This window comes from Taudactylus pleione, unplaced genomic scaffold, assembly GCF_031769625.1.
Source record: "Taudactylus pleione unplaced genomic scaffold, aTauple2 ptg000537l, whole genome shotgun sequence".
Lineage (NCBI taxonomy): Eukaryota > Metazoa > Chordata > Amphibia > Anura > Myobatrachidae > Taudactylus > Taudactylus pleione.
The window spans coordinates 1,372,146-1,444,234 of record NW_028284939.1 but is presented as its reverse complement, the minus strand read 5'-3'; positions in this window follow the sequence as shown (position 1 = coordinate 1,444,234).

Below are 72,089 nucleotides of genomic sequence, written 5' to 3'. Positions count from 1 at the left end.
GTTTTCAGACGCCCACATGCGATATCTCCTGCCCTTATCATTGGTATAAAACCACTTTACTTATGTAGTATGGGAAATATCATTTACACAGTTGAGTATCACCCTCATAGAGATGATATTGAAATCCAAAAGGACCTTATCAGTTTTCAAAAAGAGTGGTATAGAGAAGAGCAGAGGAACGAAGACTCAGCATTTTGGTTCTCCTACAGATAGAGGAAACGGAGCAATTAGATAAGAAGGATGAGAACCAGGATAGGATGTTCAAATATGGAGTGAGCTACTGTGCTGCCTCCATGAATGATCCCGATGTGAAGCATTCTCCTTTACTAAGAAGGCCGCCATCTTGTCACACTGTATTTATGCCACAGTGGAACATGGACACATCGACATGGGACAGTGGTCAACAGTTTCATGCAGTGAACAGTGTCCATGAGAATCTGAGGTAAATAATATTTTATAGATTTCGGGGTTGATGAGCCAAGCAGTGAAAAGAATGGAAAATTGGACCAATAGAAAAATTGCCCTAAGCAACCAATCAGCTTCTACCTATCATTTTATAGAATGTACTTGATAAATGCTAACTCAAAGCTGATTGGTTGCCTTGTGCAACTTCTCCTCTGATTCACTTCACCACCATTTTCACAGAATCAACCCCTAAGCACCGTCACACCGGTCATTGCAGCTTCTTGTGATTGTTATGAACGAAAGCCCGACCGAAGAGGAGCCAATAATTAGTGTTAGGAAAGAGAGCGTGTGAGACGAGTGTCGATGCGCCTCTAAAAATGTTGTGCACTCATCACTACGAGCCGGGTGCCGCACCCCAAGAACCCTTTGTACGATGTGTAGTCTTGTTACCCGACGTCCATAAAGAATATTATATAAATGGGTTTAAGCTGCCAGACAGATGCGTTTTTTAAGAGCCATAAAATTCTATATATGGGTCCCAAGAGATTGTCGCTAGTAAAACAGAGAGCACAGAGGGACCTGAACTGAAAGCAGGGCGCGGTAGTCGTTTACCCTCAAAATAAAACAGATGGGTTGTATGTGGGGGCGGGAACGGTGGCGTTTGTGGGGTAAAGAGATCATGAGGAGCAGCTCTGGGTAAGTGATGGTAATGTGATCACCAAGCCTACAGCCCTCCCTAGCCCCAAACAATTAACAATCTCTGCATTGTTGTGTTGACTTGATACAGACTGCTGTAATACAGTACCTAAAATCAATTCTGCATGCAAGCTGACTATTAATGGGAATTGGCTGTGTGCTTTTATTGTATGGATGGTTTGAAATCAGATCAGTGCAAAGGACCAGGAAGTGCTGCATGTTTTTTTGTTATTCAGAGACCATTTTAATAACCCTAAATCAAAACCACACATAAAATACCGAGCTATTTTGGAGAACTGGGTGAGTCAGTAGTAAGCTATACATAATTACCCAGCCATGCTAAAATAATGTTATGAGAGAGACACACAGGCTAAATTGCCTGCCTATTGTAATCAGCCATCACAAAAACGGAAGGGGGGACAGCGACGTAGGGTATGTTAGTGGCTAATATTTAGGCATGAATGCACGTTTAAGCAGATGCATATACATGTTGGAAGGATGAACGCATTAATATATGATAAGTATGTATGCTCTGCTTAAAATGTTATCTCTTAAAACACTTGTCAGTTACAGAGGCAATGAATGTAGAAGCCTCATAAAGGATATATCATATTGGCACCATGCTACAGCTGCAATTAATGCAAATAAACACTTGTGCGCCAGCCGTAATCAATAACCCGATGACAACAAAATTTATTTTTCATAATCCGAGATCTCGGCTCCCCATTAACTCTTTCAGCCATTAGCTGTTTTGACACGGCACCAAATATTGTCGAATAATAACAAGTTGTGTATTTACCCAAATGCCATATCCAATTGTATCATGAGATGTAATATTGTCTGCTAGTAACGGCTCTACGTGCTATGCATGGCTAATTAACTGTGAACTGACAAAGCCTCTTAACCCAGAGGTGGCTGAACCAATCTGTATACAAAAAACAGAAAAAAAATTACAAAAAATACCACGACCAGCCTTAAATTTTTATATCCATTTCTGATTGAAATGATAGATAATGGCAGCGATATGATTAAATATTCAGTGTCATTATTTTTTTTCTATTTTCCACAAGCAAGAGAGAAGGAGAAAAAAAAAAATCATTATTTATATATATATATATATATATATATATATATATAAATAAATAAATAATAATAAAAAAAAAAAAGACCTAAAATTAAGTGGATCGATTTGATTTTTTTTTTTCTTCCCAAAAGATGATAATAATTTAACATGGGCTGAAAGATTGCATTCTTTGCAAATTGTTCATTGTGGTCTAATTTCTAACATTAATTTCCTTATCACTATACAACCTTGCTTTATGAATTGTTTATGATAAACGACTGAGATTGAGAGGGGGGGAGGTAATGAATAGGATGGCATAGCACACATCATCTCTGTGTGATTGCTGTACTCCCAGGCAGACACGCAGAAAATAATACTTGCAAGTGGGGTGGGGGAATATATGGCACTTTTAAATTCTTTATCCTTTATGACTGCGACCAAGACATTTCCATTTTGTCATGTTCCTTGACTGAAACCTGATTATTCATCTGCCTCGCGAACTGGATTTTTGTTGTTTTTTTATTTATTTTTTTTAAAACAAATGAAAGTGAATCACAAGGCGCATAACACACACACAAAATACATATATATTTTAATGTCATGGCTCCTTGGCTCGCCAACGTGAGCTTGATGGAGAAAAAATATTCTCTTGTTAAAATGAAACGCCGTTTATCCTCGCAGATACAGTACATACATAGCTCGAATATGACATATTGTATGTTTGCTGCATGTTTTCAGAGTCATGGAAGGTTAGTGTGTTGCTCCCGCCAATGGCCCGTATTCATGTAGAGGCGAAAAGCCACGATTGGCGAAAAACATTTTGCCGATGCAATGTTTTCGCCACTTTTCAAAGTATCGCCCTATTCAATTCCAGGATGTTTTCGCATGTGCGAAAACTCCATAGGCAAAAACAGGCGAAAAAGTTTCTCCAACCAAAGGCAGGAGAAAATATATGCAAAATCCCTATTTTTGAGTAAAACTGTGGGGACTTGTTTCAGAACCCTTTGCCCCCCCCTAGCCTAATGACTAATTAGGGGGAAAAAAATTATCTTAATTCACCCCAAAAATACGTCATTTTTGGGGCTAAAATGTAAAAAGTTTTTGAAAATGGGTTCTAAGTATTGGGTGAGGTATTTTGGGGTGCTGTATGGATGGGTCAGGTGTTTTTAGGGTTGCAGCAGGTGTTTTTTTTAAAGATTTTACTATTACACTTTAGAGACACATAAATATGCTAGGACCCATTTTAATGTACCCCCAAATTAATTATCGCAATTAATTTTCACCAAAAAACTGCTTTTGATCATTTTTCCACACTCAAATATGCAAATACAAGCCCTTTGACTTAATTTAAAAAAACAAAAATACTTTTATTAGGGTTATTAATATACTTCTATGTTGATTCGCCGGGCAGTTAGGCTTTTTAGGGGGTACAGACATGATTTCCCCAAAATAACCTGTCCTTTTCACTATTCCCTGCATTCACAGGCTCTGCCTGACCGACCAATGAATCAGGAGGGAGATCCAGATAATTTTTTTATAGAATAACCCTGAACGTTCACAGTTTAGGAAAAAGTGGAAAAAAAACATACCGGTAGATTAATTGTCTTCTGACAATAAAAATTATTGTGTTTGTGTGTCCATATGGGAGGGGATATAGATTGTAAGCTCCACTTGGGCAGAGACTGATGTGAATGGCTGAAATACTCTCTATAAGGAGCCGCAGAACAAGACCTGATTTAGAGGTGAACACAGTGGCCAACCGCATGTTTTTTCGTCTACGTCTCAGTCACATTCCGATGGTTATTACCATCCATAGGGGCATATGTATCAAAGCTTGATGTGAGATGAAATTGTGAAATAAATATCACCAACCAATCAGCTCCAAACTACCATTTCTTAAACACAGCCTGCAAAATGTAAGTTAGAAGCTGATTGGTTGGTGATATATATCTCACAATTTTATCTCACATCAAGCTTTGATACATATGCCCCATAGTCACAGAACAAATTTGTACGCAAGAACCAGGGATCTCTGTGGGTGCACCTGATAACAGGGCTACATCACTCATTGTTGCTTTTACAAGACAGTGGCATTTTGTATAGCAAAACGTGAATAACATTATCACGCTATACACCGCAATGTATGCATTTATAATATATTATATACACCGACTTGGGGGGGGGGGGTGAGGGGGCATAGGTGCTCTATGGAATACTGAACTGTATTTATTCCCATTCACTACCAAAGTTACAAGTTTGCATGTATTAATAACTTTATCATTAAGAAGAACTCCGACTCTCCGCCAAAATATTTTGCTCATCTTCCTTAAAATGTAAAACCTTTTCAGTGCTGTGCAACTGAAATTAAATATACAAAAGGCTGTTTGCGTCACTGTAGCAAGCAATTGAAAATATCAGATGAGAAAAAAAGCAAAAAAAACGACCGCCTACACGTAACGCATTAATGGCTGACATTATATTGCTCCAGAAACCCCGGTGGCAATCTCTGTTGTTTTTAAATTGTCTATATTAATATGTTTTTGTTACCTAAAATAGATTAGACAGATCTGGCTTAATATTCTTTAATTATCCTAGGAAGAAAAAAAAAAAACTAGTTTAGTTTCATTCGCAGCTGATTTCGTTATTAAAAGAAAAATAATAAATACAAATAATTGTTATGAGCAATGTCATGTATTTAATTTGCTATAGGCTTGTAACATTTGTATCACTGTGGATGACAACGTACAACAGGTTCTATGACAATAGTGTAATCATTTAACATGCTATAGAGCTTCATTTTACAAAGCTGACATTTACTCTCCCTAATTAAGTAAATGAAGAAACGATATTTTGTACCACCACTACACATTACTTGACAATTGTACGCATGAACTTAATTATGGATTTCTTAATATCAACAGAAGAAACCTAATGAAACTCAGTGTGAGGGAACGGAATCATGACGAAGGGGAGAGATCCATGTGGGCTAATGGGGAATGTGAGAGAGGTGCAACTCCTGAGCGCCTTAAAAAATTTTCCATAGATGTTGCGGCATGAGGGCGCACTTTCTATCTGCGCCCAGTCTGACCTAACCATTGAAACTTCAACTTCAGGGTAAGTGACATACTGTTGCCCATTACGGGGTGTCTCCGCAGAAGGAAAAGATACAAGGGCAGACTGGGGGAGCCAGGGGGTCACGAAATCAGACTAGGAACGGCCAATCGGAAGTCCCGTATTCGCATGCGCAGTTACAGTCAGATCTAGGTCCAAAGTCTTGAGATTTCTCTGAGAGGCTGGTGAGAGACTATCAGGAGATGACCAGAAGTTCTTGGCTCTCTCAGAGGTACAGGGGTCTAGTTACTAAGCAGTGTTAGGAGACAGAGTGAAAAGTGATAAGAAAGTGATAAGGTGCCAGCCAATCAGCTCCCTACTATCATTTTTCAAACACAGACTGTGAGATGACAGTTGGGAGCTGATTGGCTGGCACCTTATCATTTTCTTATCACTTTATTACTCTGTTGTCCAGGCATGCTGGATACGTACTAGATTTCTTGTCCCCAATATTCTATACAAATAATACTATACTACTATTGATATACAATACAGAGAGTATTCTAGGGACCTCTATACAGTACAGAGAGCATTCTAGTGACTGATACGCAATCAGAGGCGTTTTAACAAATATACCATACACCGAACACAGCAAACACTTTCATACAGTGCCACAGTCTTTGCTATTAATTGTGCCATATTTTCAAAGACATTGACGGGAAGATGGCACCAGTGGCACCCTAGTACCAGTTATAGAGTTTGTTTGGGGTGTCATTGACCCATGGGCTGCCGTACACCCTGCAACCATTATAAATAGGCCACTGTATGCAATACAGAGAGCTTTCTACAGAGCCCTATACAATATAAAAGAGCATTCTAGTTACTGATATACAAAAGAGAAAGAGAGCATTCTATGAACCTCAATACAATACAGAGACCATTCTAATGACCTCAGTACAGTTCAAGGTCTAAGACAGACTGCTCTAATATGCATGTGTGTGTATGTATCTATATATGTGTATATATATTTTATAAGGGCCCAGTTGTGCCCTTATATTAAGGCTGAATCGAATAAACAGAATGTTCCCATTGAGAATTCCTGAGAGTGGGGCATGATGTTTAAGGGGCTACATCTCAAAAGTTATTAAACGTACTGAGCTGAAATTTGGTATGGACGGGTAGAACTGTTGCTCGGTGCTGACAAATTTCAGGGCAAAAAAAAACAAAATGAGGATTTGGGAGTAATCTAAAATTTAAGCTGTCAGTTTTTTCTGCCACTTTCAGTTAGGATCACTTTTCTGCAGTAGTCTATGGGGGCTTTTTGTGAAGGCATAACTCAGGGCAGAGGACAAATTAGGACTTGGGGTTTGTTTTATTAGGTAGCTCTTGTTCCAGTGTAGGTGCTTTTGAGGTTCAGGTTGAGAAATTGAGAAAGTTACAGTTTAACTATTAGCCCACAAATGCCCCTTTATAAAGATAGGGAGCTTCAACTTGCTGTGCACGCTCAGTAGGTGGCCTCCTGCAGGGGGTGTACAGTGGCTTCACTTGGGTGCACTAAGATGACTGTCCTTTGAGGGCATTAGTGGTGGCAGGACTCGGCTGAGGTAGCAGGCATTAGTGGTGGTGGCGGGGCCCCGCCCCCCCATCAGCATGTCCACTGTTGCAGAACACGGTGAGCAAAGCGGCGGACATGGAGATGGTACGGGGCAGGCGTGGCGTGGGAGGCAGCAGTGGGATGTGGCTATTACCTTGCGGAGTTCGGCAGTGGGCAGTGGCGCGGCTGGCTTCCCATTTCAACAATGCCATTCCGGCGCCATTTTTAAAATTCAATATGTCCGCTGCGAGCCAGTCACGGCTCGCTGCATCATCACCCCGCCCCTCTATGCTGGCTTATATATGCCAGCGTGAAGCAGCGTGTGTCAGTCCGACAGCGGAGGAGGAGCAATGAAGAGCTCCTGAAGATGGAAGACACTGGGGGAGTCGGCAGCCATGTAAAAGAGCTTAATGGCTGCCGCCCCCCAGGTGAAGGTGCAGCACAATAAATTATTAAAACATTCGGTGTAATGTGTGAATGGCAACAGATTAATAATATAGGGTATAACAAAGAATTAAGAAGTAGTTGTAGAATTCATTCATTGATCCATGTAGATGAAAACACCATTCTGGCGAGCGGACAGACAGCAGGATCACCGACGCAGTCCCTGCCCCCCTGGCACATGCGCACACTCAGGGCAGCCAATCAGTTTTCATGAAAAATAATAAATAAAACACGGTAGCTTTTGCTGGGACTTTGGGACTGGGGAGATGGGCCCAGAAATCTCCTGGGCACCACAGTAATCGTCCACCCAACAACCGCAACAGATCCCATTCAACTTACCATCAGCGGGAAAATGGCACTAACTTGCCCATTGGTAGTACAATGACAACTTCAGAACACTCTGGTCAGGGAATTAAAAATATAAAAAGCTCAGTAAACCAGCCTCCAGCTTACACGTGGACTTGAGGCCGGTTTAGTGAGCTCCTTAAAACCCCCTAGCAATTACACCTTCTGCAGCCACATTGTCCCACCCCATAGGCTACACTAAGATGTTCTCTAGAATTGATAAGCTATGTCATACGGGTGTGGATTAACAGATAGACAGTATAAAGGCAGACAATGTCTAGATAGACACCAGATGTTAGACAGTCAATGGGTCGACTAGGACAAAAAGGTCGACAGGGACAAAAGGTCAACACACTAAAGGTAGACAAGGTAAGAAGGTCGACAGATACAAATGGTCAGCATGAAAATAGTCTGCACAAAAACGGTTGAAACGTTATTATTATTTTTTTAGCCCTAACATTCACTCTAACCCACCCCTTGGTGCCTAACCCTAACCGTCAGGGTAGGTGCCTAACCCTAACCCTCCCTCCTGGTGCTTAACCCTAACCATCCCTTCTAGTGCCTAACCCACCGGTAAGTGCCTAACCCCAACCATCAGGGTAAGTGACTAACCCTAAAAAAAAAAAAAAAAAATCATGTGTTGACCATTTTTGCTCAACCATTTTTATGTCAACCTTTTGACTGTCAGCCATTTGTACATGTCGAGTCGACCTTTTGTCCCTATCAACCTGTTGACTGTCTAATATCTGGTGTCTATCTAGACATTGTCAACCTTTTTACTTTCTATCTGTAGTGCAGAACCCATGTCATGCTTGGCTAGTATCCAGGAACACTCAGGAGACTACAAAATTTCAGGGAGCCTTCCCGGACTCTTGGGAGGTTAGGCAAGTATTTTGCACCCTGTGTCTCCTTCCTGCAAAGAGGTTGCAGCAATGCCTCAATGACGCATTTCGCACCATGGACCCTCCCTCACAGAATGATGCAGTCCCACCATCAAGGCCCCCTGTGCTTTCCCTTTTGGAATGAAAAGTATACACATGTGAGCTACGTCTCATTTCACACAAGAGATGTTTTGCTGTTCCGCATATGAGCTGATGCAGATGTCATTGATCTCATAAATCTTGGGATTGTTCTACGGGTTAAGAACATTACTTTGATTAATTTTTTTCAAACACTTCAGTAGAAAACCATCTGTCTGATTTACATTCTGGTGAAATATATTGTTTGTAATGACGGGACCCCTGCTATGTTCCATCACAAGCTTACAAACATGGGTGGCATTTCATATTAACGGTACCCTAATCGCTATAGTCAGTTCTTGTGATATCAATATTACTTCAGCGCTATGGTTTAAGCAGATATTACTCTCTTATGTCAAATAAATACATTGTCCTCTTTATGTTGCAGTGTTTTTGTTACTGGTTGCATTTTGATTGGAGCAGATGACATGGGGAGGAGTTTGCGCTGCCTGATTACTGGGTAATGGCAATTTCATGGTGTGGTGTGTAATGGGAACTCAGGCAGTGCCTGGACTTAGGCATTAGCTGGCACCATGAACCAAGGATGACTATTGGTGGTTAACCTCGATGGTATGAAACCATTGGTTCCCCATTGATGGTTTCACCCCCTGATGGATATCCCTGCTCTTTACTCACCAGTCAGTGGGCCAATCAGAAGTAGGGGCAGGGCTTTGCGTGTGGCATCTGGGGCAGAGGTAGGCTTCGTGTCCTGGTGCAAAGTAGAAAGAAAAAAATATATAGCAAGATGTGAACAGATTACCAAAATTTCCCAGACATGTTCTACTCCAGGACTTATAGGAAACACATTAAAGCCCCGTAACTGAAAGTAACTCACCTTTTGTTCTACTGTGATCACATTCACATAGCGCCACCAGTTTACACAGTGCTTGCCTACTTTTGAAAAAGCATGTCAGGGAGAGTATGATAGCAGCACCTATGAGCGCGGCGGTAAAGTGGGCGTGTCCTGCTACATCTGAGAGGCGTGTCATAAAAGTGACTTACATCCAAATGTAAATGAGCCCCAAAGCAGTTAGTAAGTTCTATTTGTTGATGAAATCACGCTGATACTTTTCAGGGCTTGCTCATGTACTCTGTTTTACAAGGGATTCCATATAATTGGTCAAGAGAAACCTTATATGAAAATGTGTGTAGCCATAGGGATCATTGTGCCTTATAACCAATGCAGGGAAATGGCACTGATTATACCATTTGAATGTATCTATCTCTGATTTATTTTTTTCCCAAGTTTATAACAGCAACATAATGGGGGTAAGGTACAATCAGGGAGATTGTTGGACTCTTCAGGGAGTCAGGGAGATTGCTGCTATTTCAGGGAGTCTCCCTGAGAATCACTGGCGTCACTAGAGGAGTGTAGGGGATGCGGGCAGCACCGCGAGACACCATCCGAGGGCGTGACACAAAAATAGCAGAGCTCCTCTGTTATTTTGGTGCCACCCCCCTCGGATGATGTCACCGAGCAGTCACACTGCAGTGAGAGGTAGGGGAGAGACTGGGGGCTTACTCAGCAGAGCAGCAGCTGCTGGTCAGCCTCCAACCTCTCAGCCCATTGAGTGCCGAGAACGGGGGCGTGACATGCAGTCACTCCCCTAAGAGTGGCACACGAGTGGGCGTGGCTTTGTGCCACGCCTCCGGCACGCGAGAGGATCACTGACCACCGCACCGAGGGCCTGATTCATCCCCGCAAGCGGGTCGATGGTGGGGCACTGCGTGCGCAAGCCCCGGAGCGAGTGAAAAATTTACTTGCTCCGGTGCTCGCTACAAACGGGGCGGCTGTCGATGTTGATCGACAGCTCGCCCCGTTTTGTAGGCAGGGAGGTCTGGTGGCTGTCCAAACGGAGGCGTTCCCGAAGGAACGCCTGCCGTTTGAGGGCGGCCCTACTGACATCACTCATGATGTCAGTAGTGAACTTCCTGCTCTATTAGAGCAGGAAGTGCACTGGGGCTTGCGGGAACGAGACCCTACCACAAGGGTCTCCTCGCAAGTCCGATGGTCGCGACCATTACCTGGCCGCTCGCAAAAGCTGTGGGTGGTCACCCACAGCTTAGCAAGCGGCCAGGAGGCCGGTTTAAAAAAAAAAAAAGTGGCCGCCCTGATTCAGAGCGAGCGCTCGCTTTTTGCGAGCGCCTCAGAATCAGGCCCCGAGGGTCACAATAGTTAGGGATGCTGCTGCTGACAGTCAGGGAGTGGGCAAGTAATGTATGATAATGCAAACATTTGGAGAGCATTCAAACTCCACACAGGTGAGCCATGACCAGCAGTTGAACCCATGACCTCAGTGCTGCATGTGAGGCAGTAATGCCAACCACTGTGCCACCCTTTAAAAGCATAATTTCTATTTTTTTTCTGCACATAATTCATAGCTTATTTGTAGAAATCACTATATTTAATGGAGAGGAATAATGCATCACTACTTTGCAGGAGATAAGTTGTTTACAATAATCGCTCTTATTTGCAAACTCTTTGGATATTCCTGGTGTCTGGGATGGTGGATCCCCCGGAGGATGCTGAGGAAACCACTAAGTTGTTTTTATATCTTCTGTACCAGTAAAGAGTAAATTGCTGTATGTCAGCCCCCCATTCACTGGTGTCTAAATCCCTGTATCTAGCAATGACCATGTTTAGCAGTGCTATGCACAGTGCAGTAAGCAAGGAGGAACTGAGGACCAGATTCAGACCCGATCGCTAGGAAGCATTCGCACACAGGCAGCTGATGTTTGCATCTGCACATGCATACGCATCGCAGTGCGCAAACTTATCAGAGCGAACGGGAAGCGTACGCTCGCCGAGCATAGACAGCCCGATTGAATGAGTGACAGGAGAAGCCGTTTGTGGGTGGTAACAGGGGCAGGTAACTAGAAACGGGGGAGTGGAGGTGTGAACGCAGGCGTGCCTGAGTGTTTCAGCGCCGTTTCATCATAGGCATACAAAATTAACAGGCAGCGTCATAGTACACGTCACCTGGTTGTATTTCACACTGAAGCGCTCGCAGTGCTTGCGGTAGGGCATAGTCAACCATAAGCGCTGCGTTTGCTTCCGATGGTCCTCGATGTACCGATGGTTACATACACTTCCTGGAGATGACGTGCACAAGTGGGCGTCTTTAGACAGGCTGGTGGGCGTCTGCATACACAAAGCGATCACACGCCAAGACATAGCGGGCGTGCTTATGCCTTGCCGTGCGATCGCCTATGAGGTTCTGCATGAAAAATCAAACCCTTCATTCATTTAAACATTACATGTTTCTTTGTTTAGCTAAATTTAAGGATAGCACAGTGTTTAGCATTGGGCTTCACACGGATTAGGTTGCTATCTGTGTAGAGTTTATATTTTCTCCCCATGTTCACGTAAGTCTCCTCTGGCAGTTTCATCCTGCGGCTTTAAAAACGCACCGACAGACTGACTGGCTTCTGACGAAGCTGGCCCTGATGTGCGTGTGTGACTGTTATAAGGAAATTAGATTGCAAGCTCCACTTATCAAAGTTAAATATTTGCATCCTACAAAACTATTTTTTTTTGCACACCTGGGCACTCCTGTACCTTATCTGTACTCAGCCATGAAGACACAGGGCCATAACTAGGGGTGTGCAAATGGCGGCGCTGCCCAGGGCGAGGGGCTATGAGGGGGGGCACAGTCACTGCTCCATAATCCTGGCATGGTTTGGATGTAGCCATTCCCATAGAAGACAAGGTCAATTCTAATCGCCACTTACCGTCACCATCACGCCATGTTCCAGCTTATATTTGCTGGCGGGAGAGGTCTCTCCCAGCAAGACAATACCCCATCCACAGAACACATCTGGATACCCAATTAATTGTATTTATTTCCAAAAGACGATGACTGCATAGGCACAAGTTGAAGGTACGGCTTAACAAATACAGTGCCTTAGTACAGAGCCTTTCCAGCAAAGACGACGTCTCGGGAAACCAGTCTAAAGCCTCACATAACAATAATAAAAAAAAAATCTAATACATTTGTGATCTCTTAATATTTACATATTTCCTAAGATATCTGCGGCGTAAAGAGCTGTGTGTTGAAACGCAGCGTGGAGCGATGAAATAAGAGAAGTGTTTTATAGCACATATGGTCTAATTTTATTTGACATCTGTTTTGCAACAAACAATATTTAGCTCACTTATACACTGATACATATTGCAGGCACAAAGTCCAACCAGCAGCTATTTCTAACCAGGCAGCTCTGTGTTACAGACGTTTGTAGACAGAGAGTCCGGTACCAGATCATGGTCACTGCATTGGCCCCCACAGGAATAAAAACACACTACATTGGCCCCCACAGGAATAAAAACACACTACATTGGCCCCCACAGGAATAAAAACACACTACATTGGCCCCCACAGGAATAAAAACACACTACATTGGCCCCCACAGGAATAAAACACACTACATTGGCCTCCGCAGGAATAAAAACACACTACACTGGCCCCCGCAGGAATAAAACACACTACATTGGCCTCCACAGGAATAAAACACACTACATTGGCCCCCACAGGAATAAAAACACACTACATTGGCCCCCACAGGAATAAAAACACACTACATTGGCCCCCACAGGAATAAAAACACACTACATTGGCCTCCACAGGAATAAAAACACACTACATTGGCCTCCACAGGAATAAAAACACACTACATTGGCCTCCACAGGAATAAAAACACACTAGATTGGCCCCCACATGAATAAAAACACACTACATTGGCCCCCGCAGGAATAAAATAAACTACATTGGCCCCCGCAGGAATAAAACACACTACATTGGCCTCCACAAGAATAAAAACACACTACATTGGCCCCCGCAGGAATAAAATAAACTACATTGGCCCCCGCAGGAATAAAACACACTACATTGGCCAACGCAGGAATAAAACACACTACATTTGCCACCACAGGAATAAAACGCACACATTGGCCCCCACAGGAATAAAACACACTACATTGGCCCCCACAGGAATAAAACACACTACATTGGCCCTCACAGGATTAAGCTTGTTGGTTTTCTTATCCTCCTTGAGCTCCATATGCAAATTACCGTGTACCTAGGACGCGTGTACCAACGCATATCAGGGAGCACGCATATTCTGCACCAGGTCTACTGAAGAAATCCGCCAGCAAGAGGGGGAGGGTCTGAACATAGCCCTCCCCTCTCTGGATCCCTCCTGGCCAAAAGTCATAACAGTCCACTGTCCTTCCACTTTACCATCATCCCTATCATTATACATTATACACCTTGGTATATCCATGTTGCACTGCAGAGAGTGGGGGGGGGGAGGAATGTAAAATGTGAATTAGATGTGGGAGGGGCGTGTCCAAATTCAAATCTAAATTACAATGCACAAATATCACATCAGGCCGTAATGATGCTGCCCATCACTTGTGGCTACATGCAAAAAGCAGCCAGTATTTGCCCGACATAGAGAAATAAAAATTATTTGCACCTCTTGCATTTGAACCTGGGGCATATCTATAATGGGTGCAGGGTACACAGGCCCCTGGGTCCAGGGGGGGACCCACACCGCACATCTTGCACCCAATTAATAAATACCCGCGTCGACGGTACCATTGCCCTACAAATCATTTGGAAAATGGCCGCCGTGGCCATTTTCCCGGCGTTTTGCGCAAGCGTAGTGAGAAGATCACCGGGAAAATGGCTGCTGCGCCATTTTCCCGGTGACCTGCGTAGGCGCAGTAGACTCCGGCAGAGCATTAGAGTTTCCCCTGGTGCCCAGAGTCTGGTGCGCTCAGTGCGCTGCCTGTAGTCGGGCGGAGAGGAGGGGGCCCAGGATGGAGACTGCACGAGGGCCCCCTCCTCTGTTAATACGACCCTTATTGCAACTTGGTTTGTCCAGGTGCAAACTTACTTTTGTTTTTCACTTTTACTCCCAACTTATAATCAGCCCCTAAATGTATCGGACAAAACTAGAGATGCTCAGTAATTATGATGGAATTTCACCAGTTTGAGGGGTCTATTTACTAAGCTGTGTTAGGAGATAAAATGAACGGTGATAAGGTACCAGCTAATCAGCTCCTAACTGCCATGTCATAGGCTGTGTTTGAAAAATGGCAGTTAGGAGCTGATTGGCTGGTACCTTATCACTTTATCTCCTAACACAGCTTAGTAAATAGACCCCTAAGACTGAGGTTAAAAACTGCCGCCAATGGCCAGGCCGGTATCGATCATGGTCAAGCCCGTCGACCTTGCTTGTATTTGGCTAGAATTTTTTTATTCGATCCACAGTGCCGCGGTTTTTGGTCTATCAGATCTGATTCAACAAAACAGTTCAATAAAAAAATGTTTAATTCAAGCATCGCTCAACACGGCCCGTTCCCCAGCAGCTCCTACATGGGGCAAACATACATGGACATCTCCATCTTCTGCATGGATGTATTGTAGCTTGATAATATGCTTATTCTTGGATTGCGCAATACATATATTCCCCCCCCCGGATTACGAATTTCTATAACAGTGAAAGTCAGTTAGTGCAGGACATCAATGAGAACCAGCTGCGCATCTCATAAAACATAAATATAAAAATCATAAAAAGATCGCCAATAAAAAAAAAAAAATTCTATGAATAACAAATTAAAAATGGATACGTAAATGTACAAATTAACCTTTAACATGCAACCATTTTAATGAAATTGGTTTTATATATGCAAATAAATGCACTAACCCATATAAAAGTTGTTTCACTGATGCAAACTAACCCTACTACATGAGGGCTGTAAAATAAAAAGAAAAAACCAGGATGTTTTACGCTTGCAAAGGTTTTCTAACACATTTCTATTTTTTAGGTATTGCAGTGACCTATCTATATCTTACTGACATCGGCCCTAAGTCAGTGGTGCAGCAACTTGTACGGAACAGCGATATGCAATCGGGAAGCCGGCAGACGTAAGCCCAACAGCCGGCTTCCCGACTGCATTATCCCGGTGAGGGTTAAATGACAGGCGTCTAATTCTAGACGCCTGTCATTTTACCGCCCGGTGCCCGGCATCCCGATCTAAGTGATGCTGGGCGCCGCAGCGGACAGCCGCCCGGGGGGGTGGGAGGGTTAGGTTTAGGGCTCCCGGCGGGGGCTTAGGGTTAGGCATCACCCCGGGAGGTTAGTGTTAGGCTAGGGGGAGGGAGGGTTAGGGTTAGGCACCCCTGGGGGGATTTAGGGTTAGGCGGCTGGGAAGGGAGGGTTAGGTTTAGGCACTTAGTGGGGGGATTAGGGTTAGGCACTGGGGGGAAGGTTAGGGTTAGGCACCCCTAAGGAGGGTTAGGGGGGTTAGGTTAGTTGATACTTACCTGGGATGATTAGGATTTTCAGCCGTGTCGGCATTTGAAACGCCAGACTTGTGTCCAGCGGTATGTATTCCGGGACGGCATTCCGCGACACGCCTGTGAGATGCCTCAGGCACTCCATGAGACGCAATATCTCCGTGCATTTTTTCCAGCCACATCACTATAACCGTCCAGACGCGTCTCTCATATTTCTGCTACCGGGCATCCTAATCTGAACTGCAACTATGTATGTACGAAATCAGGAAGCCTGCGCGGTGCGTCTCAGACAAAAAACACCGCTCCATTGCATCCGAATCATATCCAGCCCCTATATTTATTCAGAAGATCTATTTAATATTTTATATTCCCCTCTATGGGGTCAGTTCAATTAGAAGTGAGTTGGCGAAAGTGAGTTAGTTTCATGAAACTCGCAGACATTTCATGAATGCGTACAGCCGAGAAATGCGAAGTCCAATTTAAAATGCCAATTCGCAGGACTCGCGGCGAGGGTGTGCGACTTCTGTCCAAATTCTGACTTGGGTGAAAGTGCATGATAAAGTGGGGGAGCTATCCTGCCTCCCAAAAAGTGACAACTGAGATAGCAGGACCATATAGAGGGCTGTTAGTGGCCATAAGGAAAGAACTGGATTTTGGGGTACAGAAAAAATGTCTGTAATTTGTCAGTGTTTTTTTTTTATACAAACACTTTTACCTCTCATATGCAAGTAGAACACCTCACCATACCTGTCCCACATTATTTACACCTCCCAATACCTGTCAGACGTCATTTACACCTCACCATACCGGTCTCACATAATTTACACCTCTACATACCTGTCCCACATTATTTACACCTCCCAATACCTGTCAGACGTCATTTACACCTCACCATACCGGTCTCACATAATTTACACCTCTACATACCTGTCCCACATTATTTACACCTCCCAATACCTGTCAGACATCATTTACACATCACCATACCTTTCCCACGTCATTTACACCCCCACATATGCCCCACGTCATTTACACCTCCACATACCTGTCCCACATCATTTACACCTCCCCATACCTGTCCCACATCATTTACACCTCCCCATACCTGTCCCACATCATTTACACCTCCCCATACCTGTCACACATCATTTACACCTCCACATACCTGTCCCACATCATATACACCTCCACATACCTGTCCCACCTCATTTACACCTCCCCATACCTGTACCACCTCATTCACACCTCCACATAATTTACACCTCACCATACCTACCCCACATCATTTACACCTCCACATGCCTGTTTCACGTCATTTACACCTCCACATACCTGTCCCACGTCATTTACACCTCACCATATCTGTCCGTCATTTACACATCACCATACCTTTCCCACGTCATTTACACCTCACCATATCTGTCCCACGTAATTTACACCCCCACATATGCCCCATGTCATTTACACCTCCACATACCTGTCACACATCATTTACACTTCCTCATACCTGTCCCATATCATTTACACTTCCTCATACCTGTCCCACATCATTTACACTTCCACATACCTGTCCCACATCATTTACACCTCCCCATACCTGTCCCACATCACTTACACCTCCACATACCTGTCCCACATCATTTACACCTCCACATACATGTCCTACATAATTTACTACTCCACATAAATGTCACACGTAATTTACACCTCCACATACCTGTCCCACATCATTTATACCACCACATACCTGTCCCACGTCATTTACACCACCACATACCTGTCCCACGTCATTTACACCTCACCATATCTGTCCGTCATTTACACATCACCATACCTTTCCCACGTCATTTACACTCCCACATATGCCCCACGTCATTTACACCTCCACATATCTGTCCCACATCATTTACACCTCCACATACCTGTCCCACATCATTTACACCTCACCATACCTGTCTCACATCATTTACACCTCCCCATACCTGTCCCACATTATTTACACCTCCATATACCTGTCTCACATCATTTACCCATTATTCAACTTTTTAGAGAAATTCACCTGAAAAATTACGTCTTAATTGGTCAAATTATTTGTGATTATTCATTTCGAGAGGTGTACCAGAGGTGCTGCACTGTGTCCCTGCATATTTACCTTAAAATCAAAACTTTCCCTACGTTTTCACATGTGTAGGGTGGTGTGCACAAGAAAACAACAATTTCCTCAGAAAAATAAATGCAAGTTTGGAATTGAATTGCAAAAATAATTTGCAGTGCGAGTTTGCCATGAAAACGGCTCGCAGGACCCTACTCGCACCTAATTGAAATAACCAATATGTGTTTAGGGTTTTTGCCCTATTCCTATGGACTTTGCTTTCTTTAGGGTACATGGAAGCACACTCCCTCAGCAATGAGCACCCCACCTAATTAATAATAATATTCTCGACAAAGATGCACGGACTGGATTTTCCAGGTTACAACATTAGTTGCTCTTGTTTATTATTGGGTTTTTTTTGCAGTTTCTGTGCACGAAACATGGACGAGCCATTCCTATGGGAACTGCAAATGTACAATGTGGAAAAAAAACATATTGGGACAATAGATTAAAAATCCGCTCTCCTTATTTTCCTGGCTATATAGGCGAAAACCGTGTAAAGACCATAATGTATTCCACGACTGTGTTTGTAAGGAGAATTATTAATTTGTTGATGTTATTTCAGCAAGGACAGTCTCCGGAATAATGCTGTGTACGGTATGAAAATGAGTCATTGTGCCAAGACATCAGTCCCGCGCTCCCATTGGTGACATTTCGCCTCTTAGCCTCTGCGTCTAATTTGCTCTCTCTTACAGTAGACAGCTGTCAATATATCTAATATAGTTTGGTTTACTGCAGCAGCAACGGTGACAATATTGGTTTAATTGCAGACAGTGAGTGATCGTAATGGAGGCGGCATTTACAATGCAGAATAGGCATACTTCATAAAACATCAGGATGAATTGCAGATCGGAAAATGAATGGGAAAAAAAAAATTGTGTGTAGGGTAAGTGGAGGGAGGGGGTTTGAAAACAAATAAATAAAATTACTAATTTCCAGTAGTCTTTGTTGGACAGCGGTCACCGTAGAGCAAGGTGTGACAATTATCCTGTGAATTAAGTAAATAGTTATTCACATTAGGAGCTGTGGACAGAATCACTTTTCTTTTTGACTAAAACTAGATCCACCATGACTGAAGGGTCTATTTACTAAGCAGTGTTAGGAGACAGAGTGAAAAGTGATAAGGTGCCAGCCAATCAGCTCCCAACTGTCATTTTTCAAACACAACCTGTGAGATGGCAATTAGGAGCTGATTGGCTGGCACCTTATCACTTTCTTATCACTTTCCACTCTGTCTCTTATCACTGCTTAGTACATAGACCCCTGAGGCACAAATGGTGACTTCCCAGCCTACATTTAGTAACGGATTAGATCTCATTAGTGCAGTGTACAGTGTGTAAGCAGAAAGCATTGTATTTGTTGGAAACCTCTGCAAACCTTACCAGGGAGATGAATGTTACTCGGTTACTATTAGAGAATACCTATGAAGGGATACACAGTAGCCAGCTGCTCATGTTTTTGTCTAAATTCCTGGATGGGTGTGATATATTTTGCAGACATTCATAAAATCGACATGGTCATAATGTCGACACGCTTGGTGTGTCGGCATTGAGCACGTCCACTAATGACATTTCGGCTAAAGTGGTCCGGCGGCTTCAGTGGTGTCTTTGTGTTTCACAGTGATGTCAGGATGAAGTCCGGTGGATTCTGCGCACTTTTGATGGTAAGTATGACTAATTCCTAGCCCCCCGCCTAGTGTATAACCCTAACCCACCCCTCCCACAGCCTGACCCTAATCCTGCGTTGCTGCAGAATACCCTATTTCTTCCCTCCCACAGCCTGGCCCTAACCCACCGCTGCTGCAGCCTAACCCTAATCCTCCCCTCCCACACCCAGACCCTAACCCTCTGCTGCTGCAGCCTAACCCTAATCCTCCCTTTCCACAGCCTGACCCTAACTCTCTGCTGCTGCAGCCATACCATAACCCACCCCTCCCATAGCCTGACCTTAACCCTCCACTACTGCACCATACCCTAACCCACCCCTCCCATAGTCTGACCCTAACCCTGCGATGCTACAACCATACACTAACCCACCCCTTCCACAGCCTAACCCAACACTTCTGCAGCCATACCCTAACCTACCCACCCATAGCCTGACCCTAACCCTAACCCTGTGATGCTACAACCATATACTAACCCACCTCTTCCACAGCCTAACCCACCACTGCTGCAGCCATACCCTAACCCACCAATCCATAGCCTGACCCTAACCCTGCATTGCTACAACCATACACTAACCCACCTCTTCCACAGCCTAACCCAACACTGCCCCAGCCATACCCTAACCACCCCTCCCATAGCCTGACCCTAGCCCTCCACTTCTCCAGCCATACCTTAATCAACTCCTCCCATAGCCTGACCCAAACCCTTCACTGCTGCAGCCATACCCTAACTCACCCCTCCCATAGCCTGATCCTAATCCTCCACTGCTGCAGCCATACCCTGACCCACCCCTCCCGTAGCCTGACCCACCACTGCTGCAGCCATACCCTAACCCAACCACCCATAGCCTGACCCTAACCCTGCGTTGCTGCAACCATACCCTAACCTACCTCTTCCACAGCCTAACCCAACACTGCTGCAGCCATACCCTAACCCACTCCTCTCATAGCCTGAACCTAGCCCTCCACTTCTCCAGCCATACATTAATCAACCCCTCCCATAGCCTGACCCAAACCCTTCACTGCTGCAACCATACCCTAACCCACCCCTCCCATACCCTGACCCTACACCCTCTGCTGCTGCAGCCATACCCTAACCCACCCCTCCCATAGCCTGATCCTAATCCTCCAATGCTGCAGCCATACCCTGACCCACCCCTCCCGTAGCCTGATCCTAATCCTCCACTGCTGCAGCCATACCCTGACCCACCCCTCCCGTAGCCTGACCCTAACCCTGCGTTGCTACAGCCTAACCCTAATCTACCCCACCCACAGCCTAACCCACCACTGCTGCATCCATACCCTAACCACCCCTCCCATAGCCTGACCCTAGCCCTCCACTTCTCTAGCCATACCTTAATCAACTCCTCCCATAGCCTGACCCAAACCCTTCACTGCTGCAGCCATACCCTAACTCACCCCTCCCATAGCCTGATCCTAATCCTCCACTGCTGCAGCCATACCCTGACCCACCCCTCCCATAGCCTGACCCACCACTGCTGCAGCCATACCCTAACCCAACCACCCATAGCCTGACCCTAACCCTGCGTTGCTGCAACCATACCCTAACCTACCTCTACCACAGCCAAACCCAACACTGCTGCAGCCATACCCTAACCCACCCCTCTCATAGCCTGAACCTAGCCCTCCACTTCTCCAGCCATACATTAATCAACCCCTCCCATAGCCTGACCCAAACCCTTCACTGCTGCAACCATACCCTAACCCACCCCTCCCATACCCTGACCCTACACCCTCTGCTGCTGCAGCCATACCCTAACCCACCCCTCCCATAGCCTGATCCTAATCCTCCAATGCTGCAGCCATACCCTGACCCACCCCTCCCGTAGCCTGATCCTAATCCTCCACTGCTGCAGCCATACCCTGACCCACCCCTCCCGTAGCCTGACCCTAACCCTGCGTTGCTACAGCCTAACCCTAATCTACCCCACCCACAGCCTAACCCACCACTGCTGCAGCCATACCCTAACCCACCCCTCCTGTAGCCTGACCCTAAACTACCACTGCTGCAGCCTAACCCTAATCCACCCCCCCATATCCTGACCGTAACCATCTGCTGCTGCAACCATACCCTAACCCACCCCTCCCATAGCCTGACCCTAACCCATCACTGCTGCAGCCTAACCCTAGCCCACCCCTCCAATAGCCTGACCCTAACCCTGCATTGATGCAACCATACCTTAACCCACCCCTTTCACAGCCTAACCCATCACTGCTACAGCCATACCCTAACCCACCCACCCATAGCCTGACCCTAAACCTCTGCTGCTGCACCATACCCTAACCCACACCTCCCATAGCATGACCCTAACCCTCCGTTGCTGCAGCCATACCCTAACTCACGCCTCCCATAGCCTGACCCTAGTCCCCTACACTGCTGCAACCATACCCTAACTCACCCCTCCCACAGCCTGACCCTAACCCTGCATTGCTGCATCCATAACCTAACCCACCCCTCCCATAGCCTGACCCTAACCCTGCGATGCTACACCATACCCTAACACACCCCTCCCATAGCCTGACCCTAAACCTCCACTGCTGCACCATACCCTAACACACCCCTCCCATAGCCCGACCCTAACCCTGCGATACTACAACCATACACTAACCCACCCCTTCCACAGCCTAACCCAACACTTCTGTAGCCATACCCTAACCCACCCACCCATAGCCTGACCCTAACCCTGCATTGCTGCAACCATACACTAACCCACCCACCCATAGCCTGACCCTAAACCTCTGCTGCTGCACCATACCCTAACCCACCCCTCCCATAGCATGACCCTAACCCATCACTGCTGCAGCCTAACCCTAGCCCACCCCTCCAATAGCCTGACCCTAACCCTGCATTGATGCAACCATACCTTAACCCACCCCTTTCACAGCCTAACCCATCACTGCTACAGCCATACCCTTACCCACCCACCCACCCACCCATAGCCTGACCCTAAACTTCTGCTGCTGCACCATACCCTAACCCACCCCTCCCATAGCATAACCCTAACCCTCCGTTGCTGCAGCCATACCCTAACTCACGCTTCCCATAGCCTGACCCTAACCCTCCACTGCTGCAACCATACCCTAACTCACCCCTCCCACAGCCTGACCCTAACCCTGCATTGCTGCATCCATAACCTAACCCACCCCTCCCATAGCCTGACCATAACCCTGCGATGCTACACCATACCCTAACACACCCCTCCCATAGCCTGACCCTAAACCTCCACTGCTGCACCATACCCTAACACATCCCTCCCATAGCCTGACCCTAACTCTGCGATGCTACAACCATACACTAACCCACCCCTTCCACAGCCTAACCCAACACTTCTGCAGCCATACCCTAACCTACCCACCCATAGCCTGACCCTAACCCTAACCCTGTGATGCTACAACCATATACTAACCCACCTCTTCCACAGCCTAACCCACCACTGCTGCAGCCATACCCTAACCCACCCACCCATAGCCTGACCCTAACCCTGCGTTGCTGCAACCATACCTTAACCCACCACTTCCACAGCCTAACCCACCACTGCTGCACCCATACCCTAACCCACCCCTCTCATAGCATGACTCTAGCCCTCCACTCCTCCAGCCATACCTTAACCAACCCCTCCCATAGCCTGACCCAAACCCTCCACTGCTGCAACCATACCCTAACTCACCCCTCCCATAGCCTGACCTTACACCCTCTGCAGCTGCAGCCATACCTTAACCCACCCCTCCCATAGCCTGACCCTAACCCCCCACTGCTGCAGCCTAACCCTAGCCCTCCCATTGCCTAACTTTAAGCTGGGTAAACACAATACAATATATCGTACATATCGTATAGTGTGTACAACCGATCTGTCGTTCCTGACCGTCATTCACCACAACGTGCCATCTTCTGTGCTGCACATCAACTGAGACAGATGCAACATCAGATGGGACGATGTAGTTACATGCAGCATTGTAGCGATACATCGCACTGTCGTACGGCAGATTGTGACGCGTATACGGTACGTGCTATGTATTCTTATCAAGTGTACACCTCCGCTACCAGTGTGTACAGAAAGTCAGCATTTCACATGTCGACAATGTGATTAAGTTGACATTCTGCAGATGACATGTCCAATGTTAACATAATATCTGTTGACATTGTGGTGTCGACATTATGAATGCGGGCATTGTGACTCCATCCCTTCTGGATGTGTTTCAACTTTCAAGCAAAGTTTTTTTTCCTGTTCACCGACAGTACAGTATGGTTGAAGACCAGAACAAAGGGTTAACCCTCCTGCAGAGAAGTGAACCATTGTTACAACAAGATACAAGAAGGTAAAGCAAAGTAATAGTGGCCTTGACTGCCAGCTTCTCTTCCAGGAAACCGGGTGCATAAAACCATCAACGGGAAACTATTAATGCTTTGACCCATCAAAGGGCATCCCTGTTCTGTAACATTGTGGGCCAATCACGGAAGGGGTCATGGCTGAGCTGGGCAATAATGGGGCGGGGCTAATTTCTGTGCCCCCTGTGCCAGATATAGCACAAAAACTCCAACCGTATCTGCCATTAATGGAAAAGAACCATTGACGGGAAAAAACCCATTGACCATTGATGGTTGCTAAGCATCTATGGCCTATAGCCATCCCTAGCCCAGACTACTATCGTTTCAAACTGAATACAGGTCATGTGGAATCTCCAGCTCACAAGTAGTAGTCTAGAAACCACTTTGACTTATGATCATTTTTCCACTAGAAGCCAACAGAAAAGTTAATTTGGTAATGGTATTATGAATTGTGGGATTACATTCTAAGGCGGCAAATAAAAGTATATCTATATAATAAGTGAGAAAGTGTGTGTGTGTGTGTGTGTGTGTGTGTGTGTGTGTGTGTGTGTATCTGTCCTTTATGCATGGTCCGAATTTTGTACCTAGCTCCACCAAATTTGGCATGGTGGTGCAGTTCGAGCAGGATTAGGTTTTTGGCTATGTTTGAAGTTCACTAGGGTCATGGATGTCTACATAGTACACCCCCATTTTTAGTTATGTGTATCTGTCTGTATTGTTACTCTTATGCAGTGCCCCTAATGCTGTGCCCCCAGTAGTTTTGTCCCATATGCGTGGCCCCCTTAAGTAGTGTCCCTTATGCATGGCCCCCTAAAGTGGCCCCCTTAAGTAGTGTCCCTTATGCATGGCCCCTTAACTAGTGCCCATTATACATGCCCCCCCCTCCGCCCAGTACTTACCTCACCACCACGCTGTCTCCCGCTTCGCCGCTGCTTTGGCTGGATCAGGCTCTGACGTCATGACGTCACCCGCGCAGTGCATCACTGGGAACGCTGGCCTCTGAAGCGATCGGAGGCTGATTTAGCCTCCGGTCTCTTCAGAGGCCAGTGTTCACAGTGCAGGGAGTCAAAGAGGTCGGAGACGGAGCGCTGTCTCCGTCTCTGAAAAAAAGAATTTTGGATCATCAGGGGGGGTTTCTGGGTACTCAAAACCCCCCCCTGCGTGCGCGGGTGAGTGCCTAATGCAGGGCCGCAACTAGGGGGGCTAGAGGTGCACGTCCTCCGGGTGCCAGAATGCAGGGGGTGAAAAAGGGCTGACTCAGTGCCTGCACACTCCGCACAGTCTTGTAGTGTGGGGTGTATAGGGGGCTGCAGATTCCATGCAGACAGCTAGTCCACATGGGCTCTGCTGAAAGTGGCCATCCAAAAATTGGCCGTTGCCAAGGAGGAGACAGATGCTAGATGTCCTACTGGACGTCTAGTGTCTGTTAGGCCAGCACAATGCACATAGCGTTCCCGGCAGTTCCAGGAACGCTGGCGCTGCCGGGAGAAGATGCAGAAAGCTGCATCTTCTCCCGTGAAATCCCCTGGCAACGAGCATAAACTCCATGGCAAGGAGCATAAAGCCCATGGCAATGAGCATGAAACCCCCTGGCAACGAGCAGAAACCCCATGGCAACAAGCATAAACCCCCTGGCAACAAGCATGAAACCCCCTGGCAATGAGCATGAAACCCCATGGCAACAAGCATAAACCCCCTGGCAATGAGCATGAAACCCCCTGGCAATGAGCATGAAACCCTCTGGCAACGAGCATGAAACCCCTGGTAACAAGCATGAAACCCCCTGGCAACGAGCATGAAACCCCCTGGCAACGAGCATGAAACCCTCTGGCAACAAGCATGAAACCCCCGACAATGAGCATGGAACCCCTGGTAATGAGCATAAAACCCATGACAACGAGCAGGTAATTTTAATGTAATTAGAAGCCTTACTGTGGGACATAAAATGGTGTCAGGCAAATATGTAAGTGGCACTTTGGTAATAGGCATTACAGTGTGTGGCATAATGTGTAATGGGCATTATGGTGTGTGGAATAATGTAAGTCACTATACCAGGGACGTCTGACTAGTGCACTGCCTTATGGAGGAGCAAGGACAAAATCCAGGTACGGGAAGGGAGGGGGCACAAAATTACTGCCTTGCACCGGGTGACAGATATCCTAGTTTTGGCCCTGCCTAATGGGTCTATTTACTAAGCCTTGGATGGAGATAAAGTGAACAGAGATAAAGTGCCAGCCAATCAGCTCCTAACTGCTATGTCACAGGCTGTGTTTGCAAAATGACAGGAGCTGGTTGATTGATACTTTGTCTCCGTTCACTTTATTTCCATCCAAGGCTTAGTAAATAGACCCCTAAAACTGCAATGATCTGACGACACAGGCAGAAGAGCAGTGAGTCAGAGGATCAACTGTCAAACTGCACCTGCACTGACAGTTACTCATTTCCTATAAGTACATTTACATACAGTCTCCAGTGTTGGTCTGCAATGTAAAAAATTAAGGCTGCAGATGTACTTCATCCTTCATGTCCATTTTTCAACCCGGGCTACGCCAGGTATCCCAGCTACTGAGAAAGAAAGTCCACATATCTTCTTGTTTTGAACCCCTCCGCATATAAACATGCTTTTTTTATTTTTCAAAGCACTACGCTACAGTCATGACATGGGTGTGATAGGGATTATTGTGCCCTATGTAAAACTGAAAGTGCATACACAGTGCTGGTGATGAATTCCTAACAAAGGGGAAGTATTCAATAACTATCCAATAACTCTCAGCGTCCAATGAGAGTTACCTTTCATTGTCCTGAGATTGTGTGTAACTGTCGGTGTGCTCAGGTGCTCGGTATGCTCAGGCTTGGGGTCGCGCTCTGTCTAATGCCGTTTGCGGCCATTACATATCTAACAATTAAGGGACCCCAAAAAACAAGGAGTTGACACCCGACATTGACAGAACTATAAATACTGTAGATCGTTTGTGACAAACAATTGGTGTCTTTTACTTTGTTAGATCTGCAATGGAAATTCTGGGCTTGATTCAAAGTTGCACGCAAGTTGGCCGCATTGCGTGCTCGCAATAAATCTTCCTCTGCATTCAGATTTTTTAGCATCTATGTGGCCACACTTTTCCTACACCTCCACTTGTGAAAGGAGCCACCGTCACGAACAGCGAGTATTTGCAACCAAGGCTATACCGGATGCAATAGATTTATATTTTCAATCCCGAATATTCCATCTACACACCCATGACACACAGTTGTTGCCCAATTACACCAATTCAACCGCAGGTGGAGATACGCCTGAGATGCATACTGTAGGACTCAGAGTCACCTGTGGTTGCTTATGCGCAGCTCGGACGCAAGCGTGCGAAGAATTGCAAGATCCGTCCACAAAACAGGCTCTGAATCAGGAGCGGCGTATTCATTATATATTATAGAGCAATATAGTATCGTCAGAGGGGCTCAGTGATAATCTGGCTATTTCTCTGACCATGTTTTATCAGGACACTAATCAGGACCTGACATCGCTGCTCGGAGAAGGTTCCTGCGTTTAGCAAGAGAGGATAAAGGCGGATTAGCCGAAGCCAAAAACCACAGTATAACACAGCGTAACTTTATATCTTTCTATAAGCACAACAGTTGTTTCTGTGAGTCATGGTTTATAAAACACATTAAAAAAATGCAGTTATTTACATTTGCACATTGTAGAGTATTAGTTTATATTACAAATATTACGTTAGGGCGGACTTTCTCACGTACCCTTAACAAGAAGTAGCGGTGCCAATGTAAAACAAAACGTTGTACGATACAATTTATCCCTTTATTAGACTTTTCTCATGCTTGGCATGTTAATCACTGGACTGCAAGCCCTGGGGAAGCTGGAGGTTTAGCAGAGCACTCCTTATTAACCCCTAATTCTGTCCCGACTCCCAACAGGGTCAGGCAAGGATGAGGTGGGGAGGAGCCATAGTTATTATTATTATTATTGCTTATTTATACCAATCGTACAGCACTGTACAGATAATATTTGTCAGCAGCATAATTCTCTACCCGACTCAACTTTACAGTCTAAATTCCCTAATACACTCACATTGTCACACAGTAGCCTATTTACTAAGCAGTGTTAGGCGACAGAGTGAAAAGTGATAAGGTGCCAGCCAATCAGCTCCTAACTGTCATCTCACAGGCTGTGTTTGAAAAATGACAGTTGGGAGCTGATTGGCTGGCACCTTATCACTTTTCACTCTGTCTCCTAACACTGCTTAGTAAATAGGACCCCTAGGACACACTCCTACCAGTGGGTTGGGTATAAAAAACCGACGGCTTACAAGCTCCCGATGCAAATTCCGACAAGAGAAGCCTGACAGATTAAAATCCCGATGCCGGCTCATAAGTATCCTTAACCCTCCCCCCCTAACCCTCCCTTGGGGGTGCCTAACCCTAAGACTTGGGGGTGGTGCCTAACCCTAAGTCCCCTAAAGGTGCCTAACCCCCGTGTGGTGGTGCGTAACCCTGAGCAACCTACCCCTAGCCAAAACCTAACCCTCCCGGGGGTGGTGCCTAACCCTAACTTCCCTCCCCCCGGAGTGCCTAAACCTAACCCTCCCCTCCACACGGCTAACGCGTCGCAACACCCGGCTAACCTACGTTCGGTATGCTGGGCGCCGGGATCTTTAATCCCATGCTGGGCTATCAGTGTCAGGATTCTGGCAGTTGGCTTTTCGACCGCCGGTATCATGGTTACATCCCCTACCAGCAATCAATAAATCTACCACTATGTTTTTGTAGTGTGAGGTGAAACAGAGCACCCAGAGGAAACCAATGGAAACGTGGGGAGAATACCCAATCTCCACATGGATAGGGCTGCGGTTGGGATTCATACTAATGACCCCAGTGCTGTCTGTGAGATGGTAGTGCTAACCATTGTGCAACAGTGCTGCCTGTGTTTTTTTTTTATCTGGGTGTTAGGAACTTGCAGACATTTTGTTTAGCGTACCCTGGTTTTTACACTGTGTACCAGCCAAGGTATAGTGCCACTTGTTTGCCATGTATAATGTGATATATGGTAACTGCATAGTACTACTTCTCCTGTTCTGTATACTGTGATAAGTAATAACTGCATAGCATCACTTCTCCTGTTCTGTATACTGGGATATGTGACACTGCATAGCACCACTTCTCCTGTTCTGTATACTGGGATATGTGACACTGCATAGCACCACTTCTCCTGTTCTGTATACTGGGATATGTGACACTGCATAGCACCACTTCTCCTGTTCTGTATACTGAGATATGTGACACTGCATAGCACCACTTCTCCTGTTCTCTGTACTCGGATATGTGACACTGCATAGCACCACTTCTCCTGTTCTGTATACTGGGATATGTGACACTGCATAGCACCACTTCTCCTGTTCTGTATACTGGGATATGTGACACTGCATAGCACCACTTCTCCTGTTCTCTATACTGGGATATGTGACACTGCATAGCACCACTTCTCCTGTTCTGTATACTGAGATATGTGACACTGCATAGCACCACTTCTCCTGTTCTCTGTACTCGGATATGTGACACTGCATAGCACCACTTCTCCTGTTCTGTATACTGGGATATGTGACACTGCATAGCACCACTTCTCCTGTTCTGTATACTGGGATATGTGACACTGCATAGCACCACTTCTCCTGTTCTCTATACTGGGATATGTGACACTGCATAGCACCACTTCTCCTGTTCTGTATACTGGGATATGTGACACTGCATAGCACCACTTCTCCTGTTCTGTATACTGGGATATGTGACACTGCATAGCACCACTTCTCCTGTTCTGTATACTGGGATATGTGACACTGCATAGCACCACTTCTCCTGTTCTCTATACTGGGATATGTGACACGGCATAGCACCACTTGTCCTGTTCTGTATACTGGGATATGTGACACTGCATAGTATAACTTTTTCTGATCTTTATACTGGGATATGTGACACTGCATAGCACCACTTCTCCTGTTCTGTATACTGGGATATGTGACACTGCATAGCACCACTTCTCCTGTTCTGTATACTGGGATATGTGACACGGCATAGCACCACTTGTCCTGTTCTGTATACTGGGATATGTGACACTGCATAGTATAACTTTTTCTGATCTTTATACTGGGATATGTGACACTGCATAGCACCACTTCTCCTGTTCTGTATACTGGGATATGTGACACTGCATAGCACCACTTCTCCTGTTCTGTATACTGGGATATGTGAAACTACATAGCACTACTTCTCCTGTTCTGTATACTGGAGATGTGACACTGCGTAGTATCATCTCTCCTGACCTTTATACTGGGATATGTGAAACCTACGTAGGATATGTGAAACCCTGCACCCCCTAGGTAAAATCTGCCCCCGCTGCTTATAAATAACACTAGATCAATATTGCACCCTACTTACAAAAGAGAGTGGGCACCTGTAACCACAGAAGGACATACTGGCGTACCCTTCCGGAATGTCTGGGAGACTCCCAAATTTCGAGGAACTCCCCTGGCCTCCAGAGAGAGTAGACCAGTCTCCCAGGTAAATGGGCAGTCTAAGGAATTCAATGACGCATTTCGCCGTGAATCAGGTAATCATTCATGGCATTCCACAGTGTAGGGTGCAGCCATGACACCATGGCCCCCTCTCCCTCCAAATCTCCTGGAGTGAACAAATTAAAAGGTAGATAAGTTTATATAAGGCCATTGTACTTTATATTGGACCTGGAAATTCAATGCGACTTCTGGCAACATCTATTAACTACTAGTTAAACTTATAAGGTATAGTAAAAGATAATCAGTAACAGTCTTTCTAATACTAAAATGATCCTACCAAGAGTTCATAACACTGCTGGCACCAACATATACTGAACAATAACCTTAATATTCTAATCTCACACATCGAGCGGTTACCTAACAATACCTTCAATTGTAAACTCTGATTTTACTACTGACGGGATCAGTGATTTTCTAGGGGGATGCAATCGGGAAGCCGGCTGACGTAAGCCCAACAGCCGGCTTCCCGACTGCTTTATCCCAACATGAGTTAAATGACAGGCGTCTATATCTAGACGCCTGTCATTTTCCAGACGCCGGAAGACAGGCGCCTGGCATCCCGATCGAAGGGATGTCGGGCGCCGCTAGCGGAGAGCCGCGCGGGGGGAGGGTTAGGTTTAGGGCACCCGGGGGGAACTTAGGGTTAGGCACCCCTCGGGAGAGTTAGGGTTAGGCTAGGGGGAGGGAGGGTTAGGGTTTGGCACCCCCGGGGGGGACTTAGGGTTAGGCACTTACAGGGGGAATTAGGGTTAGGCACTTGGGGGGAGGTTAGGGTTAGGCACCCCTAAGGAGGGTTAGGGGGGTTAGGTTAGTTATTACTTACCTAAGGACGATCGCCATTTCCAGCGCTGTCGGGCGCCGCTGCCGGAAATCGAACCACCGGCCAATATTTCATACGGATTCCGTTTCTAGGTTTGTGCCCTTGTTTTGTTTGTGAAATTAAATTTTATGTAACTTTATACGCAGCAATAGTACTAAACCCATGATAGCATGCTTTACTGACACCTCCGTAACATAACTGGGCTATTTACATGTAGTTGTGTGAGGGCCAAATTAAGGCTTGTGGGGCAACCAAGTTCTGGGGACCCCCTCTAATAAATTTGACATCCTGCCACTAGGCCTTTACTTTCTCCCTCAGTGCCCCCTCAATATGCCCCATGGTGCCCCCCAATATGCCCCACAGTGCCCTCCTGTATGGTATACAGTGCCCCCTTCCCTGGCCGGCTCCTCTTGAATGCTTCCGTGTTATATATACTGCGCAGAGCGGCTCCCGAGCCCCCTCATCAGCGTCACAAACTTGATGTGTCACGTGATGCTGATGTTGTGACTCGGGAACCTCCCTGTGCTGTGTGCCGCACTGACTGTGTATGCAGAACACAGAGCCGCCACCTGGGCACTGGGCACCTGTTCACTCAGGGGTGCTTCTAGAGAGGAGGGGGCCCGTATGCAGTCTCCGTCACAGGCCCCCTCCTCTCCGTCCGGCAGCCGGCAGCGCACTGAGCAGTGTGCCCTGAGTCTATAGCGCATATGCAGGTCACTGGAAAAATGGCCACGACAGCCATTTTCCCTGTACTGCGCATGCGCAAACTATGGGAAAATGGCCACGGCAGACATTTTCCAGTAGTTTTTTTACAGCGCAGAAACCGGCACTGACGTATTAAGTATAATATGGGTGTAGGTTGTGCAGTGTGGGCCCCCCTGGACCCCGCACTCATTATAAATACGCCCCTGCATTCACTGCAATTACAAGGTCACACTGACCCTATGTGGGAGCCATGGGCGTAACTACCATAAGTGCGAGGGGTGCAGCTGCTATGGGGCCCAGAGCTGAGTGGAGCCCATCTGTCTTGTCAAAGTTAAATGTATTTTATAAATTTTTCAGCATTGGGTGGTACATACAGTAGGGGTCCTTACAAACTTTTGCAATGTGGCCTTTAAATACCTAATTACACCCCTGGTGGAAGCCCTTCTTGGTGTTTCGTCCCTAAAGCCCCCTTAATCCAGCCCTCTGTGTGAGCGCATATTGATGGTGTGTACACGGAATAGCGGGCTACAGTATGCTGAGCTGTGTGTATGCAGAGACCGGTCTGGTTTTAGGCGGATCTCATGCACCAGGTATAGGGTTAGTTCAAGCGCACTATCATAGAGATGACAATTACAGCATTTCCACAAGTTGAATAGCAGGGATAGACACAGGATTTGTATGGTGTATGTGCAATATATATTTCTGTACCTCACACCATACTTGCCTACTTTTGAAAAAGCATTTCAGGGAGATTGTGAAAGCAGCACCTATGAGCGCGGCGGTAAAGTGGGCGTGTACTGCTACATCTGAGAGGCGTGTCATAAAATTGATTTACATCCACATGTAAATGAGCCCCAAAGCAGTCAGTAAGATCTACTTGTTGATGAAAACACACTGATACTTCTCAGAAAATACATTTAACAATAGGGATCATTGTGCCTTATAACCAATGCAGGGAAATAATACTAAAGATCCCATTTGAATGTATATATCTCTGTTTTTTCTTTTATATAACAGTGTCATAATGGGGGTAAGGTGAATTGAGGGAGATTGGTAGACTCTTCAGGGAGACAGGGAGATTGCTGCTATTTCAGGGAGTCTCCCTGACAATGAGGGAGTGTTGGCAAGTATGCTTCACACATGTATATTATATATATACAGTAGCACACACACTAAAGTTGCGTACACATTGTTAAAATCGTTAAGTGTGTATGCACTATGTGGTGTGCAGGGACGTATTTGGAGAGGAGGGGGCCCGTGTTCACTCACCATCCGGGGCCTCTCCTCTCGGCGGCAGCCATTTTCCCGACGATTTCCCTACTGCGCATGCACAGAACGCTGCGGTCACTTTCCAGGCGTTCTGTGTAGCACCTCTCCAGCCGACATGGAACTTTGAAAAGGTAAGTATGGGAGCAGGGTGCACCCATTATAGATACGCCCGTCATGAGGTGCACACTCCCGTGGGGACGATGCGGCTGACAACCCCATGCAGCGGGATGTAGCTGGTGGTGACATATCGGGCAGACGGGCACCGGATCATCCAGAGTGTATGGGCCGCCCTATATGTTGGCCTATCTGCAGGGGGGGGGAGGGTTCTCCTGCTGCATTGCTGCATACACATGTCGTCTAGTGTGTACGCACACCTTTACCATTACTTACAATGGGGAGATGCACCAGCAGGTTACTGATGGGGGATGTGGCACTGTGTCATTAGGCCCCTCGCCCTTGCCTAAATTTGCAGGTGTATGGGGAGGGGGCAAGGTCAATATGACAAGATTCTCATAGAATCTCGTTATTTTGACCCCGCTCCCTCACACAGACCTGTGAACTGTGGCATCATGCCGCGAGATTCCCGGACCCTGGCTGTAAGGAGCAAGCGCATGTAGCGTGACGTACATCATTGCATCAGCTCTATAGGGCCTGATTCATAGCTGCAAACAAATAGCACAGGCCCATGGTCTTCGGGCCTGATTCATAGCTGTAAACAAATAGCACAGCCCCTGGGTCTTCGGGCCTGATTAATAGTTGTAAACAAACAAATAGCACAGCCCCATGGTCTTCGGGCCTGATTCATAGTTGTAAACAAATAGCACAGCCCCTGGGTCTTCGGGCCTGATTCATAGTTGTAAACAAACAAATAGCACAGCCCCTGGGTCTTCGGGCCTGATTAATAGTTGTAAACAAACAAATAGCACAGCCCCATGGTCTTCGGGCCTGATTCATAGTTGTAAACAAATAGCACAGCCCCTGGGTCTTCGGGCCTGATTCATAGTTGTAAACAAACAAATAGCACAGCCCCATGGTCTTCGGGCCTGATTCATAGTTGTAAACAAATAGCACAGCCCCTGGGTCTTCGGGCCTGATTCATAGTTGTAAACAAACAAATAGCACAGCCCCATGGTCTTCGGGGCTGATTCAACAGAGGACGGAATTGCAAAGACGCACACAAGCAGCTGTACAATTCCATCCTAGCTAAAATGCAAATGCAGCAAATGTCTGACACCTCCTGCTGCATCTGCGATCCCAGCACCGCGACCGAGGTCGCAGCCATGGGATCATCATGTTGGACGACGTCGGCCAGCTTAGTAAACCTCAGCTTATGCAGGCAAGCTGGCATGCGAGGCAAGAAAGCTGCATCCATGGACGCAGATCCTGGCTTTGCCATCCCCAGAAAACAGAGGCGACACGCCCTCGTTTCCATGAACGCAGGCCGTCACCCGCCCCCGCACTGCCCAGTAAATGCCTCTGCCTGTCAATCAGGTAGAGGCATACGAGGGCCTGCGGGTGATCACGCAGGACTTGCTCTGCACATGCGTAGAATGGATACTGGGTAACGCAGAGATTCACGATCAGGAATCTGCGATCAGCAGCTGAATCAGGCCCTTTGTACACAGCTGCTGTGCTAAAATATGCATCTTGGGTAAACAGACGATCGCCTGCCGACTTCGTCTGAGGATGCTAAATTATGCTGCCAGGGCCAGTGGTACATGCCTAAGGTCACTGCCACTGGCTTCGGCACGCCCAAAAAATGGGGCAGACGCCCGTTTTCTGAAATTCGCATTGGGAGAAACTAAAATAAATGGTCAAACTTGGAAAATACTACTATGAATCCCCTTACTCTAAGGGGTAAGTTTACTAAAGTTAGAGTTTTTAGAAGTGAGTTTTAGAGGAGATGTTGCCCATAGCAACCAATCAGATTCTACTTAAGATTTAACTAGCACCTTCTAGAAGATAATAGCTAGAATCTGATTGGTTGCTATGGCAACATCTCTTCTAAAACTCACTTCTAAATACTCTCACTTTAGTAAATTTACCCCTAAGGGTTATTCTGAACATAGAGTTACAAGCAGACCCCCATACAGTCATCACATCCGTCTATTAAAAAAAAACGAAAAATATTTTAATGTTGATTTATTTCAACACGCATAGAAGTTTCTATATGCAAATGTACTTTGTACTTAGCAAAATTTTGCTGGGAAATTGAGAGTAGGGAGCCAAGTAAATAGTTTTCTAATTAAAAGCGACTTCTTAAATTTAGCTCTTTTTTTTTTATTACTAAAAAAAAATAAAAATTAACTAAACATTTCTGCCAAGATGGAAGCACAGCATAAATTATCCAAAATCCAGATTATTACTAGACAAATTTGCAAATACAGATACCAAATATTAGCTTACGAATGTGACAGGCACGTGAGAGTTACGTCTCCCCCGCAGACAAGCGTTTAATAAAAGCGAATAAAACTGCATTAGTTATTAATATTCAGCCTTGAAATAAAGATTTGAATGCACTATATTAATCCACATATTTAAGCCGACTAAATGAACATTTCTGTTTTTCTGAATAATTTGTACCATCTGTGTCAAAATTCGGAGAGCAAAGAAAAACTGTGGAACAAATGTTGGTTCTATAAAACATTCTTAGTTCACTGTTAAAATTGTCACACATTAACATCACAGGCCATCTGGGGAGACGACATACTCTGAGCAGATTGCGAGTACGAGCCGATTGGCTCAGTATTAATAAGTATGTGGCATAATATTTAAGAAAAGGCATGACAAGGTGAGCCGAGCGGCTTGGAAGCATCCTTTGGAAATCGGGTGTAAGCGGCGGTCTCCTCGCTTTCTATAAATCCCCCGCCGTATTCTCAGATCACTGTCAGTTATGGGGGAGGGGTTACCATATGTATATTAATATAATATTGTCAGAACGTAGTAGAGCTTGGAATCTGTTACACAATGGGGTATTACTCAGAACATAACACGCATTGAGAACTGTAGACTGTCATCACACTAATAATGGAATTAGATGTGCAGTGAATCAACTGTCAATTGGGAGCTATATTATAAATATTATGTCATATTTTACTAGGCTAAATTCTATCTCCCGTTTGCCTATCAATACATTTTATATATTTGCAGATTACCGCTGTCTGTGGAATGCAGAAAGGATGACATAACCCCTAAAGGGGCTCTAAATGGGGCTCTATGTTGGTTAGTTTGGTGAATCTTGCATGAAGTCTGTTATAGGAGATCAGCTATTACATAAGTATTAACTGAGAAGCTATAGTGGATGGACAGTAGGTGGCGCTGAGTCTTAATTAACAAATGTGTAGTCTCTCTCTGTTATATAGTGTTCACTCTTCAAGAATCTCTTTTTTTAATCCTTCAAGTTATGGAGTGTTGCATATACTGGTTCCATTAAAGTTAATCCCACAATCTTCCTGTGTGTTTGCTTCTTGTATAGAGACGCGTCAGTTGATGGAGCCAGACGCAACATAACAAAAGAATACCAGCAATCTTCCAGTGAAATCTGCAAAGTGTATTCGAGTAACTCAACACTATATTTAAAAAGAGAACAAAGAGAAAAAAAAAGAAAAATGGTCAACAGTTTAGAGAGTTTAAACTAGCAATGGCAAAACTAACCGATGACAATTATCAGCTGTGGAAATGTTGAGATGCTGCTAATCCAAGGAGGAATTATGGGAGGTTATTACTACAACAGAACAGATAGGCATGAGTAACCATAGGCTTTTTAACTGTAGATGACCAACTAATTGAAATAAACTAGAAGACTACCACAAAGGGCATGTGGGAAGCTGCATTAAAGATCCAGTTTAAACAGCTAAATAAACTGTATCAAATGAGATTTAGCAAAGAATAGGATGTGCCAGAGCATATAAATGGAATGATAGTACAATGCCAGTTAATGAGTAAGGACATAAAGTGTAACTATTTAGTAGCCATACTTCTGTGCAGTCTACGTGACGCATAGAGCTCAATAGAATTAATCGTCAGTAAGTGAAGTCATATGCCACATGTACAGTAGCCCCAGACTCGCTGATTTGTGTTCGCAGCCACATAGGACTGTGAACAAAAATCCGCGAGTCCGGAATGAGATGCGATTGAGACGAAGTACCGTTCCTAAATGAACTGACCCCTTATAGCGCACTGTTTAACGTCATGGACACCAGAATTGAATGGAAATTAACACTAGACCTGGTTTTGTAGATGAACACCAGCGTTCAAAGGAACTCGCACTTAGGGCCTGATTCAGACCCGCTCGCGAGCGCTGAACGCTCCATAGGGAGGGAGCTCCGTCGTGCGCATGCGCGAGACCCGCATAGCGACGGCCAAGTCGTCACTATGGGTCTCGCACCAAAGGGGGCGTGCTGCCGATGGTGAGTGACAGCACGCCCCCTTTGGTGGGCGTGCCGGGGCGTTGCTGTCCAGACGGAAGCGTTCCCATGGGAACGCCTACCGTCTGGGGTCGGCCCCACTGACATCACTAGTGATGTCTGATAGAGCTAAAAGCACTTCTGGGCTTGCGGCAGCAAGACCCTACCGCAGGGTCTCGTCACAAGCCCGATGGTTGCAATGGTCTTGACCATCGCGACCATCTTTTTGACCGCTCGCATAAGCTGTGGGTGGTAACCCACAGCTATGCGAGCGGCCAGGAGGCTGCTCCAATTTTAGGTAGGAGGGCCCTGAACCAGAGCTCTTGTCAGAGCGTCCGGCTCTAAATCAGGCCCTTAGGGCAGGATGTACTAACCTTGCGGGATGTACTAAACGGAAAACGCGGTAAAAACCCCGTTTCCGGGGTCTCACCGCATTTTTCGTATGTATTATCAGCTGGCCGCCGGGTCTCCGATCGGATCCCTCCCAGCATACCCCGCGGCCACCGCGTCACTCTGCACATGCGAAAATGGACTTCCGGGGTATAAACCCGGAAGTCCACGGCACCGAGCACATCGTAAAGGACAGCTTTTATCGGAAGAGCTGTCCTTTGCGCTACTGATCGCATATATTAGTACATATGTAATCAGTAGGAATACGAGGCATGGCGGGATGTACTTTCAAATATCCAAATCTTCGTGTTTTGGTTTTGGACAAAAATCAATTCAAAATCAATGAAAAAATCTGTCAAAATCGCTAAAAAAAAACAGCTAAAATGTTCGGGTCCAAAACCAGAGTTCCGAACCGGGTCACGCAAGTTATTCTGAACCTTGACCCGGTTCTACTCGCAACCCCTAAGATCGGGTTTGTTCAGATTTAAGAAATCCGGATCCACACATCTCTTATAAATATATAAGAAGACCTGACCTATACGTGTTTTTTCTCCAGACTTTCGGGAATGAATCGGCCCTCTGCATCGCCCGCACCCGCTCTCCTGCAAATAACCAGCACAACTGACCTTGTTGCACGTCGCGCCAACATAAGAAACATTTGCCAGACATATCAGATATGAGCAAATGGTTTTAGACACTTGACACAGATGTTAAAGGGGGGAGAATTTAATTACTCACATGCCGCGTTAATACGGTCTGATTTATTTATAAAACGCTCCCTCCTTCACCTGCTGGCATCCAGCAATGATTCCCCGGCGCTACGTCACATCCATCTCGAGGACTGTGCCAGTGATACAGCTGTAAACACCAGTGAACTTCATCTCGTTGGGATACGGATTATTCCGGGATATTTGCTCAACTAAATTCAAGACGTACTGTCAAGACGAACAGCTGGGTGTCTCTTTTCACTCACAAAATCCTCCAGCATCTTACACAACTCCATCCTGAAGAGAAATCATGACCAGAGCGTAGCTGGGGTGTGTCTTCCCTTAAACAGATTCTGAGCCGCAGTTTTGGTCTGATGCGGGTCTGCAAAGCATGACACGAAATACTTCAGTGACTCAACTACTACAAAAAGTTGTGGCAGCCAAACTCAGGGGCGCCAAGAAGGTGTTGGGGGGAGGGTACAAAGTACCAGGGCCCGAGGCTGTCTGTGCAGTGCGTGAAGGGTCCAATTGTCCCCCATTCCCTAAATGATCGCCAGCTTTATTTGCAGGGGGTGACCCAGCACTTCTCATTCACTAGATACGCCCCCAAAGAGGCACAGGAACACCCCAATGGGGCATGGACATGCCTACTGTGGTGCCACACAACCCCTTCACCAAGCATCTATGGAGAGTATCCCAAGAAGCTACTCTACCAAGGCCCGAAATTGATTTTCATGGCCATGGCCAGAATTCTTACCACAAACTTATCAATTTCTGAGTAACATCTCTAATAATGTCACCTTCTCTTTAAAAATCTCCCATACAGGTCCTGGTTGCCCCAGATACCAACTGTCATTATCTGGATAGGTCTTTTTTACCCTAAAGCACAAGTTCTCAAACTTGGTCCTCAGGACCCCAAACAGTGCATGTTTTCCAGGTCTCCTCACAGAATCACAAGTGAAATAATTAGCTCCACCTGTGGATCTTTTAAAATGTGTTAGTGAGTAATGAATACACCTGCTGGGTGACCTGCAAAATGTGACCTGTGTGGGGTCCTGAGGACCGAGTTTAAGAACCACTGCCCTAAAGCATACCCGTACCAGTACACAGCTGTGGAACATATACCGGTATCCATCAGACAGGTAGAGAGAAACAGCCAATGACTGGTCTATAGTACGAACCTACGATGGGTCTTTACCGAACCTCATTTATAAAGCCCAAAAATCCTCTTTGGTGACATCATGCACTTTGTTTTACGCAGAACCTAGATTTCAGCCAAATTGCATTGCTTAGTTAGGGCAAGTTTGCGACTTTTGTGGAGAACTATACATTTGTCCGCATGAAGAATTGCTTACGTGCAGCCAGTTCCTTGACTAGTGCAGAATAGGTAATTTATTTTACACTGCAAGATAGCAAAAGGGATAGAAGGTGGTGGAGACGGGGTCTTTAAGAAGCATTCCTTGATTTGCAGAAAACACACAGCCATTTTCACAAGGCAAAAATACTTGAATTCTGCAAAAACTCACAGCTAGTGAAGTGCAGGTATCGGCCTATACTATCAATGGGATGCATCGTGAATTGTGTATGTTTTAACTGCACTTTGACGGAAAAGATACCTAGAGACACTTTGCCCTCTGTAGAACAAAAAGCTTCAACAAAACAGAAAAGTGTCACGTGTAAAAAAAAGGATGTTCCAAAGTCACTCACACTAGTAGCAAATGTGGCAAAATCAAGCTCTATTTTCCTAACTTTGTCAAAGCCAGAAAAGCTTTATTTAGCGAAAGTGTTGATTTTACAGTAGCGGAGGTTACCTATAGATGTGACATTTACACTTTTGCCCAGTGGAGAATCTACAGTCCTGGTGCAAAACTAAAATGATTTCTTGCCCATGGCCAGTGTGATATGTAATTGAGGTCCATTGATGCTACTTTAATGTAATTCAAAATTCAATGGCTATACAAAAATATTTACACCCCTTGCCATTTTTTTTTTTTTCTCAACTACCTCATGGAATCAGATTCACTTTGGAAATTCTCGCCATAGAATGCGCAGTTACTTTAACTCATTGTTACTCACCTTCTCGTACGTATGCAACAAAGATATTCACTTGTGCCCTTTCACTCCATTTCCAAAGTGCCCCACGGGGATAATGAAAGTCTTTCATCCATCCCTTCATTGGTGCTTTACAATAATCTTTTTTTCTTGCTTCAAAATTTCAGTGATCTTCACGATGAAGCTCCTGTTTGGAAATGCACTAACCAACTATCGGACCTCTCAGAGACAAGTGTATCTAAATCAACTGTAACACTTAAATTGTGCACATATGGACTCCAATTAATGAATTATGTAACGTCTGAAGTCAACCGATGCGATAGGAGTTTATTTAGAGATATCTTAAGCAAATGCGGTTTTATATACTTCCAATTCTAATATTTATTTTTTAAAGTAGTTTTTTTGCACTTAGCATTAGAGATTAATTTATATTGATGAGTGTACTTAATAGCACTTAAAAAAATGTTTTTCAAAAAAAGCCAGTTTGTAAAGTACATTATCAGTAGAGATGAGCGGTTCGATATTATCAGTTTTACTCAGTTATGTTCCGATCTCAAGAACGGCATCATATTGGCTATCCGGCTCTCGTGTGGTTTGGAGAGCCAAAAATATAAATCCGAACTTGCGCTACTTTGGCGAAAAGAACCAGGTCAAAACCGAACGGCTCAGCTTTAATTATCAGGTTCTCTTACATTGAAAATAAAACTAATGGGCTGATGCAAAATTAGCCACAAAATGGGCATTAATCTAAAAAAAAATAAAAGTGCACAAGAAAGTAGCACAACATACGCAAACCAGCGCAGCTCTCCCCGTACGTGTTAGCCCCTAAGTTTTTGCATTTTTTTTTTTTTTACTTTGACTGCACTTAATAAGATAAAATCAGCCGGGATTATCTAATGTATTCTACAACTTTGTTATAACAGTTCTTTGTCTGCTTTGTTCTTTACATCTTAATATACAGTATGTAATTGAACGGAACTTGCAAAATATATGTGGGGTCATTTAAGGGTGAAGCACTGAAAAAGAGTACCCGTTTTCAGGGTCCTGTTTGCAAAATGCGGATGCTTAATAGACAAGTGTCAATAATTAATACTTAGTAAATCTTGGAATTTTTTTTTTGTATTCTGTTTTTTTTTTTTCTTACAGAAACTTTAAACATCCATATGAATGAGTATCGAGTCGACAGGGCTAGATTGAAGAAAGCTTTACATAGACACTCTCCATTGTTCTGTTCTCATTTTAATTGAAGCTTTTTGATTATATCTGAATAGAAGAAGTATTTCTGTACAGAACAGTAGAGGTTTGTGAGACGAGGGGCACAGATCAGTACATCGATTTGTCTCCAGCTGTATTTGTGTATAGATCTCACTTGTTCCAGGAATGTTTAAAGAAAAAAAAAAAAAGATTTTAACATGGAAATTGTCACCTGCGATCTGGCGTAAGGCTATCTTCACACGTGACAGGTCACATCTCCAGGAACAAGAAAGGCTCAAGTGTTTATGATTCAGTGCGTTGAATGAAAGCAGAACATCTCGAGCATGCCAGGCTGTTCTGCTCACGCTGCTTTTTTAAAAATAATTTGATGATCTTTGGTAAAACACTAGAGGCGGCTCTATTACATTGCATTTCAGACCATTGATCGGGAAAACCGGGACTTTGTCAGGTGTGACCGGTGGAGCCCCAATGTTGAAACCCTTCCAGTTAGGCTCACACGTTTTCCACCTACGCACACATGAATTTAGATTTAGACCTTGCGGGGTATATTTACTAAAGCATACTTGCCTACCCTCCCGATTTGGTCGGGAGCCTCCCGAAAATCAGGTGCTACTCCCGGCCTCCCGGGAAGGCAGGCAATCCTCCCGTCAGCTGCCGACCCCTCTTGCCACCCCCGTAATTACATGAGAATTCCCGGCAGCGGGCAGAGGGGCATTTTGGCCCCGCCCCTTGCTTCACAATGCCGGGATTATCGGCACTGTGTAGCAGGGGTGGGGCCAAAATTACGTGATCGTATGACCATGGCCCTGCTCCGCCCACAACCGCCAGCCACGCCCCCCGATTTTGACAGTCTGGCTTCCCCCTACCGGAAGGGGCAGCCAGAATGTCGGCATCTCTGTACTAAAGTGAGAGTTTTTAGAAATGGAGAAGTTGCCCATAGCAACCAGATTCTACTTAACATTTAACTAGCACCTTCTAGAAGATAATAGCTAGAATCTGATTGGTTGCTATGGGCAACATCTCCACTTCTAAAAACTCTCACTTTAGTAATTATACTCTGTGTGTTCGATATAATTGCTGACATACCACTTACACTCGCTTTATCACCTGTTTATTTCCCCAATAGGACTTCTTTATAATCTACAATATTAACACAATAAATGAAACAAACGTTGGTGGTGTGAGGTGACGTTGGTGGTGTTTAGGTGACGTTGGTGGTGTGAGACGACGTTGGTGGTGTTTAGGTGACGTTGGTTGTGTGAGGCGACGGTGGTGTGAGGTGACGGTGTTGGTGTGAGGCGACGTTGGTGGTGTTTAGGTGAAGTTGATGGTGTGAGGTGACGTTGGTGGTGTTTATGTGACGTTGGTTGTGTGAGGTGATGTTGGTGGTGTGAGGCGACGTTGGTGGTGTTTAGGTGATGGTGGTGTGAGGTGACGTTGGTGGTGTTTAGGTGAAGTTGATGGTGTGAGGTGACGTTGGTGGTGTTTAGGTGACGTTGGTGGTGTGAGGTGACGTTGGTGGTGTGAGGTGACATTGATGGGGTTTAGATGTACTAAACAGCATCCATCTCCCTTCTTGTTACTGCTACTTTACTGCAAAAGGCTGCTTGATTCATATGAACCTATACCAAGAAAACCAGTATGGAAAAGCAGAACTTTGCAGTAAGTTTAAACTGCGATCTACGTGAAGTAAGATGACAGCGCGACGTATGCAGTCTGCAGCCCACCAGATGGCTGGATCCACCACTGTTTTTCAACCATCTTTGTTTGCTGGGAGCCCGAAGCTGAGCCGTGCTAATTACTGCACACTGTTGCTATGTGCTACGAGACAGAATTAGGAATTAAGAAAAGCAAGTACATGAATTTATTAACAAATTTTACTTCTCATTTGTGGAAAGGGAAAAAATAATCTTTAACCTGTTTTCCGCTTACAACATATGGCCGGGCAGTCTGCCCAGCTGCGTATCGATATGGTAAATTTGTAGAAGGTTTAGTCATTCCCTTGGATTGTGCAGTAACGTGTGTAATGCAATAAAGACCCATATAAAATATACTAGGCTTATAGAGACAGATTAAGCAGCATAAATATCTGGAAATCATGTATGAATGTGGTCTCCAAATGCAGTCCCTAACTTTAGTGGGGATTTTCACTTCTGTGCAAGACCCTTCATCAAGGTCTAAACACATCAGTCGTCTCCTGATATACTCTGTGCTGCTGGGGACCCTGGTCTTTCCACTATATAACTCTCAGTCTGTGGCTTCCTGCTGCCTCCATTCCCCTCCTCACATCAGATCACTGCCCCTGTCACATGCAGCCCTGTCCTCACTAACACATCACTCATCTCCTGATATACTCTGTGCTGCTGGGGGACCCTGCTCCTCTCACTATATAACACTCAGTCTGTGGCTTCCTGCTGCCTCCATTCCCCTCCTCACATCATGTCCCTGCCCCTGATGTGCACTGCTCTGACTCCCCACTAACACATACATACAAAGAGACAGGTCATACTCCTGTCCTGAAATACTCAGTGCTGCTGTGAGCTAATGGACATCAAGGGCGAGATGAAGATGATGGTTAGATGCAGCTCTAGCTGGTGACAGAACTTCCACTATTATAGTCCCCTCTCACCCTTGGCGCATGCTACAGTTTTGTTGCATGCAGGTCATAGTCACACACCCTTGCCACACCAGTACCTAGACCTGACCAAACTCTCGATGGCCCGCCTCTCACCAAAGCCTCTGCACTGCCTGCGGCTGTCCCCACTATTTACTCATAATAAACGGGCTTTGCCGCATATGCGTATGAGCATAACGGGGGCCACAGTATGGCGAAGCGATGTAGTATTCTGCCCATGGCTCTAACCCTGGCTAAATGCACCTGAACATTCATTAAAGCGGGAAATGAAAACTAATGGTGGAGTATTTCATCCATACAAAAGGTCACGGGTCACCACCACCGGAAAACGTTGCTCATGTTGAGGAAGCTGCCAATGAAATGGTTAGTACAACAGGGACAGCATTCTCTAGCAAACAATCCGGATTTTGATGCCAAACTAAGAAACACTGTTAAATATACATCAATACATTTTGCTGCAAACTGTATCAAGGTTATTTAATGCTGCAGCTGTGAATTATCCTACCAGATGGCAACAAAAAAACTATTATTATTATGTGCTATGCGCCTTAATGTACAAATAAGAAGAATTACAGAGAGAAATATAAAGACAAAAGCTGGCAGAGCCTCGGACTGTCCATTAAGCCACATACAGATGGCCAGGCCCATTCCTCCTAGGAGGCAGCACCATCCCAGCAGTGACAGACAAGGCACTCACCTAGGGATGGCCATCGGTGGTGTTACCATCGATGACAAAATAGCAAGTAGCCATCGATGGCTACAAACTATTTAATGGATGACCACTGATGGTTTCAGCAACCGATGGTCAGCCCTGTTTTGCGATTGAGTGACCCGTGGGCCAATCAGAATCTGGGCGGCGGGGCTTTGCGGGTGCCAGGGGCGGAGCTATGCTCCAGATCACGGCACCTTGTAAAAGAGAAAAAAAACATTCGGTTAAGCTTATACATCGATGGGGAGAACTATCTGTTCTCCCCATTCGATGTCAAAAGCATTCAACATTGGCCATAAACCATCGATTATGAATCATCGATGGTCATTGGCCATCCCTACACTCACCTCACTGCCCACAACCCAATTCCATACCTCTCCCCACCCCCTTCACTAAAGGCAACTTCGCTGGTGTTATCCACAATACTACTCTGTTTACGTGTCTTTAGATCCTAAATTATTCATGAGCTATGGGAGATTGGAGATATCCCACTGTCAGTGGCAAAACCATGGGCAGCAACTTGGTACCATCTTATGTAACCCCTGATGCTACCAGGGAGAGACCTCTCGGCTGTACACCTGAGCTACAGCAAGATGGTGCGCATGCAGGCTACAGCAAGATGGTGCGCATGCAGGCTACAGCAAGATGGTGCGCTTGCAGGCTACAGCAAGATGGTGCGCATGCAGGCTACAGCAAGATGGTGTACATGCAGGCTACAGCAAGATGGTGTGCATGCAGGCTACAGCGAGATAGTACCCATGCAGGCTACAGCAAGATGGTGCGCATGCAGGCTACAGCAAGATGGTGCCCATGCAGGCTACAGCAAGATGGTACCCATGCAGGCTACAGCAAGATGGTGCGCATGCAGGCTACAGCAAGATGGTACCCATGTAGGCTACAGCAAGATGGTACCCATGCAGGCTACAGCAAGATGGTACCCATGCAGGCTACAGCAAGATGGTACCCATGCAGGCTACAGCAAGATGGTGCCCATGCAGGCTACAGCAAGATGGTGCCCATGCAGGCTACAGCAAGATGGTGCTCACGCAGGCTTCACCAAGATGGTACTTGTGACTGGCGGAGAAGAGAAACTGCATCTCCGGTGAAACTTGGGGGCTGATGTGATGGGGTACTAGGAGGAGGAGGAGCAGGGGTCTACAAGGAAGAAAAAAAAAAGGTCAGCGCATATGTCAAGAAAGGAGCATATATTGTAAAAGGTCCACCATTGGCGGAGACGGGGAATGACACCAGGATCCCAAGTGTGAGTGGGGCTTAGTTTTTACCCTTTGCTTCTCCTTCAATTTAAAATCTGGTTACGCCATTGCCCACTGTAAGTAGAGCACAATGGCTGGTTTCCACCATTTCCAAAGACATTACCATGATATGCGCTGCCCCTCTTCATGCCAATGTGCCATTCCCTGAATCGCCCCTATCCAGAAAGCTTGTTGAAGTAGCCGCCATTATCAGCAAGTATATGCACCAGCTCTATACTTAGCACAAGAGATCTGTCCAAAGTCAAATGGATCTATGTGTCCGCACAACTACACTCGTAATTTCGCCTAGAGGACCACACTCAACCTAAGTATGAAGACCCCATTTCCATGCGAAGTCGTTGCTCCTAGTGGTGCATAACCAGCTATAGACAGTATATATATTCCAGTATAGCGACCAACACTACCTCATGCCCCCCACTTCTCCCATGAAGTGGGCAGGGCAACGGCATACGGACGCTACTTGCAAATCAAAATCATAGCATCGCGCTCCCACCTAGTCACAGCAGATCTCCCTGAGGCTTCCCAGCAAAGGCTGGCGAGTGCGGATATAGAGAATGCACAAAGAGCTTAAAGATTCGTCCGCAGAAATGGACTTTAGTGAAACCCTGCATCAGCCTCTCTCTGTCGTCAAAACCAGATAGTCAATGAATTGTTAAAGCCAGACTTTCCATATCCAGATGCCTCCACGAAATCTGGTTGATCAGAGAGAGCAGCGCGTGCGGTTGGCGGGAAGAGGTCCACGCACGCGACCGCTGATATATAAGAGGACCCATTGCAGCCGGAAGGTGTCAGCCGGGATACAGACAGCCAGAGAGCTATGAGGATGCTACCGGCAGGAAGCTGCACAGGAGGGAGCCGCCCAGAGACCTCCTCTGGAGCTGATGACTGACTGCCGGGGGCCAGCCTGCAGGAGGGACCGCTGTCCGGATGCTGGGTGCTGAATCTGCTAAGCTGATCCACAGGAGAGGTCTGTAAATAAAACCAGCACCACCCAGCATTACTACGTCAGTCATAAGCGGTCATTAATATAGAACCAATAGCTTTCCCTCACGGGCCAATCCTCACAGGAGACTGAAATCTAAGAGCAGCTACTATAAGATCCCAGGATAGCTTTTGCCCCATCACAGACTTCAGTGAATATAGTCAAACAACTTGTTGCTGCGGGAAGGTTCTATTTCTACATATAACCTGAGAAACAGAGTGCAGGTCCTGTCCATTTACTAAACAGAAAAGGTATATTAAAGCTGCATCCGGCTCTGAATCAGGGCCTCAGTACGTTATATTGATTTCCGAAGTTTCATTAGACACCAGTTTGAGACAAAGATAATTAGCATCAGCTGCAGACTACTAAAGAAATCCTCAAACCCGGGTTTGCAACATACAAGTCCACAACAACAATGGCAGATAGCATCCTTTAGTGAAGTAATATTATTGAGAACATACGGCCTGATTCAGACCCACTCATGAGCGGCTGTCCGCTCGCAAGTGGGTCGATGGTCTGCACTGCGCATGCGCACGACGGAGGGAGCTCCGTCGTGCGCATGCGCGAGACGCGACGAGCGAAGGACTTTCCTTCGCTCGTTGTGTCTGATCAAAGGGGGCGTGCTGTCGATGTTGATTGACAGCACGCCCCCTTTGGTGGGCGTGCCGGGGGCGTGCCTCCCAGACGGGGGCGTTCCCAAGGGAACGCCTACCATCAGAAGCCGGCCCCACTGACATCACTAGTGATGTCAGTGGGAGTGATTTTGGCTCTGATAGAGCCAAAATCACTCCAGGCCTTGGGGTTGAGAAACTGAATCGCAGGCTTCGGCTCGCAGCGGCGATGGTCGCGATGGTCAAGACCATCGCGACCAACATCCTGCATGCTCGTATATGCTGTGGGTGGTGACCCACAGCTATACGAGCGTCCAGGAGGACGCTCCATAATTATGGAGGTGGGCCCTGATTCAGAGCGAGCGCTCTGGTCAGAGCGTCCGGCTCTGAATCAGGGCCATTCTTTCTTCAGTACTAGGATTTTGTGAGCAACCTACTTAGCTTCTAATGTGCACCAACGTAACGGGTTACTGGCCAGACATTAAGTGACTTAAGGGACATTCTGGGACTTATATATTAAATTTAACCTGGTATGAGAGTAGAGTCATTATAATTGTTGCCTATAGAAGCATTAAGATATTTTGTTAACCCATTTATTTCACAGCTCAAGAAAGAAGCGTTCCTGATCAATAAAGCTTCGGCGACTGTATGTGTGAACTGTTGTTATCACTATTGTTGTATTTCTAACAGAGTCATAAGCCAAAAAGTTAATTGCTTACATTTTTTGCTTTTCTATGCAATTTATTGCAAATAAATAAACTAATCTTAGCGAATCTAGTATTTCCCCGTGTCAGTACCTGCGCATGTGTCCATCCTTCACTTCTCTGCCTGAAGAGATCAGAGTGGACATCTCTGGAATAACTTTCAACTCTGTGAGTGTGTTACACTTTTGCTAAATAACAGGGCTGTAACTAGGATATACTGTACTTGTCCACTCTCCTGGAAGTTGCCGGAGGCTCACGATTTTTCAGGTAGCCAGCCTGCACCCCCGGAAGAGTCACCCGCATCCTGCTCACTTCTAGTGAAGTGGGCAGGATGGGAAGATTATATGGGAAATTTGTGTGTCAGTATGGAGGGGCGAGGCAAAAATGATTGCAGGTGGAGCCCAATGACTTTTAGAGCCTGGCCCAGCCCCCGAAGCTGTCAGCTACATCTCCTCGCCTGGTGTCTCCCAGAGAGGAGTTCATTAAAGTAGGCAAGTATGAACTAGGGGTGGGTGAATGGTGCCAGACTGCTGGATCTAGGGACCGGCACTGTCGCAGACACATGGCACCTGTATTTGGCATGGAAGGTGTCTGGAACGGCAGCCTACAGCCTAGAAAGCCATGGTCTGGAAAAAGTTCAATAATTTGCAGTTTTATAAATATTCCCCAATATGTTTTATATTACAGCGTGTGACGAGTTACCCGGCCCCGGTGAGAGTCTTTACACTAAAATAATCCTACAAACTAATCAAATGGCAGGTTTTACTCCATTTAACAAAAAACTATGCAGAACAATATGGTCTATGGACCTGATTCAGAGGTGCACGCTGTTTGCGTGCGCTCGCTCTGAATCGGGGCGTTCCATTTTTTTTTTCCGGCCTCCAGGCCACTCGCACAGCTGTAGGTGAAGATATACATTTTAATGAACCTTTAAAGAAAAATAAAACAAATGGGAATGTTGCCGATTACAATATTAATATGTGTATTTTCGTAATAAAAAAATGCGGCTATGTAAAATAGTATATTTAGAATTTGGTTTATTGATTAGAGGTTACATTTAAGGTTAGCAGTAAATAAAAGACACAGATTTTCCAATGAAGTGAGATACTGGACATTCAGACATGTGCAATTCTGGAATTAATTCATTATACTCGGAACGCCGTGATGGACATGACACAAGCAATAGCAATAGGTTGCTGATTAAACAGTATTTTTTGATGTGGGAAAATGCGGCCGGCTGAAAAGTTAAGATTTTTCCCATAAATCATTTTTATCCTTCAAGTTAATCTGTGTTTTCAGACAGCCTAGAGCGCACTCAATAATAATGAATTACAATATATATTTGACATTATTAATTGTGGAAATCTGACCTGTGTCGGGAACCCACCCCTAGGCCTCGGTATTACAGATGATACAGCTTAAAGGTAATATATCATTACATATATAATATAATCTTGTTACCTTTAAATTCAGCCTTGAGCAACGTAGTATGGTGTCTTACTTCCAGGTTTTGCTGTCATTCTGCAGATTCATTGTTTAACCCTCCTTGATAAGTCACCTTCCAATTCTCATCTCCATGTTACAATTCAATCGCAGTTGGAGCTTCACATTGAAATTTGAATCTGAAAGTCACGGGAATTACAGCAAATTATTGACACCCAGCAGTAATGCCAAAAAGAAGCTTAAAAAGAACAATTACGGTGTACAGTACTTTGTAGTACTGGAGTTATAACTAAAAACCCAGATGCTGAACTATGTGCACATGCCTTTTTTTCTATGAATTACCATCCCAAAACACCACATACATACTGTATATACAGGTTTATTATCACTATATACTAGGGGTGTGCACCGGCCACTTTTCGTGTTTTGTGTTTTGGTTTTGGATCTGGATCTTTCTTCGTGTTTTGGATCTGGATTGGTTTTGCCAAAACCACCCTTCCGTGTTTTGGGTTCTGGGTTTTGTGTTTTGGATCTGTATTTTTTTGAAAAAAAGTATAAAAACAGCTAAAATCACAGAAATTGTAGGTTTTTCTGCTCCTATGCTATTATTAACCTCAATAACCTTAATTTCCACTCATTTCCAGTCTATTCTGAACACCTCACACCTCACAATAGTGTTTTTATGTCCAAAAGGTTGCACCGAGGTAGCTGGATGACTATGCTAAGCGACACGAGTGGGCGGCACAAACACGTGACCCATCTAGGAGTGACACTGCAGTGGCAGACAGGATGGCAGTTAGAAAAACTAGGCCCCAAACTGTACATAATGCAAAGAAAAAAAAGAGGTGCAAGATGGAATTGTCCTTGGGCCCTCCCACCCACCCTTATGTTGTATAAACAGGACATGCACACTTTAGCAAACCAATCATTTCAGCGCCAGGGTCTGCCACACAACTGTGGCTGAAATGATTGGTTCGTTTGGGCCCCCACAAAACAAGCTGGCAATTAATCTGTCCCTGCACAAACTGGCTCTACGGAGGCAAGATGTCATCCTCATCCTCCTCATCCACCGATTCCTCACCCTCTTCAGTGGGTACATCCTCATCCTCACAAAGTATTAACTCGTCCCCACTTGAATCCACCACCACAGGTCCCTCTGTACCTTCTGGAGGCTGGTCTCCCTGGAAGAGCTGATAATTCATTTTGATGAACATCATCTTCTCCACATTCTGTGGAAGCAACCTCCTACGCCTTTCGCTGACAAGGTTCCCGGCTGCACTAAACACTCTTTCGGAGTACACACTGGAGGGGGGGCAACTCAGGTAAAATAGAGCCAGTTTGTACAGGGGCCTCCAAATTGCCTCTTTTTCCTGCCAGTACAGGTATGGACTGTCTGACATGCCTACTTGGATGCTGTCACCGATGTAATCCTCCACCATTCTGTCAATGGTGACAGTATCATATGCAGTGACAGTAGACATGTCAGAAATTGTTGCCAGGTCCTTCAGTCCGGACCAGATGTCCAAACTTGGTCCTGCCTGCCCTGCATCACCGCCAGCGGGTTGCTTAGGATTCCTAAGTTTTTTCCTGGCAGCCCCAGTTGTGGGAGAAAATGAAGAAGGAGCCGTTGACGTGTCACGTTCCGCTTCAGCTGACAGTGTGTTCACCAGCAGGTCTTTGCACCTCTGCAGGCTTGTGTCGGCCGGAAAGAGAGACACCACATAGGCTTTAAACCTAGGATCGAGCACGGTGGCCAAAATGTAGTGGTCTGATTTCAACAGATTGACCACCCTGGAATCCTGGCAAAGCGAATGAAGGGCTTCATCCACAAGTCCCACATGCCGAGCGGAATCGCTCCATCTTAGCTCCTCCTTCACTTTCTCCAGCTGCTTCTGCAAAAGCCTGATGAGGGGAATGACCTGACTCAAGCTGGCAGTGTCTGAACTGACTTCACGTGTGGCAAGTTCGAAGGGCTGGAGAACCTTGCACAACACGGAAATCATTCTCCCCTGCGCTTGAGTCAGGTGCATACCCCCTCCTTTGCCTATGTCATAGGTGGATGTATAGGCTTGTATGGCCTTTTGCTGCTCCTCCATCCTCTGAAGCATATAGAGGGTTGAGTTCCACCGCGCCACAACCTCTTGCTTCAGGTGATGGCGGAGCAGGTTCAAGAGTGTTTGCTGGCGCTCCAGTCTTCGGCACGCAGTCGCTGAATGGCGAAAGTGGCCAGAAATTTTTCGGGCCACCCAAAGCGTCTCCTGCACGCCCCTGTTGCTTTTCAGAAAATTCTGCACCACCAAGTTTATTGTGTGAGCAAAACATGGGACGTGCTGGAATTTGCCCAGATGTAATGCCCGCACAATATTGGTGGCGTTGTCAGATATCACAAATCCCCAGGAGAGTCTAAGTGGGGTAAGCCACTGGGCGATGATTTCCCTCAGTTTCTCTAAGAGGTTGTCGGCGGTGTGCCTCTTACTGAAACCGGTGATACACAGCGTAGCCTGCCTTGTAACGAGCTGGCGTTTCTGAGATGCTGCTACTGGTGACGCTGCTGGTGTTGCTGCGTAAGGTGATACATCTACCCAGTGGGCTGTCACAGTCATATAGTCCTTAGTCTGCCCTGTTCCACTTGTCCACATGTCCGTGGTTAAGTGGACATTGTGTACAACGGCATTTTTCAGGACACTGAGGACACTTTTTCTGACGTTTCTGTACAGTCTCGGTATCGCCTGCCTAGTGAAGTGGAATCTAGACGGGATTTAGAACCGGGGACACACTACCTCCATCAATTGTCTAAATCCCACTGCACTAATGGCGGATACCGGACGCACGTCTAACACCAACATAGCAGTCAAGGCCTCAGTTATACGTTTTGCTTCAGGATGACTGCTGTCGTACTTCATCCTCCTCGCTAAGGACTGTTGGAGGGTCAATTGTTTAGTAAAAGTACTGGTGTTCCTACTTCCTCTCTGGGATGATGAACGACTCCCAGCAGCAGCAACAGCAGCAGCGGCAGCAGTAGGCGTAGCAATGCAGGATCCTCCGGAGGAATCCCGGATAGGAGAGTCAGTCATGCCAGTGACATGGCCTGCAGGACTACTTCCGATCCTGACTAAGGAGGAAATTGACGAGGAGGGAGTTGACGGTGTGGTTTGCAGGCGCTTGGATACAACAGAACAACGGGATTTAGGTGTCCCTGGACTGCTTACGGTCTTAGCCAAAGTTTCTGAACTTGACAGTAACTTTTTATGAACGCGCTGCAGGTGCCGTATAAGGGAGGATGTTCCTAGGTGGTTGACGTCCCTACCCCTACTTATTTCACCTTTACATATGGTACATATGGCAAGACAGTTGTTGTCCGGATTTGGATAGAAATATTGCCAGACCAAAGAGGTGGAATGTTTGGTCTTCTGCCCAGGCATGACCGTGATGGGCTTTTTCATCCCACGGACAACAACTGTCTCCCCCGGAGCCTGATTTAAACAAACCACATCACCATCGTGAATCCTCCTCGCCAACTTCCTCCTCAGTGCCAGCTACACCAGTATCCTCATCCTGTTGTACTTCAACAGTGACATCTTCAATTTGCATATCATCAAGTCGACTGTGGGTGCTCCTTTCAGCACTTGCAGGGGGCGTGCAAATGGTGGAAAGAGCCACCTCTTCCCGTCCAATGCTGGGAAGGTCAGGCATCGCAACCACCACCACACTTGGACTCTCCTTGGGGATTTGTGATATCTTCTTAGAAAGCACAGTTCTTCGCTGTGCTTTTGCCAGCTTAACTCTTTTGATTTTTTTAGTGGGAGGAGGGCTTCCATCGTCATGTGAAGCTGAACCACTAGTCTTGAACATACTAGGGATCGACCTTAGCCGTTCCTTGCCACTCCATGTCGTAAATGGCATATTGGCAAGTTTACGTTTCTCTTCAGCTGGTTTAAATGTTTTTTTCAAGGTCATTTTCCTGAACTTTGTCATTTGGGATTGTATGTGCCCTCTACTATGACATTGGGCATCGGCCTTGGCAGACGACGTTGATGGCATGTTATCGTCTATGTCATGACTAGTGGCAGCAGCTTCAGCACTAGGAGGAAGTGGTTCTTGATCTTTCTCTATTTTATTTTTATCGGAGAAAGTTTGGTCCTCCATTTATGTTATATCGATTTGATATATACGTGCGGCTAAACACAGAAAATATTTTTTTATTTTTGCTGGAGAGTAGTGCACTTTGTGGGTTACACCAGCCTTTAAGAAATGAGCCAGCCGGCTCTTTACTTATGGGACACAGGCGCACGCTTGGCACTGCTCCTTTGTTGATGCACGTGTGGCTACTGCGCACACAATTCACAAACACAGAAAATTATTTTTTTTTTGGTTTGGACTGGAGTGTACTTTGGGGGTTACAGCACCCTTTAACGGTCAAGCCAGCCGGCCCTTTACTTATGACACAGGCGCACGCTTGGCACTACTTTGTTGATGCACGTGCGGCTACTGCGCACACAATTCACAAACACAGAAAATAATTTTTTTTTTGGTTTGGACTGGAGTGTACTTTGGGGGTTACAGCACCCTTTAACGGTCAAGCCAGCCGGCCCTTTACTTATGACACAGGCGCACGCTTGGCACTACTTTGTTGATGCACGTGCGGCTACTGCGCACACAATTCACAAACACAGAAAATATATTATTTTTTTAGCACTTGGGGGGAGCACCCCTGATGGACAGAGCACCCCCTGGACAACACTACAGCACCCCTTTAGGACTGGGACACTGCACAGGAGTTTGGAGTGGACACAGCCCCTATGGAGAACTGACTGCACAACACAGTCCAGCCAGCCCCTATGGACTTTGAAGTAGTGGACACAGCCCCTATTAACAACAGCAGCACAGCACAACACAGCCAGCCCCTATGGACTTTGAAGTAGTGGACAACAGCAGCACTACACTACACTACACTACACAGCCCTAACTCCCACCCTCCCTCTTCACTGTCCGCAGCCGAGTGAGAAAATGGCGCCGATGCGGGTACCTTATATAGGATCCAAAACCCGCAAGACTCGGAAGGCGGGATGATGCCGTTTTGCCTCGATTTCAGATCCGAGTCAGGCGGGAAAAGTCGAGCCTGACTCGGATCGGACTCGGATCGGGGGGGTTCAGATTTCAGAAATCCGAACCCGCTCACCCCTACTATATACACGTTCCTTTAAAAAGCTGTATCTCCATCATAAAACGCTAACCAACACTAAAGCCATACTAATTTTATTATTACCAATCTCACACTGGCGCTGAGCTATATACACGTTCCTTTTATAATCTGTATCTCTATCATAAAACGCTAACCAACACTAAAGCCATACTAATTTTATTATTACCAATTTCACACTGGTGCCTGAACTACACACACGTTCCTTTTATCATATGTATCTCTATCATAAAATGCTAACCAACACTATGACATATTAATTATATCATTACAAAACTCACACTGGTTCCTGAACTATATACACGTTCCTTTTATAATCTGTATCTCCATCATAAAACACTAACCAACATTATTATTAATATTAATTATATCATTACCAATCTAACACTGGTGCCTGAGCTATATACACATTCCTTTTATAATCTGTATCTCCATCATAAAACGCTAACCAACATTATGACATACTAATTATTATATTTTACCAATCTCACACTGGTGCCTGAACTATATACACGTTCCTTTTATAATCTGTATCTGGATCATAAAACGCTTACTAACATTATGACATACTAATTATATCATTACCAACCTCACACTGGTGCCTGAGCTATACACACGTTCCTTTTATAATCTGTATCTCCATCATAAAATGCTAACCAACACTATGATCAGTGACGGATTTTACCTAGGGGCTGCGAGGCTGCAGCCCCTCCAGTACAATCCTCCACTTCGATGACCCAGTGCAGTCCGTGACTGCACTGGCTACACTGTGACTGGAGGTGGCTTCCCATTGGAAGCTCCACCTGCCAGTCACGCTCAGGACAGGCAGCTCCCCAGGGGGAGGAGACAGGTGTTATATCATTACCAATCTCGCACCGGTACCCGAGCTATATACACCAGGGGTTAAAGTAGGCCGGAATGGGGCGGAATTACGTTCCGTCACTTTTATTTGGAGATGGAACCAGTTCCGCCTCCTCCGACCCACCTCAGCCATCACTGCAGAGAGGCTCCTTTTGTTGGGGTGCCCGTTGGAGATTTTGTTACCAGCGGCTGCACGGCTCCTTCCTGGCAGCGGTAGTGGCAGGAGGAGGCTGGAGATCACTCCTGGGCTCCGGCTTCTGGCTCCCGCAGTGGGCACTATGGGAGAGACTTCATGACGTTGCTCCCATAGTTCAGAGGAACAGGGGGCATTATTACTACAGGGGGCATTACTTCTAAAGGGGGCATTACCACTGGGGGCACTACTGCAGGGAACATTTCTATTGGGGGCATTACTGCAAGAAGCATTACTATAGGGGACATTACTATTGGGGACATTGCATAGGGGGCACTACTCCTGGTGGCACTGCATAATGGGCACCACTACTGTGGGCTCTGCATAAGGGGAACTTCCACTGTGGGCACTGCATAAGTGGAACCACTACTGGGGGCACTGCATAAGGGGCACCACTACTGGGGGCACTGCATAAGGAGCGCTACCACTGTGGGCACTGCATAAGGGGCACTACCACTGTGGGCACTGCATAAGGGGTGCCACTACTGGGGGCACTGCACAAGGGGCGCCACTACTGGGGGCACTGCACAAGGGGCGCCACTACTGGGGGTGCTGCATAAGGGGCACTACCACTGTGGGCACTGCATAAGAGGCACCACTACTGGGGGCACTGCATAAGGGGCACTACTGCTGTGGGCATTGTATAAGGGACACTACTACTGTGGGCAGTATGTGTATTAGGGGTACTACTGCTGTAGGCATTGTGTATAAGGGGCACTGCTGTGTGTCAGAACATGAATAAGGGACACTACTGTGTGGTGTAATGTGACTCAGGGGCAATATGTGCGGTGTAATGTGAATAAGATTGTGCTACTGTGTTGTTACTAGTCAGTTATCTGACTAGCAAAGCCAAAAGGAGAAAAATAGTGAAGAAGAATAAAACATCATCTAAATTACATTACACACCAGGGAGGGAACTCAGGGCCACGTAGTGCCCTGCCGAACAAAGATTCCCGTTGTTCGGAAATCTGTGCAGACGCATGACCCGTTCTGCACATGTCCGTGATTGACAGTCTGCTGCCATTTGTGGGTGGGGAGGGGGCGACAATGGCCTCGGTTTCCTGAAACGGAGGCGTGTTGCCACCATTGGGGGGAGGGAAGAGGCCAGGATCTCTGTCGACTGATGGAGATTTCCTGGACTCTTCCTCTCAACTGCGGTGGCCGGCTGCGTGACCCCATGGGTCACCTTAGCTGGCCGATGTTACGTAGATTATCTGATGCTGCGTTGGATAACGTAGCTTGGATAAGTAATGCACAGGTCATCCTTGGTCACAAACGTGGGGAACCAATAAAATTTGGTAAATGTGTGTACCGAGGACCAGGTAGCTGCCTTACACAGCTGTTCAACTGAAGCACCCTGCCGAACTGCCCAAGAAGCCCGAGTCGAGTGTGCCTGAATGGGCTCCGGAAATAACTCACCCACAGCTATATAAGCCTGCATGATGGTTGCAGTGATCCAACGGGTAATGGAAATGGAAATCCAGGGGCATAACTCCCATATATATATGTTTGCACCTATGCTCTTACGTTAGGAGAACTATCCCTGGGAATTGATATGCAGGATCCCAGGGCTTGGTAGCACCAAATCAGGCACAGACGCTCATATACTATTATACCGGATATGTAAATTATCATACACCTCCAGGCCCCATAGAATCATATTTACATATTCTGTTTAAGTCAATTGCGCGGGTATCTATCTATCTATACACACACCATATTAGTTTTTCCTTATTTTGGGGGGAGTACCAAACTTTAACTTGCCTACAGGCAACTGGGATGAACTTACGCCTCTGGCTTTGACGCTGGTCAGCCTCTTTTATGGGTGTCATAAAGCACTTAGGGGCCTATTCATCAACACTAAAATAAAGTTTTTAAGGACATTCTCCTTATTTTAGTATTCATGAAGAGACTTAACACAGGAGATATCACAGTGCCACGGGCCGCGGGCAGTCTGTGTCACTGTGACACAGACTGCACCGCGTGTGTAGCGTCTGGTCAGCCCTATACAAGTGACAAACACACAGCCGCCGGCTCCGGCAGCTGTGTGTTTGTTTTGATCAGCAGCCAATGAGAGTCTGTCAGACTCTCATTATCTGCCGCTGCGCCCACTGCAGGAGCCGCTCCATCTTCCGGCTCCCGCAGTGGGCAATGGGAGAGGCGTCATGACGTCATATGACATCTCTCCCATAATGCAGAGCGATCCGGCCCGGGAAGGACAGACGGAGGAGCGGATGGCGACTTATTTACAAGTCTATTTATGTTATCCAGCATCTACCCAAATAAAAGGACCTGATTCAGACAGGCTTGCTAAGATACGTTGGCATTGCACGCATCGCAGTGCGCGTGTGCGAACCACTGCGAGAGATCGGGAAGTGTTCGCTCGCTGCGCATAGACTGCCCAGCAGAGTGAGTGACAGGAGAAGCAGTTTGTGGGTGGTGACGGGCTAGCCATTAAAAATGGGGGAGTGGAGGTGCGAACGCAGGCGTGCCTGAGCGTCTCAATGCCGTTTCAGAGGCGTGCATAATTTAGAGGCAGCATCATAGTACATGTCACCTGGCTGGATTTTACACTGAAGTGCTCACAGTGCTTGCGGCAGGGTATGGTCAACCACAAGCGCTGCGATCGCATCCGATGTTACCCGATATACCGATGGTTGCATACTCTTCCTGGAGATGAGGTGTGCAAGTGGGCGTCTTAAGACAGGCTGGTGGGCGTCTGCATACACAGAGCGATAGCAAGCCAAGACATAGTGGGCGTGCTAATGCCTTGGCGTGCGATCGCCTGCCTTCCAAAATTTGCATACGCATCGTGTGAGCGAAACAGCGGGTCTGAATCGGGTCCAAAGCCTCTTATTTGTACTCCAGTGGTTCTCAAACTCGGTCCTCAGGACCCCACACAGGTCACGTTTTTCAGGTCACCCAGCAGGGGCACAGATGTACTCATTACTCACTGACACATTTTAAAAGATCCACAGGTGCAGCTAATTATTTAACTGATTCTGTGAGGATACCTGGAAAACATGCACTGTTTGGGGTCCTGAGGACAGAGTTTGAGAACTTGCGATGTACTCCATTACACTCCCTACGCTATCATACATGCTCCCTACTGATCGGCAGTATGTAAAACTCCGTTCCAAGCAAACTCGTGGAACTGTCAGAAAGAGCGAGTAAACAAACTTTGCTGAAACATTCTGCGGAGCAGCTGAGAGTTAATTTTGATGGATGGGTGTAAATGCCGGTATTCAAATGAGCTATTTTCTACGGTAATAAAGTGGAAATTGCCAGAAATATCACTGTTTTTAAAATGTAAATACCCAACATAAATACAGGCACAGAAACTGCCAGATAGGGTCTATAAATATATATGTAGAGATCTACTCCAATACTTATTCCAGCGCATAAAGTAGATCTTTATTATAATGCTCAGTGTTATAAGAAAACTGCACCTTGGCTTGCAGCCTGCTAACTACATTAGACCTCATTATACTCACCTTAACTCCGGCTCTTTATAATTCTCCAAATACTTGGCTCCATCCAATGATAGCATCATAAGACTCGGAATATATTACATCCGAGCGTTAAAATGAGCCCGCGCTTTGAATGATAGAATTATACCAATAAAATGTACATGGTCTGAAATAAGGGCCTATGCGTTTTACAAGTCATTATTAGGTATTTTAGTATTCATTGCAATAACATTGATATAATTCATTGGCTGCGTGTCTGTGCCCATATTTCAGTTTTAGAGTTGTCAGATTGTGTTAATGACAATTCAGCCCATCTGTTCCGATATGAAAATGAGGCCTCATGCGGCAGCCACGATAAACCCCCCAAAATAGTTTAAGAAGTAAGACTCTTAAAAGGTATTTGATTTGGATTATAACCCCCGGGGAGTGTAACTTGCCCGAATTGCGTTTCTTAAAATGAAACTCTTAAAGCTGTGTGAGGCGTGTTTGTTATTGCTCAGAGGCTGCATGTATTCGTATTAATCCACATCAAATGCAGAAATCCACATATAGAATAGTGTTTAATATCTCTTGACTTGGCCCTGTGTGGGGGGCTAATAAGGAAGTCGGTAATCAGTGTATCCTCGCTTAATGGTATGCCTATATATTAAAAGGGACATGATACCTAACTTAGGGGTCTATTTAAGAAGAAACGTTGAAAGTAAAGATTTTCTATTGTCGCAATTAACCTTTAATACCTATCTGGGACCGTTGCGCCATTCTCAGCTCCTCTGCAATGCTGGCTGGCAGCGGTAAAGGCTGAACGCATTGTTTGACCAATCCAGTGTTGAGGCTGTGGGTTGGAAGCCTGAACTTGGGCATCCAGGAGCCTATCGATGATGACCCCTGAGCTTCTTGCACCTTTCGGAAACTGACATTATTAGGGGCCCGATGGGGCCATGAAATACTAAGCAAACTCCAAAACTGAAAGGTTTCCAAGTTGACCTGTGGGAACCTACCGCCATCCTCAGATGGCGTATTATTTCCGGAGGCCCGCTCCTTCCTATAGAAAGGAGATCCGTGTTGCAAAGAGGGATGCGCCCCACGGCCTTTGCTTCTGGCTAGCAGGGTGCCTGGTACAGCAGCCTGCAGCAGCAACGCTGGAGGGTCCATTATATGCTCCAGACAGACACCCTGCAGCCCGTACAGCCGATCGGCAAGTCCTCAGGACACTCAGGTCTGCACTGCACTTACCGGTGCTGCCGACCCCGCCCTCTCTGCATGACTTAATGACATTGGGTGCTCAGGGCGCATTTGAGCCCTGTTACGGCGCTTTTAGTGGTGATGAGTATCGCTTTTCGGAGTAGCCATCCCATCACCGACAACTCGCAGCAAGTTGGATTCTTAATTATCGGGGGCAAAATGGCCGCAGATAATGAATAGGCCCCAAAATATCACTTTTAATAACAAACATAGGCTATGGTTGTTTCCAGGACAGAATCAGTATGAAATATCGATGAACAGGATGCCAGCTGTTAGTACTCTGACAGCGGCATCCCAATGGTTCGAATCCCGACAGGGGAACAGTAAGTAATGTCCAATTTACACCCTAACCCTCCTTTCCTGTACCCTAATACTAACCCTCCTCCCTTAGTGTCTAACCCTAACCCTCCCCTCTTAGGGCCTAACCCTAACCCCCATCCGGTGGTGCCTGAACCTATCCCTAACCTCCCCCCTGCCCGAAGCCTAACACTAACACCCCCCGGGGCAACTAAAGCTAAGAGACCCTCCACGGCTGATATACACCTTTCCACAGTGTCCTTACGATCGGGATCCCGACGTCGGCATCCCGAGTCATGTCGGGATTTCGGCGCCGGTGTTGTCTCAGCATTCGGAATTCCGATGCCGATATTCTGGCAGATGGCATCCCGCTCGGGATTCTCACTACATTCCACCAGGAGATTAGGCAAGTGTGGCATGAGGTAAAGTTTAACAGCTATGTATCATCTTTGGGTGACAGGTAGGCGTCTGTAAAGGGACTCAAGATTTACCCACATCTTGCCTCATATTTCATGGCAAATTTTTAACCATAACTGGAACTTCGTTCTACATTTTATTTACACTGCAAAAAGCTGTGTCTTATGTGAGCTACACAGGACAATGTGAATCAGTAGAAGCAGGCGACGGGTGGTCTTCGGGTCATGTGACATAACTGTGTTCTCCTCCCCGCCGGCTGCAGGCACAAATGTTTTTGATTAAGACGTGTAAAGGTTTCTTGTGTATATCTTTCTGATTTGTGCAGGTGGCCCCTTGGGACTTGCAATCAGCAGAAAGGTGATGCTTCTCGTGTTTCTGGCTTCAGATGTGGGCATAAGCATGGAGGCTGGGAAGTAAAGTTACGATTTTATTTGAATGAGAACCATCGATTTTGGCAAGGACATACTTTAGGACAAATTGAGGGACAAAAAAAAAAGATGGCTAAAATTTAAGATAAAACACCATTTTTTATATATTCTAGCTGGGATCACTAATTAATTTTAATAAAAGTGTGTGTTATATATTTACAAGCACTAATCCACTGCACTCACCATTCCTAGTTTTGGGGCGCAACATGGTATGTGGCCACATTGTTTAAATAGAAGTCACAGGGGCTCTGCACTCACCAGAATAACTAACAAATTACAATAATAATAAACATAATAAACAGTGGAGTTTTAGTTCATGAATTGATCAATGCATTTAAGCTTGCAGCCCCCCCTCAAAGGACCTCACTTTACTGCAAATCCCTATTCTATTACTTAGAATTGTAACATGGAAATACAGTAACTATCACATTAGTTTTATACTCAGGGTATGCTATCAAGGTTTAAAGCGCACATCAACTTTGGTTTTAAGCGTGAGACAGTCACCAAGCACACCTGTTGCACAGCACCTAGGAAAGCAGTGGACACAAACTACATTAAAAAGGTTAAGAGGAGTGCATGAGAAAATGTGATCACAAAAAGATCAATAAAAAAAAAAAACTTAATCCAATAAACAAAATGTGATACCTATTTCCATGTTATAATTTTGAGCAATAGAGTAGGGACTTGCAGTAAAGTGTGATCCCTTGATTGGGGCTGCAAGCTTAAATGCATTGATCAATTCATGAATCAAAGATTAAAGAATGCTCCATTCTTCAACCCAGGCAACGCTGGATATCCCAGCTAGTGTAGTGTAATATAATATAATATTATATATATATATATATATATATATATATTTATAAGTGTATCCTGAAGAAGGGGTCACCACACCCCGAAACGTTGATGACAATAAACACAATGTTGCTTCACCCACTTTGAGGAGACTCCGGAGTGCCGCCATTATTTCTATCTATGTATTGGGGATGCATATTCCTTTAGGAGAGCACCTGGAGCAAGGTAAAGGTTCTCAGTAACCAGCGGAGTGCCGGACTTTTTGTGTGGATAATATATATATATATATATATATACTAGGGGTGAGCGGGTTCGGATTTCTGAAATCCGAACCCCCCCGAGCCCCCCCGATCCGAGTCAGGCTCGACTTTTCCCGCCTGACTCGGATCTGAAATCGAGGCAAAACGTCATCATCCCGCCTTCCGAGTCTCGCGGGATTTGGATCCTATATAAGGTACCCGCGTCGGCGCCATTTTCTCACTCGGCTGTGGACAGTGAAGAGGGAGGGTGGGAGTTAGGGCTGTGTAGTGTAGTGTAGTGTAGTGCTGCTGTTGTCCACTACTTCAAAGTCCATAGGGGCTGGCTGTGTTGTGCTGTGCTGCTGTTGTTAATAGGGGCTGTGTCCACTACTTCAAAGTCCATAGGGGCTGGCTGGACTGTGTTGTGCAGTCAGTTCTCCATAGGGGCTGTGTCCACTCCAAAGTCCTGTGCAGTGTCCCAGTCCTAAAGGAGTGCTGTAGTGTTGTCCAGGGGGTGCTCTGTCCATCAGGGGTGCTCCCCCCAAGTGCTCAAAAATAATATATTTTCTGTGTTTGTGAATTGTGTGCGCAGTAGCCGCACGTGCATCAACAAAGTAGTGCCAAGCGTGCGCCTGTGTCATAAGTAAAGGGCCGGCTGGCTTGACCGTTAAAGGGTGCTGTAACCCCCGAAAGTACACTCCAGTCCAAACCAAAAAAAAATTATTTTCTGTGTTTGTGAATTGTGTGCGCAGTAGCCGCACGTGCATCAACAAAGTAGTGCCAAGCGTGCGCCTGTGTCATAAGTAAAGGGCCGGCTGGCTTGACCGTTAAGGGTGCTGTAACCCCCGAAAGTACACTCCAGTCCAAACCAAAAAAAAAATTATTTTCTGTGTTTGTGAATTGTGTGCGCAGTAGCCGCACGTGCATCAACAAAGTAGTGCCAAGCGTGCGCCTGTGTCATAAGTAAAGGGCCGGCTGGCTTGACCGTTAAGGGTGCTGTAACCCCCGAAAGTACACTCCAGTCCAAACCAAAAAAAAAATTATTTTCTGTGTTTGTGAATTGTGTGCGCAGTAGCCGCACGTGCATCAACAAAGTAGTGCCAAGCGTGCGCCTGTGTCATAAGTAAAGGGCCGGCTGGCTTGACCGTTAAAGGGTGCTGTAACCCCCGAAAGTACACTCCAGTCCAAACCAAAAAAAAATTATTTTCTGTGTTTGTGAATTGTGTGCGCAGTAGCCGCACGTGCATCAACAAAGTAGTGCCAAGCGTGCGCCTGTGTCATAAGTAAAGGGCCGGCTGGCTTGACCGTTAAAGGGTGCTGTAACCCCCGAAAGTACACTCCAGTCCAAACCAAAAAAAAAATTATTTTCTGTGTTTGTGAATTGTGTGCGCAGTAGCCGCACGTGCATCAACAAAGTAGTGCCAAGCGTGCGCCTGTGTCATAAGTAAAGGGCCGGCTGGCTTGACCGTTAAAGGGTGCTGTAACCCCCAAAGTACACTCCAGTCCAAACCAAAAAAAAAATTATTTTCTGTGTTTGTGAATTGTGTGCGCAGTAGCCGCACGTGCATCAACAAAGTAGTGCCAAGCGTGCGCCTGTGTCATAAGTAAAGGGCCGGCTGGCTTGACCGTTAAAGGGTGCTGTAACCCACAAAGTACACTCCAGTCCAAACCAAAAAAAAAATTATTTTCTGTGTTTAGCCGCACGTATATATCAAATCGATATAACATAAATGGAGGACCAAACTTTCTCCGATAAAAATAAAATAGAGAAAGATCAAGAACCACTTCCTCCTAGTGCTGAAGCTGCTGCCACTAGTCATGACATAGACGATAACATGCCATCAACGTCGTCTGCCAAGGCCGATGCCCAATGTCATAGTAGAGGGCACATACAATCCCAAATGGCAAAGTTCAGGAAAATGACCTTGAAAAAGACATTTAAATCAGCTGAAGAGAAACGTAAACTTGCCAATATGCCATTTACGACACGGAGTGGCAAGGAACGGCTAAGGTCGATCCCTAGTATGTTCATGACTAGTGGTTCAGCTTCACATGACGATGGAAGCCCTCCTCCCACTAAAAAAATCAAAAGAGTTAAGCTGGCAAAAGCACAGCGAAGAACTGTGCTTTCTAAGAAGATATCACAAATCCCCAAGGAGAGTCCAAGTGTGGTGGTGGTTGCGATGCCTGACCTTCCCAGCACTGGACGGGAAGAGGTGGCTCTTTCCACCATTTGCACGCCCCCTGCAAGTGCTGAAAGGAGCACCCACAGTCCACTTGCTGATATGCAAATTTAAGATGTCACTGTTGAAGTACAACAGGATGAGGATACTGGTGTAGCTGGCGCTGAGGAGGAAGTTGGCGAGGAGGATTCTGATGGTGATGTGGTTTGTTTAAATCAGGCTCCGGGGGAGACAGTTGTTGTCCGTGGGATGAAAAAGCCCATCACGGTCATGCCTGGGCAGAAGACCAAACATTCCACCTCTTTGGTCTGGCAATATTTCTATCCAAATCCGGACAACAACTGTCTTGCCATATGTACCATATGTAAAGGTGAAATAAGTAGGGGTAGGGACGTCAACCACCTAGGAACATCCTCCCTTATACGGCACCTGCAGCGCGTTCATAAAAAGTTACTGTCAAGTTCAGAAACTTTGGCTAAGACCGTAAGCAGTCCAGGGACACCTAAATCCCGTTGTCCTGTTGTATCCAAGCGCCTGCAAACCACACCGTCAACTCCCTCCTCGTCAATTTCCTCCTTAGTCAGGATCGGAAGTAGTCCTGCAGGCCATGTCACTGGCATGACTGACTCTCCTATCCGGGATTCCTCTGGAGGATCCTGCATTGCTACGCCTACTGCTGCCGCTGCTGCTGTTGCTGCTGCTGGGAGTCGTTCATCATCCCAGAGAGGAAGTAGGAACACCACTACTTTTACTAAACAATTGACCCTCCAACAGTCCTTAGCGAGGAGGATGAAGTACGACAGCAGTCATCCTGAAGCAAAACGTATAACTGAGGCCTTGACTGCTATGTTGGTGTTAGACGTGCGTCCGGTATCCGCCATTAGTGCAGTGGGATTTAGACAATTGATGGAGGTAGTGTGTCCCCGGTTCCAAATCCCGTCTAGATTCCACTTCACTAGGCAGGCGATACCGAGACTGTACAGAAACGTCAGAAAAAGTGTCCTCAGTGTCCTGAAAAATGCCGTTGTACACAATGTCCACTTAACCACGGACATGTGGACAAGTGGAACAGGGCAGACTAAGGACTATATGACTGTGACAGCCCACTGGGTAGATGTATCACCTTACGCAGCAACAGCAGCAGCGTCACCAGTAGCAGCATCTCAGAAATGCCAGCTCGTTACAAGGCAGGCTACGCTGTGTATCACCGGTTTCAGTAAGAGGCACACCGCCGACAACCTCTTAGAGAAACTGAGGGAAATCATCGCCCAGTGGCTTACCCCACTTAGACTCTCCTGGGGATTTGTGATATCTGACAACGCCACCAATATTGTGCGGGCATTACATCTGGGCAAATTCCAGCACGTCCCATGTTTTGCTCACACAATAAACTTGGTGGTGCAGAATTTTCTGAAAAGCGACAGGGGCGTGCAGGAGACGCTTTGGGTGGCCCGAAAAATTTCTGGCCACTTTCGCCATTCAGCGACTGCGTGCCGAAGACTGGAGCGCCAGCAAACACTCTTGAACCTGCCCCGCCATCACCTGAAGCAAGAGGTTGTGACGCGGTGGAACTCAACCCTCTATATGCTTCAGAGGATGGAGGAGCAGCAAAAGGCCATACAAGCCTATACATCCACCTATGACATAGGCAAAGGAGGGGGTATGCACCTGACTCAAGCGCAGTGGAGAATGATTTCCGTGTTGTGCAAGGTTCTCCAGCCCTTCGAACTTGCCACACGTGAAGTCAGTTCAGACACTGCCAGCTTGAGTCAGGTCATTCCCCTCATCAGGCTTTTGCAGAAGCAGCTGGAGAAAGTGAAGGAGGAGCTAAGACGGAGCGATTCCGCTCGGCATGTGGGACTTGTGGATGAAGCCCTTCATTCGCTTTGCCAGGATTCCAGGGTGGTCAATCTGTTGAAATCAGACCACTACGTTTTGGCCACCGTGCTCGATCCTAGGTTTAAAGCCTATGTGGTGTCTCTCTTTCCGGCCGACACAAGCCTGCAGAGGTGCAATGACCTGCTGGTGAACACACTGTCAGCTGAAGCGGAACGTGACACGTCAACGGCTCCTTCTTCATTTTCTCCTGCAACTGGGGCTGCCAGGAAAAAACTTAGGTATCCTAAGCAACCCGCTGGCGGTGATGCAGGGCAGGCAGGACCAAGTTTGGACATCTGGTCCGGACTGAAGGACCTGGCAACAATTTCTGACATGTCTACTGTCACTGCATATGATACTGTCACCATTGACAGAATGGTGGAGGATTACATCGGTGACAGCATCCAAGTAGGCATGGCAGACAGTCCATACCTGTACTGGCAGGAAAAAGAGGCAATTTGGAGGCCCCTGTACAAACTGGCTCTATTTTACCTGAGTTGCCCCCCCTCCAGTGTGTACTCCGAAAGTGTTTAGTGCAGCCGGGAACCTTGTCAGCGAAAGGCGTAGGAGGTTGCTTCCACAGAATGTGGAGAAGATGATGTTCATCAAAATGAATTATCAGCTCTTCCAGGGAGACCAGCCTCCAGAAGGTACAGAGGGACCTGTGGTGGTGGATTCAAGTGGGGACGAGTTAATACTTTGTGAGGATGAGGATGTACACACTGAAGAGGGTGAGGAATCGGTGGATGAGGAGGATGAGGATGACATCTTGCCTCCATAGAGCCAGTTTGTGCAGGGACACATTAATTGCCAGCTTGTTTTGTGGGGGCCCAAACGAACCAATCATTTCAGCCACAGTTGTGTGGCAGACCCTGGCGCTGAAATGATTGGTTTGTTAAAGTGTGCATGTCCTGTTTATACAACATAAGGGTGGGTGGGAGGGCCCAAGGACAATTCCATCTTGCACCTCTTTTTTTTCTTTGCATTATGTACAGTTTGGGGCCTAGTTTTTCAAACTGCCATCATGTCTGCCACTGCAGTTTCACGCCTAGATGGGTCACGTGTTTGTGCCGCCCACTCGTGTCGCTTAGCATAGTCATCCAGCTACCTCGGTGCAACGTTTTGGACATAAAAACACTATTGTGAGGTGTGAGGTGTTCAGAATAGACTGGAAATGAGTGGAAATTAAGGTTATTGAGGTTAATAATAGCATAGGAGCAGAAAAACCTACAAATTCTGTGATTTTAGCTGTTTTTATGCTTTTTTAAAAAAAAATCCAGATCCAAAACACAAAACCCAGAACCCAAAACACGGAAGGGTGGTTTTGGCAAAACCAATCCAGATCCAAAACACGAAGAAAGATCCAGATCCAAAACCAAAACACAAAACACGAAAAGTGGCCGGTGCACACCCCTAATATATACACATATGATGTATACACACACAGTTGAGTCTCCCATATCCAAATATTCCAAAATACAGAATTATTTTGGCATGACTGAGATAATGAAACCTTTGATTTTTGATGGTTCAATGTACACAAACTTTTGTCTAAGGCACAAATTATTAAAAATATTATATAAAATTACCTTCAGGCTGTGTGTATAAGGTGTATATGAAACATAAATTAATTTCATGTATGTACACAAACTTTGCTTGAGCCACAAAATTATTGAAAATATTGTATAAAATTACCTGCAGGCTGTGTGTATATAAGACATAAATGTGTATATTGGGGTCCTATTCCCAATATATTTCATTATGATATGTAGGGCCAGATTAAGGTCTGTGGGGGCCCCTGGGCAACAAACGTGTGGAGGCCTATGTATGTATGTATGTATATATATATATATATATATATATATATATATATATATATATGTACATACACATACATACATACAATAGCAAAAGGACGGCGGCACTACAGGTCTTTTAAAGTAGAGAAATTACACTGCTGGCATATAGCAGTTTAGTCCCTTTAAGCCATATGCCAGCAGTGTAATTTATCTACTTTAAAAGACCTGTAGTGCCGCCGTCCTTTTGCTATTGTGTACATCACTATGGGAGGGCATACAGGCATCATTGAACTTTTTTGCTTTAACTGAGTGCCGGTCCACTGCTATTACAATATTATATATATATACATACACACACACACAGTATATGTACACACACAGACGCGGCTCCGATTAAAGAAAACAAAAAAACAAAGAACAGTTCATCTTGGGGATTGGGGCCAGGGACAATGTGTGGGGGCTCCAGGATGACCGCCCCTGTCGCCCTCCCTATAATCCGGCCCTGATGGTATGCAAATATTCCAAAATACGGAATATTCCATTATCCAAAATACCCCTGGTACCAAGCACTTTGGATATGGGAGACTCATATATATATATATATATATATATATATATACACACACACACACACACATACTTTTTCAGGGTGGTGATGGTTTGTACTTTGCTGTGCTGCTGTATTTCTTGAGAAAGGTCACATGCTGTCCGAAACGTCGAACGACATGAATATATTGAATAAACTTTTATTTTTCTCTACTCATTCAAATAACCTGGTGAGTGCCCCTCCTTGTACCAAACATACACACACATACATATATATATATATATATATATATATATATATATATGTGCACGGACCCCCCATGTTTTGATTTTGGATCTGGATTTTTTCTAAATAATCACAAAAATAGCTGAAATCACATAATTTTGGCCTGTTTTTGTTACTACAGCATTATTAACCTCAATAACATTTATTTCCAGTCAATTTTCACCAGCTCACAGCATACTTGCCGACATTCAGTTCCCTCCTTCCGGGAGGGGGCTGAATGTCACCTTACAGCGGGGGCGTGGCTGCAAGCTAATGCAGTTGTGGGGGCGTGACCAGTGTGGGCCGGGGGCGTGGCCGCAAGATCACGTCATCGCGGCTCCGCCCACTCTTCACAATGCCGGAGTAAACGGCATTGTAAAGCGGGGGCGGGGTCATGATGACACGATTCAGCGCGAATCGCGTCACCGGGCCCCCCAGCTGCGGGGGTTTTGCTAGTAACTGCGGGGGATAAGGGAGGGATGGCAGCTTGCGGGAGCCTTGCCTGCCTTCCCGGGGGGCCGGGAGCAGCACCCGATAATCGGGAGGCTCCCGGTCAAATCGGGAGGGTAGGCAAGCCTGGCTCACAGTTTCATCCAGTTTAGGCCAAAAGGTTGCATCGGGCTAGCTGGCTGAATAAGCTAAGCAACAGAGACTGCCAATTGTGGCTGAAGCGATTGGTTTGTTTGTGCCCCCACAAAACAAGCTACCAATGGGCAGCTGACATTGCTGGCAATGGTCTCTCCGTGTACAAACTGGCTTTACAGAGGCAAGATGTTGTCACCATCATCATCAGATTCCTCACCCTCATCAGTGTGTACATCATCTTCACACAATATTAATCCCCGCTGGAATCCACCATTACAGCCTCTGTCATTTTTGGATGTAATTGGCGGTAAAGGTCTTCCTCGTGAAATTTGTAGTTCATTTTGATGAACATCATCTTCCACATTTGAGAAAGTAGCTTCCTACGCCGATCGCTGACAAGGTTCCCGGCTGTGCTGAAAACGCTTTCTGTATCAATGCCAAAAATAAAGTTGCAGGTTGTATCCAATCTTTGTTGCAGTATTGTGGCAATATATTAACAGGAGCTTCCACAACAAGAACTAGGGGTCTATTTACTAAGCAGTGTTGGGAGACAGAGTTAAAAATTATAAGGTACCAGCCAATCAGCTCCCAACTGTCATTTTTCAAACACATCCTGTGAGCTGATTGGCTGGCACCTTATCACTTTTCATTCTGCCTCCTAACACTGCTTAGTAAATAGACCCCTAAATCAGCTATATAAAGTGCAGATAACCAGTATAAATCCTCCTGACACATTTCTTCCGGCCACAATGGATTTTTTTAAAAGGAATTTGGTGCACAACAAAGATTGGATACAACCTGTAATTTTATTTCTGGCCTTGATACATTACCAAAATATATGGAAGCTTTTATAGCCCACCAAACATGCCCTTTCAGTGCCCCTCAACCTAGTAGTAAGCCCCCTGTAATAGTGTCCCCAGTAGTAAGCCCCTTGTAATAGTGCCCCCAGTAGTAAGCCCCCTGTAATAGTGCCCTCAGTAGTAAGCCCCCTGTAATAGTGCCCCCAGTAGTAAGCCCCCTGTAAAAGTGCCCCCAGTAGTAAGCCCCATGTAATGCTATAAAGCTCTGTCCCTGCATAAGCCCCCTGTAATGCTATAAAGCTCTGTC